The 60,948-nt window shown below is 39.9% G+C and overlaps 1 long non-coding RNA gene across 1 annotated transcript; it reads left to right on the top strand.

The window, feature by feature from the left end:
• Positions 1-483: 483 nt before the first annotated feature.
• Positions 484-29,267, top strand: LOC127447411 (uncharacterized). Its single transcript, XR_007898383.1, has 4 exons — positions 484-605; positions 6,042-6,140; positions 6,316-6,422; positions 29,179-29,267. It is a non-coding gene; the product is annotated as an uncharacterized LOC127447411 (long non-coding RNA).
• The last annotated feature ends 31,681 nt before the right edge of the window (positions 29,268-60,948 follow it).

The raw sequence follows: 60,948 nt of genomic DNA, 5'->3' as shown, positions 1-60,948 counted from the left end.
TTCAGACCGCACGTGGGTGCAGCACGGCAATGCTTTGCAGGAGTGGTGCAGAAGCAGCAGGGCAGCAATCGTTTCTGCACCAAGTCTATTTTTGCTGTGCTGCACGCCCTGAATTAAAGTGATAGCGCATTGTTCTTGGTCAAAATGAACATGGACTGACACGAAAATGTAACAGTTTCACTGTAAATGCGTATAATTGTAGTCTACTGTGTTTCACAGTCACCATATGACTTTCAGCACTGGGTAAAGCAAAGAAAACTAAAACACACTATTACTAGGAGTTGCAAAAATAACAAATGTGATCAGAAGTATATCTAAAGATTTTTTTTCATGTGAAATACACTACACAGCATGTTATATGGTGTGTGGGGGAGGGGGACAATCACATCTCAGCAGAAAGCCTCAATCACGTGACAGGCTGGTGGTCGGAGAACTACACCTTACCTCACATTTGGAAAAACAAGGCAACATAATGGATGACACTCGCCTCATCGTGGACGTGGAAAAACACAAAGTTCTTTATGAACTGCAGAATTTCTTGTACAAAGATTTGAGTGCACAAGAAAAGGCATGGGAGGCAGTTTCCTCGGCTGTTGGTGTGGAAGGTAATGTTTGTGAGCCACTTGCTTGAGCAACTTAATATATCAATTTATTTAGAAGTAATCAATGGAATATTACGTTGTTTATATTTATTGTGTTTTAACGTGAATACGTCTATCAAAGATTTTATTAATGTACTGTGTTACTCTAAACTTCATTCAAAGTCCTGTCACCCTCCACCTTCATGTCCTTTTCTAAATGTGTGTTTTTACACCCCACAACATTTTCTGTTGGCTGTTGCTACAATAAACAATTTCGATTTTCCAATGTTTTAATACAATTTGTAAGAAATGTGACAACAAGTGATTCAATATTGACATTTATATTTTTTTTTCACTTTGTGAAAAAAATTATTAACATCAGTTGTAAAGTTTACAAAGAAGCAAAGCTATTTACTATTTACAAAGTCCTACAGATTCAACACTGTATTATTAACACTGCCTTTTCAGTAACTTTAACGAGGTTGCATTCAAAATAAAAATAATGGCGAACTACTTACCCATTGTTGTATTTGTGGTATACAGAAGCCACAGGTTCAGTTGTGCACTGCAAACTTGTCTAATGTGAAAGCACAGTCAAGTGCGTGCTGCTTTTGCTCTGCCAATGCACAGCATCTGCGCTGCTTACGCACTGCTACACATCTAGTGTAAAATGGGCGTTAGGCTTCAAAATGCACCAAGAATACCTTCAAAATGCATTAACATATAGACTTCTTAAAGACTCCCAGGTGTGTGTATAGAGGGCTATAGTTTGTTTAATCGTATCAGTAACACTTTCTATACAGCCTGTATTTATAATGTGTTATGAAGATATTATAAATGTTTTATGCATTATACCAGTATCAAAATGCATTATAATGCATTGTAAGTGCATGTTTTCATAAATAATCTTAGTCTAATTATAGTACACTATAATGCTTAGGAATTCATAGTTATACCAGTAACTCTTTCTTTAAAGCCTGTATTTATATTTTGTTATAAAGGTATTATTAATGTCTCATCGATGTATTGTTAAGGCATTATAACAGTATCAAAATGCTTTAAATGCATATTGTAATGCTTTTCATTAATAATAGTAAGAACGTTACATTATTATATCTATTCATCTACACATTGTGTATGTAATGCATTATAACACAAAGTGGTTGCTGATCATGTTATAATGCATCATACTATTTAAAGGTGAATCAGGCATTATAGTGTATTATAACTGTGTCATGATTATTTATGACAACATACAAGCAAATGACTTTACTGTTTTACTCTGTGTTGTACTGTAAAATGTGTATTATTAGGCTTTGAAATGCATGGTTTACCTTTATAATGCATTATTCAGACCTTTTCAAGAATACCTTCAAAATGCATTGTAAATACAGACTTCTTAAAGACTCCCAGGTGTGTGTGTAGAGGGCTATAGTTTGTTTGATGGTGTCAGTAGTACTTTCTATAAATCCTGTATTTATAATGTGTTGTAAAGATATTATAAATGTTTTATGCATTATAACAGTTTCAGAATGCTTTATAATACAATGTAAATGCATGTTTTCATAAATAATTGTAGTCTAATTATAGTACACTATAATGCTTAGGAATTCATAGTTATACCAGTAACTCTTTCTGTAAAGCCTGTATTTATATTTGTTATAAAGGTATTATTAATGTCTCATAAATGTATTATTAATGCATTATAACAGCATCAAAATGCCTTAAATGCATATTGTAACGCATTAGATATTATCAAAAATAATAGAAAAAAAAGTTTTACCAATGTATCTTGGAGACACAAAATATGTGTGTGTGTGTGTGTGTTAGTGTGTGTGTGTTGTCTCTATCAAGGTGTTTAAAGCTGTGTTATCAGCTGTGAGCTCTTAACTGTGACTTTCAGTGGAGTGTTTGTGTGTGTTGTTCAGTTAAATACTCTGCCAGTCTGATTGATTTGAGCTTTGATGAACGCAGCAGTCCACTATGGATTCACCTGCGCTCAGGCAACAGTTACTGATCATAGCTTTAAGAGGTCAAATCCACCCCCATCAATGCAGGTCTTACACAAAACGCTGGTTTTACCTGTGACTGAATCAATCATAGCTCATAATGACATTTTGTTGCAGTTGTTCACTTTTACAAGACTTCCCTTTGCGTTGATTTAACTTTATTCACAATGCCAGAAACATACTCTACGGAAGCATGTTGCTTCAGCAGTTGCGTTTTTAGTCTCACATTTGCTTGTTATTAAACTATCGGTTAGATTTATGTTTAGGGTAGGGAGGTCTGTTTTGTTGATTTAAAAACTCGGTCTGTTTGGGAGAATATTTAACTCACTTTTAGCACCACACAGTGGACATTTCACCTTGAAACTGCTGCAATATTTACAAACCACATAAAATCATGATATTTTGCAAAAATGTTGTCATAGTCACGTAATTTTCATGAGATCAGGTTCAGCAAGTTACTGCTTGCTATAGCGACCCTTCTGACAATGCTAAGAATGCAGCGCAATGTTTTTGCTGCAGGAAATTGAGCTTGCGTACTAATGTTTCAAGTGTGTTTCGGACCAAGGGGCACTTTAACTCCTGTAATTTTCTCAAACCCTTTAGTTTTTCCTCTATGTCCTTGCAACGCACCATCCCCATTAAAACCAATGGATTTTGCAGCGTTCCCTGAACGTTATTTTGCCTATACAGTTTGTGGCAATATTAATATATTTTAGTGTTTCATAGACTGCCAGATAGATTTCTTTAGCGCTCTCTCTTAGCATCTCACCTCTGATATCTCAACTCTGAATAGGCCGACTTCTCCCAAACTACAGGTGTTTTCATTAGAGCTAATGATAGCATGCGACGCCCAGTGCAGTGGTGATGGTTGTTGTTTATTAGTTCTGTGTTAAGCATTATAACAAAATGCAGATGTCACAGCGAGCGTCCCGCAGCCTGCCGGCACTAATGAGATAAATAAATGAATTTAGTATAGCCACAAGCAGCTCTGGAGAGCTTGTTACCAGAGACAGCGAGCAGAGAGAGAGGAGAGAGATGAGGTGAGCGCTCACACGAGGGCCAGGCGACGGCTGATGTACATATGTCCTTGATTATCGCCGGTTCCCCTGCTTTTATTCTAATAAGTGACATTCTTTGTACTCCCATGGACAGCTAGACAGGCTGACAGTGGATGGGAATAAATATTGCATGTGGCTCACATTAAGCTGTCAGCTACAGTCCAAGAGAGAGATGGAGAAATTCACGTGACATTCAGAGCAGCTACACTTTCTCGGCTCTTGTCACAATTGTCACATCTTGATGACCCCCGCCCCCCCCATATCCCCCCATATCTCTCTCTCCTTCACTCCCCTCCTCTCCTTCACTCTCTCTCTTTTTTGTTCTGTCACTCTCTCTTCCTTTGGTAGTCATTTCAGTACAGTGACATCATTCTCTAGGTACAGTAGGCCTATTATTTTAGGACATGTACATACTCTTGATGGGGTTTGATGTTCGATTGTTTCCCCTTTTACAGATCATTTTGGGTACTAATTATCTGTATTCACCTTATGCACCAGAGAAACTACCGTGCAGCCATCTTGAAATTTTTGTCTGCGAACTTCAGGTCTAGTGGTTGCTATATAGGCCCCATTTCCACCTGCTATTACGATGCATCTCGGGTAATATGATCACACGTTGTCAGGTGAAACACATCCCTGTTTACACCTGATCGCTTAAATGCGCCTCCTGTGACCACTTGTGTTCTGATTTGGAGGGGAGGGTCTCTGTTTCATGACGACATACATGAATCACTCTGTCAGTGTGTTACTGCATGATATTAAAGCACAACAAAGTCAGGAAAGACATAGAAAGCGCAGAAAAAAATGGAGCACTGTTTCTCCTAGATGTGGTTTAAATTTAATCTAAGCACAAACGCAATATGTCAAGCAGAATTATCTGTTATTTTAGTGGATTACCTGTATTAAAGGAGCATTCATGCTTGTCATCTGTGTTGATATCAGACACACTGAAGAAGATCCATGATGCTCTCGTGATTGTGTATGTATCCGCTTTAAAAAATCTCTGATCGGACGGTTATGTCCTTTTAAAGCCACTCGTTTAAACTCTTGTTTTAGCACAGCAGTTGATTGACAGGTGAAGGGTGGAGCTTCACTGCTGCTGGGACGCATTTAGGACAGATTAGCATTTACACCTCAGATGTGATGTGGTCACATGCGTTTTTAACCACAGTCATATGTGGTTTTTGTGATCCAATCACGAAACATTTTAGACCCCGTTTAAACTTACATTTAGGGCTGACCGCATGTGATCAGATCGCCTGAAATGCCTGTTAATACCAGGTGGAAACAGGTTCATAGATATCTATGGTTTTGATGTCAAAGTGTAATTAGCAAGCGAAGTGGATTTACAGGTTATTGAGTTGTCAAAAGTGATCATGAGTATTTTAAAGTGTTCAAGGGATGTCATAACAACTAAAAGCATTGAGGGGAGATTTTAAAACAAGAGATTTTGGATATCTGCAATGTCTCTAGTGGTGTGTGTGTGTGTGTGTGTGTGTGTGTGTGTGTGTGTGTGTGTGTGTGTGTGTGTGTCTACCCGGTGCAGTGAGTGTCTGCGCTTGTGTCCTTCCAGTCGTTCACTGCTGTGAGGATGAAAAGTGTCCCGCTGTGATCTCCATCCCACTCACACTCCTCCATCAGCTCATCCCTCTCTCCTTCATCTCCCCATCACACACACACACACACACACACACAGATAGAGAGAGAGAAAGAGAGCCGACATGTAGGGAAGAACAGAGAGAGAAATGTATATGACAAGGATGTGTTATTGAAACAGGGAACATTACAATTGAAGTTTAGTTTATCAAATTGTTAATGACACATTCAAAATCTCTTAACTGTTTTTAGCAGGGGAAAATAAATAAATATATAATTGACATAGTTAATAACAAACAAAATAAATCAAGTCATTTTATTTGTATAGCACTTTTCACAACACACATTATTTCAAAGCAGCTTTACAGAAAATGATGCTGTTATGTCTGTAATGTCTTAAAGTTCTCATTGAGCAATTAAATGAAAACATGATTGAAAATCATGCTTTAAAAATTTTATGTCTTTAGGCCCCCAGTAATCAGCAGAAATATAAACAGAAATTAAACAGAAATATAATATAATATAATATAATATAATATAATATAATATAATATAATATAATATAATATTTCCACCCAAATACAGAGAGATACATCCTGACTTGCTGTCAGTACTGCTTGCAGCTAAAGCGCTAAACATTTTGTCCGTTTACCTATTGATGACTCTCTCTATCTCTCTCTCTCTCTCTCTCTCTCTCTTTCTCCCTCTCTTTCTCTCTCTCTCTCTCTCTCTCTCTCTCTCTCTCTCTGTGTGTGTGTGTTTCTCTATTTCTCTCTCTCTCTCTCTTTCACCAGCAGCACTTCCTGAAAAAGCCTGGAAAAAAAAGCCACAGTATAAACCGTCTTTCTAAATCCAGACACGCTCAAGACAGGACCTTAGCTCGGGTAGCTACACCGGTATGAACCTTTTCTCTTTTCCTCTCTCCATCTGAGACATTTACAGGGATCAAAGCCCAAGGCCTTCTCTGGCATATGAAAACACTACACATACACCCAAACATTCACATACACACCTTAAGATTGTAAATGTGGATGTTTCATCTCTTATTTCTCTATTTTTCTCTCTGTTTAGGTGATCTGGAAAAGGCCTGACCATGATGCTTAGCCTGTTCATAGACACTCCTCTGTACTGAGAACATGCTTCAGAAAAAATATATAAAACGTACAGTGCACATGAATGTAGGTCATGGTTAATTGATTTATTACATTGAAATGTTTATGGCTTATGTTAATGTCAAACATTTTTACTAAAGCCACATGCAAGCAGGGCAGCTCAACACTATCTAGCGTGTGATAGTAACCTCCACAGGCGGAACGGCCCGTTAAAGCTCGTCAGCACTGAGTGATTAGCTGAAATAATGTCTCTGTCAGCCTTAATCACATTAAAACGTGGTTAACATTTAATTTTTCTCTCTTCATATGCAACAATTTCCACTAGATTTGCAGTGAAGGCCATTGAAATTCCATTATAAAAAGAATAAAAATTTCAGGCATCATTTATTCAGGAAGAAAGAGTGGAAGTGGGTGAAGAAAGTGCTGAATCTTTCTATTAGCAGAGCACTGAGAAATGATCTTAAGCAGTGCAGAATGAGAGCACTGAGACCGGATGCCCCAACACATTCACTGGGACTCGCCCCAAAACTCTGACCCACATCATCTGTGACCCTTCTGACTGGGATTTACACCCATTTTCTTTTGATTTGGAAACTTAGGAAGCAAGTGAATCAGTGAAAGAGATAAATAACACGCAGTAAGCTGATTTGAGTTAAAATAATGTTATAAATATGTTTTGTAACAGTAACCCCAAAATGTTTGGACACTTCACTTTTCTGAGACATTTTTGCAATGAGTTTTAAGCAACTGGTGTCAAGGTGATTTTTAGTGGATGTATGAAGTTAGTTTTTAGGTATGCCGTGGTATCCTAATGCTTTTTAGTGTCACTATTCTGTTGTTTTAGTTTTTCAGTTAAAACATTAATTATTTTTTTCATTAGTTTTTGCTTTGACAAATTGAGAAAACAGTTACATTTTACATGAACGTTCCCTTTGTTAAGGGTTTATAAAGGGTTCTTTAATGTGTAATAGGTCACTTATAAATAGATTATAAATCATTGATAAGTGGTTATGACAGCATTAATAAAAAGTGCTACTTTCATGCAGTACTTGCCAAATAGTGAGCATTTTAACTTACATGTTATAAATGCTTAATAAATACACTTGGATACTTCTTAATCAAAAACATAGTATGACATAATGAAACAAGGATTTCTGTCACAATGCAACAAAAATAGACTATAATAGTGAGATTAAAAGGAGGGATCATGTCATTTTGTGTTTATATTATTTACTGTAATGTTTTGACTCACTTGTGTTGTCACTTTCTTTGTCATATTGATGTCAAAAAATGGTTTTAACTAATCCTAGTTACCTAAAGTCTTCTGCAAAAACATGTTTTGCAGCATATATCATATAAAGCCTGATGGACATTAAACCATACTAAAAGTTATGAACATAGGTCTCTAACTTTTTAATAAATGCTTCATATGTGTCCAATTTATATTAAGGTACATTTTCATAGGTAACTAATGTTGAATAAGTGTTAAACATTTATAACATTTGTAAAATGTCTCACTATTTGGCAGGCATTGCATTGCACCTGTTTTATGCATGTTGTTATTACCACATATCAATGATTTTTAATGCATTTATAAATGACTTATTAGTCATTAATTAACGAATTTATAAATCATTAACAAAAGGGAACAATAATGTAAAATTTTACTGAGAGAACTAATTAAAAAAAAAAAGAAAATTCTTTTTTTTTTCTTGTTTCTTTTTCAGATGTAGCCACCAACATTTAGAAAAGTGTTTCTTTTTCTTTTTTTAGGCTGTTTTATTAATTTATATATTTATTGCACTGTCTTGTGTTGTCGTGCATATGAAATAGTATGTGCAATGTTATTTTTTGGCTTACCGACATCAATTTTAGGCCGTTTCTTAAACAGAACAACTGACAAGACAGGCCTATGTCTTACTCACAAGCAATTATTTTGGTGTCAACAATGTTCCTTTGCAAATAACAAACTTGTAAATTTACTCAAATGAAATATGTTTCATGCTCCAGTATAATTTATCAGGATGTTTGTTCAGGGGGAAAATAATTGGGGGATACTTGTACTATTCCTGTGTCATAAAGTTGTTTCAAATTGGTGGTGAAAGCAGTGTTGACAGCGTATCAGATTCATTAATTGACAGTGGTGTGTGTGAGGCGTAAGGGTGAGAACATGTGTGTTTTGCTCTTCTCTTTATGCATGTGTGTGTGTGTGTGTGTGTGCATCTGGTCCCGTGTCATTCAGTGCCAGGACCTCGAGACCTCCGAGCTCATTTAGCGGTAACATTATGAAAATCATCCCTCAGCCCTAAAGCGAAAGATCTTTGTTACGACTCGTGGCTCTGTCAAGCCTTCACCAATTACACTCACAGGTACAATGGTCTATTGAGCGAAGTGCAGCCCTTGACTGACGTGACGATGGTGATTTGTGAATCGTTACTGCATCGCCGGAGGAGAGCAGCGTACCTGAGGAATGCAAATAATGTCCCGTGAAACCAAACTACAGCTACTATTACCGCAGATTGGATTTTTCTTCCTTTTTTCTTCTCTCCGTCTCTCTCTTTCTCAAGTGTGAAGTTTTCAATTAAATGTAAATGTATCTCCATCAGAAGTGGCCACTAGCTCAGAATGATGGCTTTGACTCTCAGCTTCAGTTGAAGTGGCCCTGGTGGAGGTGTTATGTATATATATATATATAAAAACAGCAGATATGGGCCTACTGTAGAATTACTTTAGTATGACAACATGTACTGATTGCATGTTGAGCAGTCTGTCTGAAGGAGAGTTCTTTAAACTATACACAACAGAGATTAATTTTAACATCTTATTTAATGAATCTGGCACATTGTGATAGACATACAAATGGAAATCATGCTGTTTCAAAGATGTGAACTGAAAGTAACCAACTAACAGCCTGGGCCCCATTTCCCAATAATGACTGATCTTAGCGGTTAAGAGCGTTTTCAACAAGCAATTTTACAAACGTTCGTTATTTTTTACGTGTGTTTCCCAAAACTGCAATTAACATGAACGTGCAAGGATGCGCTTTAAGTGCTACTTAAGATAGTCGCTGTCCATGTGAAGTGCTGAAATGTAACCGTATAATGCTGTTAGTCATCGTAACTTCATTATATTTGTGCGTAATTTTACAATCATTTGTAATTTACCTCCCTAATTTTTTTTTACAAATATTTTCTTAAATATTTGACCTAATTAACTTCATATTTACATATTGTATTTACAATAATTTTGTGCAGAATGATCTATTTTTTTTCTCCCTGGTGGCTTCCAGGATTAGTGAAGACAGTGGAGGCCCTGTGTATGATACTGCTAATTACACGCGTTCATTGAATATTACGAGGTTCAACGTTTTATTGCGGAGCACAAAATAAGAAGACGTTTGGAAGATGTGCTTTAGGGACATTCACCAATAAAGTGAAGGTCTGCTCTTTACTCCCAAAATTGATAGTGGTGACTGCAATGCTGCAGGTGCGGTGCGACACAACTTGAAGTGCTGGTGAGAGAGCATTTACGTGTCAGAGAGGAAGAGGAAATCATGCATGACAGCAAAATAATGACTTTTGTCTTCTCTCTCTAATATTAATTTATACAGTTGTCTGCATCAATAATGCCACCACTTTGTTGTTACCAGCTTGTCCAACCAGTCCACACAAATAACTTTATTTGTTTACTAATTAATCTGTTCATCCATTTAGACTATCTATTTGATGCATTTTATTATTATTATTATTATTATTATTATTATTATTAGACTTGTCGGTTAAAATAAAAATAAATAAAACACATATATCCTGATATTTTTTTTCTCCCCAATTTGGAATACCCAATTCTCAATGTGCTCTAAGTCCTCGTGGTGGCATAGTAACTCACCTTAATCCGGGTGGCGGAGGACAAATCTCAGTTGCCTCATTTGAGACCGTCAATCCATGCATCTTATCACGTGGCTTGTTGAGCGTGTTACCACGGAGACCTAGCGCATGTAGAGGCTTAACGCTATTCTCCGCGGCATCCACACACACCTCACCATGCAACCCACTGAGAGCGAGAACCAGATTATAGTGACCACAAGGAGGTTAACCCAGCGTGACTCTACCCACCCTAGCAACCAGGCCAATTGGTTGCTTAGGAAGCCTGACTGGAATCACTTAGCCCTGAATTCAAACTTGCGACTCCAGGTGTGGTAGTCAGCGTCTTTACTTGCTGAGCTACCCAGACCCCCATATATCCTGATATTAAACTCTCAGCATAAAGTGTAGCTGTTGGTATTTAAATTGTATAAAGTATAATTTCACATTTGTCCTGCAGGTTTCTGCATAAGTTTATGTACTTACAATGCTCTTAGAAATGTACGATTACTCCAGAGCACTTGTAAATCTATGAGCATTTATATTACATACTACTTAAGCTACAATGCTTTTGGGAAACGGGTCGCAAAACTAAGATGAATCGTTAGTTGGGCTCTACGATCTACTTTTGGGAAACGAGGCCCTGGTTGATAAAATTTCCCCCAAATATGTAAAATTATGTCATAATTTACTCACCCTATATAGAAAAGACCTGACCTGTATATATACAACAAGTTCAGTAAGATTAACTGTTCAAAAGTCAATCCATATTTCCATCAGTGACTAATTTGACATTGCATACACTTTTAATGTCTATTTTTTTTTTCATGTCTCATCAAAGTTTGTTGTACAACATTAACAGTTAAGTTCTTGGAGCAATTAAAGTCACTTAAATCACTCAAACACTCGATATTATCTCAAATGTCTTCTCACTGCATTGATGTTTCATAAAGAAAATAATAAAAAAAAAAAAAAATGACAATTTAGGTAATAAATATATATTTTTTTTTTTGGATTTGGTTGACTTAAATCAATTTTCAGCTCTATTTTGCAGCAATTTTCAAGCATTTAAAACAGTAACATTAACTTCATTAACATCCAGAATGCGCTTAAAGGAATATTTGGGATTCAATGCAAGTTCAGCTTATTTGATGGCAGTTGTGGCATAATGCGGATTACTACAAAAAATTTATTTGGACTCGTTTCTCCTTTTCTTAAAAAAAGAAGCAAAAATCAAGGTTACAGTGAGACACTTACAGTACAATGGAAGTGAATGGGCCAATTTTTGGAGCATTTAAAGATCAAAATGTGAAACTTATAATTGTATAAAAAAATAATAAAATAAACACTTACACTAATTATTATCTTAAAACCTGTGTATTATTTGTGCTGTGAAGTTGTATAAATTGTAATTTTTATGGTCATTTTAGGGTTTACATTGTTACAGCGTCATGGCAACAAAGTTGTATAACTGGATACACAGAACAGGTGTAACGAGTGGCTGCTGGCAATGACGAAGACGATGACGTGAAGAAACCAAGTGCAATTTTATTGACAAACGTGATATCCAAAAAAACCTTTTTCAGTGTAGTAATTTTTGTTGCACGTTATTTTACAGTTCGTGTACTTTCAGTTTACTTACAGTGCACTTACCCAAGAAAGTACTGAGTAATATTAGGTAACTACATGTACTTAATATGGGTTAAGGTTAGAGTTAGGGTTAGTACCTAGTAATTACTATAGTTGTTGTAAATATGTAGTTCGTAAATGTAGAATAGTACTGTAAAATAAAGTGCTACCGTTATTTTATCTGTATTCACCTACAATTAAAGTACAGTATATGGTGGTGACTGTGTCCAAAAAGGACAAAAAGCACCATAAAAGTGGTTTATATGACTTAAGTATTATAAGTCTTAAGTCTTTCATTGGATGGAAAAGAGTAACGTGTACTGTACATTCTTAAACATTCTTAATCCACAGAAGTCATTCAGGTTTGGAACGACATATAGGTGAACTATTGAAAGATTCCTCTAACTGGTTCATCCAGGAAGCAGTTGTGGTTCTTGGTGACAGGTGTTGTGTTTAATCGATCCAAAATGCTGTCAGGAGAAATGCACAGCAACCTGTCAGAGATCTTGTTCTTTGAAAGATGTCCAAAACTTCTTCTGAAAGCATATGGACTTAATCTTATAATTTCTCCTCACACACACATTGTTCTGACCATTTACAGAAGGTGCTCCTGCTTTGTCCCATTGTGTCAGGTGTCCCACTGTGTGTTAAAAGGAAGGAAATCCTTTGTCTTGGCTGAACATTCTTTAAACACTTTTTTATATTAGTAGTGCTTGTTCATACTTAAGGCACCAATATAGAGTACTTCTAGTGAAATCGAAGAACAAATGGGTTTTACGTAATTTCAAGCAACATTTCTGGTCAAAAAGAATATGTTTTTGAGTTTGTTGCGGTGGTTTGAACCAACTTACTGGTGAAAACTCTCAGGAAAACTCTGTACCGGCTGTTAAACTGTTGAAATAACGTAGATTGATGGCTTCAACTGAAGAATATACTATCAATGCACAACCTTCAAACTCATGGTAGGTCTGTCTTTAAAGGTTTATAAGTTATCGTAAAAAATTAATTCAATTATGGAAACAAATATATTTTTTGCACTAGGTGTAAATAGCACAATAGTATGAGGTTGTGAATTCGTATATGTTCATTCGTACAAAATAGTACAATTTATACACCCACCAATGAGAGACGCTTTCTTCATGTCCTAATGTGGCGTTTGTTCCGTGTTAATCCAAAACTGTGTTTTAGTAACTTGAACCCCTAACCCAGTGGTTCCCAACCCTGTTCCTGGAGGCCCCCCAACACTGCACATTTTGTATATCTCCCTTTACTGACACACCCAATTCAGGTCTTAGAGTCTCCGTAAACATAACCATGATATTAATGTTAAAAGGCCTGATGTGTAATACGGAAGAAAGCGACACTTCCGGGTTCCGAACGCGTGTTCATGAAGTGTATGTCATATGTTTTCTTATGAATGAAGTCGTAATAATTGGCCACCTCGTAGTATTGTGACGAATTCTAATGACAATATGTTGGTGGAAACACAGAAATTGAAGACAAATTGCACACCTAGAGTCGCTGCAGTGGTGTGGGGTGTAATGACGGCTGTGTTTTTTTTGTGCGGACGACCAGGGTTCGAATCCGCATTTTTTCCCATTTTTTCCCATTCTATTTTCTGTCTCCACTCTTAATATATCCTTTAATACCATCACTGTGTAACAAATGTTTTGTTTTTTGTTTTTCTGGGTAGTAAGTGTTATTTCCTAATTGCTTATGCCTCAAAAGTATAGAAAATGGCTATAATTCCCCACAAAATTTGCTTTTGTGATCAGGACAGTGATATTTTGAAATTGACCTATTTCCAATGAGAAACAGGTGAATTTGTGTCTTTTCGTTCACGTTTCAAGTCCGAAAAAAACAACAACATATGAATCTAAATTAACATGTATTTATACTAAAGTAATATTCAAAGCCATGCTGTTCCATAATGGTAACAAGTACCCATCTCTTCCCCTGGCTCACTCGGTGCACCTCAAAGAGGATTACAATAGCATCAAGACCTTGCTGGACGCCTTGAAGTATGATGAGTACGGCTGGGAGTTCATAGGAGATTTCAAAATGGTGGCATTCCTGACGGGTCACCAAGGCGGTTTTACCAAGTTTCCCTGCTATCTTTGCCTTTGGGACAGCAGGACACCAAGGTGCACTACCACAGGCGGGACTGGCCAGAGCGGACCGAGTTCTCTGTGGGGAGGAACAACGTCAAGTGGGAGCCACTGCTGGACCCCCGGAAGGTGCTGATGCCACCACTGCACATCAAATTGGGCCTTTTGAAACAATTTGTCAGCGCTCAAAATAAGGAGTCGGCAGCCTTCAAGTACCCTCATGACTTCTTCCCTAAGCTGTCTGAGGCAAAGGTCAAAGTTTCTTCGTCAGACCACAGATAAAGAAGGATTTTGGATTCATATGTTGTTGTTTTTTTTTTAATTTATATGAATGAAAAGACACAAATCTGCCTGTTTTCTCATTGGAAATAGGTACATTTCAAAATATCACTGTCCTGGTCACAAAAGCAAAGTTTGTGGGGAATAATAGCCATTTTCTATACTTCTGAGGCATAAGCAATTAGGAAATAACACTTACTACCCAGGAACAAAAATTGTGTTACATAGTGTTATTCATGTATATTATTAATATAATTATAAAACTGATAGTTCTGGTCCTGGATGCTGATTGGTCAACAGCCGTGCTTTATTCATGATAAATCACAGCTCTGACCTCTTTATAGAACTTATATTTGTATCACTTCGCAGCACCCATAGCTAACAGTTATTCGTGTTGACGTGTCCGAAACGATCAAATGAGGCATCTACGTACGGGTATCTTTGCATCGTGCCTAACAGCGCCCTTCAGCCGTTACTATATTAACAACTCTCATGCCTTATTGCTTAAATAAACATGAATGTAAAGGTTGATTTTCTCACAGTAATTTGGTCATGGTGAAGTTCAGGGAATTAAGAGAAAAGTTTAATCTGCTGATTAGTGAAATTAATGGTTTTACTATAGTTATACTGTAGTAACCATGCTTTTTGGCAGAAGCCATAGTTTTAATGCAATTAACAATGGTGTTACTACAATAATATGGTTTTAATATAGTAACCATGTTTAATTTTGTGGTTACTATGATTTTATTACAAAATACCATGGTGATACTATGGCTACTGTAGTAAAAGCATGTTAAATTTTGTAAGGGAAGGTTAGGGTTAGGTTTGGGGGTAGGGCTTGGTGGTGTAAGGTGTCTGTGGGACTCTAAATAGACACTGCAGTGATGCCACTATCCTGTATAATAGTATTTAAATTAGAGGTGCAAATATTTGCACTTAGTGCAACGAATATGCTTTTTGTTGCTATTTTGCACTTAGTGCAAATAGCCTCTGCCAAAAAAGGATGGGATTTTTATTTTTGAAACCAGACTGTTGTGCTCTATTGCATAGCATTGCCAACAACCAAAGTCTTTCTAGCAAGTCAGTCCACTGTCGACCATCTTTGGAACACTCTCGGGAGGCTATTTCCAGTCATGCCAGTGCAGCTCCTGTCTACCTGAATGGGAAAAGACCGAAACCTCCAAAACGTTTGGTCGAGATTATGATCAAAGGACATATTTCAAATCAGCAGTAAAAAACTAAATTTTCTCGTCTTGTATAGCTAATGCGCATTCTCGAGTTGATTGACAGGCAATGTCTGAATCTAAAAGCTGATTGGCTCTTTTACCTTTAAGGTGGGACTTCCTTTCTACATCCGTTGACCGTTGGCAGCCGTTGGGCATTCCAATTTCTCCTATTAATTTTAATAGAAGTGGCCCATCTCTGCTAAATAATCTCTGCAACAACCTACAAGATCCTAGCATTGTGGTATCAACTTTTGCATACCACTGAAATTTTCTACAAAAAATGCAAAAAAAATAGTTTGTAACATTATAATTTTTATATTTAGCTTGTCAGGAAGTAATGAAACTCCAGTTATTCTGTTAAACAGAGAGACAAGTGTGCGGATTGACCTTGGAAATTCGCAGTTCTGTAACAATGCTGTAAATGGGCGTGGATGTGATCGTGAATATACGAATGCTTGTGAATAACTACCTCCAATTTGTCAGTTAGCACTGTTGTTTCATCTACGGATTGTAGTATAGCCGCATGACCAGGTAGATGTTTGGACCTAGATGACCGGGTCACAGCGCCATAAGGAAGTGCATAGAGGAGTTCAGGAGGGCGATGGCATAAGCAAAGAGCGAAGAGCAGCCATCCCTGAGGTTAATTAGTATTCTCTTTCCCTTCACTTTATTATCAGCTGTGTCCTCCACGCACCCGTTTAATTGCAAGAGCTGATCGAATAATAAATGGCACAGTAATTACCATTCTAAAGGAGAGATCCCTCCTTCTCTCTCTCTCTTTCTCTCTTCAGTGCACAACTCAGTGAAAAGAGATTTTTATTTTAAATTAAGTTTTTAACTGTCATCTGTCATCTTAGGTATAATTATAACTTAGACATTTTGTGCTCATTGTTCTCGCTGCGAAATTCATGGCGGCAAAATGACATTGTGACAGTGAATTTTTAAGGCACATGGAAAAGGGTGTTTAGGCGGGAATTCTCAATGCCTTTAAATGAGAAAGCAAATATGCTAATTAATCAAACTCTCTCACAGGGCAATAACACAGTTGAAATCCTGCTCTTATTTTAATATATTTTAATTAGTCTTTGGATGTGGAAATGTGGTCTGTCTTTGTGTGAAGACTTGATTGTACCTGCGTGTTTCTTCAACTATGGACATTCTTGGCAATGTGGTCTTTATGGAAATAAACTCCTAAATATACACTAAATATTTCACACTTTTTGCATAGTTTGGCCAAATTGCATATTTATTGGAAATAACACACAAATGGTAACAGTTTACAAAATGTCCCCTTTCTTAAAGGTTTATAAAGAGTGCAATTAATGACTAATAAGTTATTTAAAAATGCATTTTAAATAATTTATATGTGGTTACAACAACATTCATGCAATACTTGCCAAATAGTGAGCCATTTGCCCTCACATGTTATAAATGCTTAATAACACATATTCAACATTAGTAACCTATGAAAATGTACCTTAATGTAAAATAGACACATAGCATTTATTGAAGAATTGCCAACATTAGAAACCTGTACATAAAGTTCAGTGTGGTTTAATGGTCATCAGACTTTATTATATGATATACAGTGCATCCAGACAGTATTCAGACCCCTTCATTTTTTTCACATTTTGTTATGTTGCAGCCTTATGCTAAAATACTTTAAATACTTTTTTCCCACATAAATCTACACTCCATACCCCATAATGACAAAGCAAAAACGATATTTTTGATAACTTTGCAAATTTATAATATATATATAAACCTGAAATATCACATTGACATAAGTATTCAGACCCTTTGCTATGACACTTGAAATTTAGCTCAGGTGCATCCCATTTCTCTGGATCATCTTTGAGATGTTCTGCACTTTGATTGGAGTCCACCTGTGGCAAATTCAATTGACTGGATATGATCTGGAAAGACACACACCTGTCTATTTAAGGTCTCACAGCTGAAAATGCATATCAGAGCAAAAACCAAACCATGAGGTCAAAGGAATTGCCTGCAGAGCTCAGAGACAGGATTGTGTTGAGGCACAGAATTTCGGCTGAAATGAAGGTTCCCAAGAGCACAGTGGCCTTTGGAACAACCAGGACTCTTCCTAGAGCTGGTCGCCCGGCCAAACTGAGCAGTTTGGGGAGAAGGGCCTTAGTATAAGAGGTTACCAAGAACCCAATGGTCACTCTGGTTGAGCTCCAAAGATCATGTGTGGAGATGGGAGAAACTTGCAGAAGGACAACCATCACTACAACACTCCACCGATCTGGATTTTATGGCAGAGTGGCCAGATGGAAGCCTCTCCTCAGTGAAAGACACATAAAAAAGCACCTAAAGACTCTCAGACTATGAGAAACAAGATTCTCTGGTCTGATGAAATGAAGATTGAACTGTTTGGCTTCAATTCCAAGTGTCATGTCTGGAGGAAACCTGGCATCGTTCATCACCTGTGCAATACCATCCCAACGATGAAGCATGGTGATGGTAGCATCATAATGTGGGGTGTTTTTCAGTGGCAGGGACTGGGGGACTGGTCAGGGTTGAAGGAAAGCTGGACACAGCAAAATACAGAGATATCCTTAATGAAAACCTGGTCCAGAGCGCTCAGGACCTCAGACTGGGCTGAAGGTTCACCTTCCAAAAGGACAATGATCCTAAGCACACAGCCAAGACAATGCAAGAGTGGCTTAGGGACAACTCTCTGAATGTCCTTGAGTGGCCCAGCCAGAGCCCGTACTTGAACCCCATCTAACATCTCTAGAGAGACCTGAAAATGGCTGTCCACCGACGGTCCCTATCCAACCTGACAGAGCTTGAGAGGATCTGCAGAGAAGAATGGCAGAAAATCCCCAAATCCAGGTTTGCAAAGCTTGTCGCATCATACCCAAAAGACTTGAGGCTGTAATCACTGCCAAAGGTGCTTCAACTAAGTACTGAGTTAAGGGTCTGAATACTTATGTCAATGTTATATTTCAGTTTTTTCTTTTTAATAAATTTGCAAAGTTACCAGAAATCGGGTTTTTGTCATTATGGGGTATGGAGTGTATATTGATGTGAATTGTTTTTTAAATTTAAAGCATTTTAGCATAAGGCTGCGGCATAACAAAATGTGGAAAAAAAATGAAGGGGTCTGAATACTTTCTGAATTCACTGTATGCTGTGAATAAGAATGAAGACCTGAAAAGTGTTTTTTCAGAGGACTTTAGGTAACTAGGACTAGGTAAAACCATTCTTTTGACATCAACATGACAACACAAGAGAGTCAAGACATTACGGTAATGAATACAAACACAAAATGACATAATTCCTCCTTGTAATCTTACTATAGTAATCAATTATCAATAGTCGATTTTTTTGTGCATTGTGATGTAAATTGCAAATTCTGGCATTTTATGTTTCTGATTAATATAAGCACGAATAAGTGCATTTATTATTTTAACATGAAGGTTAAAATGCTCACTATTTGGCAAGTATTGCATGAAAGTCGCCCTTTTTCAATGACTTCAATTACTTATATTGCTTTTGTAAATGAATTATTTGTCATTAATGAATCCCTTTAAAAACCTTTAAGGAAACACTAATGAAAAGTGTTATCATGGTCTTTTTTCTTCACACATCCAGTTTCATATTTCATCTCAAGCATGCTCTTCACTCTCCTTTGTAAACGAATACACTAATATTTGATTAAAATGTATTAGTAGCAAAAATTGTTGGTAGTAATGCAGCCAAATTTGTATACAAATGAAATAAATATTTTTCACACTATAAATGTTGAAGTGGTTTTCACTTATTATTTAGATTATTATATACTGTAGTTTTAAAAATGTGACAATATTCATATTTAAAATATGATTAAAAATTATAGGTCTGAGACAAGGGTAAAAGACATAAAAGACATTTGAAAAGTAGCAAAAATATATGATAAAGGCATGGTTAAACTCTTCCAGACTGATCTCAAAGTGAAATTGGAAACTTTAGCTTAAATTGCTAAAGTTGACATTGGCTAAAGTGGTAAGTGTTGTTGGGCGTACAAGCACGTTTGAGCTCCATTCGCCTGTAATGTCCACGGAGGGGCACCAAAAGCGAGTTGTGAAGTGAGTTGTTTTCAGCTGTCTAGGCTGTATTACAGTAAAGAGGAATGCATAGTTTAAAAACTGTACATTCAATCCAAACCCCAAACCTAAACCTAGCCATCAGCAGAGTAAAAATGTAAAGTTAGAGGGACAAATGCAACCTCCGAATCATGTTAGTCCCTGATTGTGCGAATGCGATTACTTCCTGGTTTTGACACAGGATCCGATTCTGGGTCTTCCAAGCTGCTGACACAACACGCTTCTGGTCGCACCACAAATGCAGGAGTCAATGCAAAAATGTCTGATAGGAGATGCCACTTGTTGGTGTAATGTGGCCAATCCTAAGGTACTGGAACAATGGGTACTGCCAACTTCCTGTGTGATCATATTGGATCTTCGTAAATAAATAAATAAATAAATAATAATAATCAACATATGAAAATTAAAAGTGCCCATAGCAGGGATGTGCAAATCTGCCAATTTTCATAATCGACTAGTCAGTCGGTTATGTTATCTAATAATAATGTATAATTAGGCTCCATTATGTTCATGTGGCCACGATCAGATGCCTTTTAGAGGTATATACGGACACTAAGTGCAGCACTTCAACATGTTGTCAAATGGATATTCAAACAGATTGATGCACTTCAATGAAACCGGATTGCTTCAGGGCAATCTTCGCTGCACATTCAAAAGCACAGAACTGCAAGATAATATTGCGGGTGCACATCTAGTTCACAACATCAAGCTGTTTAAACTGTTTTTACTGCAACTATTTATATAAGCAATGACAGACAGAATCAGCAAAAGACTTAAATCTCTCCTCAACACCTCACAAATAAGGGAACATTACTTAGCAGATATTTAACATCCAACAGTGATTGTCTGAAAATGTATTGTTGATGCAGGGGTTTACTGTTACAGCAGCGCATAAAAGAACTAAACCTAAAGTATTAAAGAGACAAAACTTTTGGGTCCTGGGTAGCTCAGCGAGTAAAGATGCTCACTACCACCCCTGGAGTTGAGAGTTTGAATCCAGTGCGTGCTGAGTGACCCCAGCCAGGTCTCCAAAGCAACCAAATTGGCCCAGTTGTTAGGGAGGGTAGAGTCACATGGGGTAACCTCCTCGTGATTGCTATAATGTGGTTCTCGCTCTCGGTGGGGCGCGTGATGAGTTGTGTGTGGATGCCACGGAGAATAGTGTGAAGCCTCCACACGCGTTATGTCTCCGTGGTAACACGCTCAACAAGCCACGTGATAAAATGTGCAGATCGACTGTCTCAGATGTGGAGGCAACTGAGATTCATCCTCCGCCACCCAGATTGAGGCGAGTCACTACACCACCACGAGGACTTAGAGCACATTGGGAATTGGGCATTCCAAATTGGAGTGAAATGGGGAGAGAAAAAAAAGAGACGAAACTTCTTGCAGATGGTTTTACTGTGCTGATAAGTATTCAATTTTAAGCACAGCAAGCTATCATCATGTAAAAACTCTCTCTAAGAAGTTTAGTCTCTCAGTGTCTCCCATTAAAACCACCACCACTAAAAATATACATTTTAGTAGTCGACCCCTCTAATCGACTAGTCAGTTGTTAGACGATAGTGTCGATTAGTTGACCACCTAGGTACAACTCTAGCCCTTAGTAACTTCTACCTTGAACACATTCCCTCAATTTGCAAAAAAGCCAAGTCTGCTGATAACACAACTCTTCATATTTAGATAGTTCTGGGTCATCTTCATACAGTCAGGTTTGCTCTTTTTTTTTAAAGTGGACATTCTACCAATAAAGCACCAATGCTTGGTTTAACCAGGTGTGTCTACATGAGAAGCATTCAGGTGTGTCTTATTCTCACTGCTCCTGGCGTTCCGAGCCATAGTCACCTGGCCAGATATCACCGGCCTCCACCCAGGTCAAGACAACTTCCTAGACCACGGAGAAGTTAAATTACAGCAGAGTTCTCGGAGCAGAGAGCAAGGGGGCCGCATTGATTGCATAGGGCAACAATTGATTTTGTCCATTACGCGGTGAGAATGTTTCCATCCTGTGCAGATCAGACTGCCCTCCTCCTGTGGGTGGAGATAAGACCCCGCTGCATTGTGGCTGCCTAATCTGTGTGACGGCACTTGTCTGTGCTTAAATTGATGTGGCTTTTCATGCGGCCACGTGTGGCTCTGTGCGGGGGGATTCTCCTCACCCCCTGTCTCAGATCCACTCAGACCACTGAGAGCCATTCACATCAGCAAACATGAGAGGGATTTGCATCAATACAGATATTTGGCTTGGAATTTGTTCCAGTGAATGTTTCTAAAGAAAGTAAAGAGATTTTAATGATGTCCATGAGTTTTTTATTGTCTTTACAGTGGGGCGCAGGGCAGAAAAGGGTCAGAAGCATTAAAAAGGGATTTAAAGGGATGTCATTCAGTAAATACTAGAGATTTACAGAAGAAAAAAAAAATCCCAGCTTTTTAACAAACATCATGCATTGTAATGAGGACAATTCATGGAGATGAAGTGTTTTAACCTCGCAGTGTGAATTCTCACATACTCTTAGCACATAGCACTTCTTTGTAGACAAAACATTAAAAAAAAGAACATTACAGTCAACATGAATTAAAATGTTACTCTATTACTTTCTTAATAAACATTCATGGTCTCATTGTAAATGATTCATCAGTGCTTGACATACATTTCTACAGAATTCTATTTTGCAGCGGGAAACACTATTGAGTTCTGAGTGATTTGTGAGTTTGTGATTTTTTTGGAGCAATTCATTAAAGGGGTCATGTCATGAGGAATCAAGTCTTTCTTGATATTTTGACATATAAGAGGTCTTTCTACTGTAAACATACAGTCAATTTCAGATCTCAAAGCTTAATCCCCAATGCATTAAAAGCATTTATTGGAACCAAGCTGCAAAAACGCCTTGTTCTCTAATTCTGCGACTTCCCTATGTCATTTGGGGGCTCATTAATTCATGACCGTTTCAACAGCAACAACATCAACGCCTACTTCACATCATCGCACCCTTGGCCTTGCCAACTGGTGCTTCTGTTCCTAAACAAAGAGAGAAGGACAAACAAAGTCTGCTGTAGCTTAACTATTCCTGAACACCAAAGGGGATCCATCTGGACTATTTTTAATTATTTTGTATTTAAACATGCACAGACAGACGTCTCTGACCACTTGATACATATCACACCCTGCTTTTAAAAGATGTGTGTCAAGTTACAAATCTGAAGAGGAGAAGCTATTCTCTGTCATTCAGCTGGTGCCTCTTACTGTTTTGAGCACAGATGCATCATGGACACGTTCTTTTGCAATCTGCGCTATTTTTAATTGTTGGTGTATGAAAACATGTGCTGGATGGACGTCTTTGTTTAGATGTGTTTCCGGCGATGTGCATTTCAGTGCAGGATGATGCATGGAAACTGGATGTGCCTTGGACTATGTATGCACGTCATGTGGATGTGTTTACAGTGTATTTCAGTGTGGATTGCTTGTGAACAGTCATAAAACTATTCATGCTTTGCAAAGGAACTGTTATTGAAGGATGGGAAAATATTTGGACCCGATGCAAAACAGTAAGTAAAAAGTTCCATTCATGAATATTTAAAATGTTTGACAATCTGTTTACACCGGGCGCGTCTGTTGATGCAATACAATGCAAAGGCTTGAGGCTGTATACACCGGGTGCCTCGGCACAAATTATCTAAACCATTTATTTGTGTTGTTTGCAGTAGTAGCACCAGCACGTGCAGTGCAAAATGGAACGGGACATCTGTTCACTGTCTGCGAAATGTGACGTGCCTCAACGAATGCTTCCACAGTAGACAGCATCATTTATTATAATGAGTTTTATAGCTTTTGACATGATGCGACACTTTCTCTCTATTGAGCTAAACATAACACATAATCTACACATAAGCTACACAAATGTATTTTCTCTAGAATTTAACAGATGCACAACTTTCTGAATTTTTGTACACCCAAATGGCAAAAGCCAAATCATACTGTTCATGGGTTACACTCGCTATAGTTTACTTCCACGTTGCTTCCTCGTCAAATAGCAATGTCAAAAGTAAATCAAGTCAGTCACTGACACATCAGCATATATAATATGCATCTGTACACAATGAGGAATACTGATAGTATCACCATTGTCACTAGGGATGTGCTCGAAGCTGAAAAACCTATTCGGAAAGGCACGGATAATTACTTCAAAACGAATAACGATTCATCCGAATAATATAAAAAATATTTGTTTAATCATGATAATCCAAGAGACACAAGCATAAAGCGACATTGAAAAATGAACATATTCTGAATTACAAAAAATTTATGAATCTGTGCAGCCAATATTTCTAAAGTGTAAACCTTATGAATGAAAATGCGCATGGTGTGATTTCAGATCAGATGGCCGTGGTCTCGACTCCATTTGCAGTCTCTGTAAAATGTGCACGTCTGGAGCTGGTCAAGTGTAATACGACATCATGTACACTTTCCACTTCTTGAAATGTCTATGTTAATGTATCACATGATTCCCATGTATTTATTTATGGCCTAATCCTGAGCACGATGTTAAATTCCTGACTTGAAGTGATGATTTCACGTCGGAGCTCGTCTATCTGTCTCTAAAAGTTGACCACATTTATATCCACATCAGCGATTAAGGTAATTATCTGGTTAAGACTTTATTCCGAAAAAAGTTAAAATGCTCCATAAAGGTTTAAATGCTCCATAGAGTATTCATCTATTTGGAATATTCCTGCTTCTGTAAAATGAAGGAACTGAAATATGCTCAATCTTTTTTTTCTACTTCTTCTTCTTTAAACTGTGCTAAATTTCAGAATGTTACCTGTAAGTGTTCTTGAGCTCTGAAAAGGCGCTGTATACAGTTAACATTATTATTAATATTATTATTATTATTATTATTAATTAATTAAATAATTGTGTCCTATTGTAAACATTCCTGATAAACTTACAGGACTTTCACCTGTTTCTAGGCTATATTGATTTATTATATTTCTTTTAATGCTTGAATTTGTGTTTATTATTCACTGCAAAATGTATGCTTGACATTTCATATTTGCTTGACACCTCCTGCCTCCAAAATAATGTTGTTATACATGCACAGACAAATGAAAATTCTGTTTCAGAAGGATATTAATATCAGAAATACCAGGAGAAACCAAAGTTGACAACATATTCCACGGTTAATGTTTTTTATTATAATTTAATTAAATAATAATTGTAAAATAATAATAATAATAATAATAATAATAATAATTATTATTATTAAACAGATAATTTTGTCCCCTAATTGTAACACCCCTAATTGTCACACAGAAAATCAATGTGATATAGTAGTAATTTGTATGACTATAGTACTAATTTGTCTTGTAATAAACAAAGAAATAGATATCCTGTGATACTCCACTTATATACAGTAGATATGAAATAATCATAAAAACCTGATTTATGGAAGTGCAAAAAAGAGACTCTACTAAAGATCTAGGGTCTTTAATGATTTTGGTAATTAAGCAGTTATAAAAAAATAAATATTTTTTTGCAATTCTGCCCATTATTATTTTTTTATTTATTTTATTTTATTTATTTATTTTTTGTTTTTTTTGTTTTTTTGTTTTTTGTTACACTACTCAGAAGAGAAAGGTTGAGGAATACTAAAGAGCTGTGGGCACAACTTTAAAAATGTATTAGATACAGGGGCTGGAATGAGGTTCTGGGTCACTAAAGACCCAATTTATGCATTAAAGGGTTAAATTTAGGCTAGTTTTAGATAAAACATTTGAATAATCATTAAAATATGTCAATATGGGTGTTGTTTATCTTCAACAAAGCAAGTAATGTCTTGGTTAAACATTTTTTTATTAAATTTATCCATGTGAAAATTGCACATCATGACTCTGGCTCTGCAAGTGAATATATCTCCAAGATTATAATGGTGATCACAAGTAACCTCAGATCATGAGATTCATCCGCTCAGAAGAGAAGTGCCAAAATACAACTGATGTAAGAAACAAAACAGTGTTCCTACAGGAAGTTCCTTGCAGTTTATATTTCAACCACAGATGTCGATATAGAGCTCAAAAGTTTGGTATTTCAGCTTTAATAAGTCAAAATAAATTGTGCATTGTTTATGTAATTCACATTAACTAATGTTAATATATGCAAATTTTAATTTTAAAAAGCGTATTAGTACATGAAATTTAAATTAACATAGTTTATGTTCAAATTAACCAAGATTAATAAATGCTCTCAAAGTATTGCTCATCATTTCATGTTAACTGATGTAGTTAACTAATGTTAATAAATACAACCTTATTGTAAAGTGTTACTCATTGTGAATTGTAAATAAGTCAGGTAAAATATGATTTCTTCCACCTCTGAAAAAATTTTCCTTTTCTGCTGACATCAACTAGGCCATGGATAATGTTAACCAATAACCCAAATATTTAGGCATTATTTAAGCAAACTCGCATTCAGGTCTGGCTCCATTCTGGTATGCTCATCTAATATCCTGAATGCAGCTTAATGCTGACTTTAAAATGAACAACATCAACAAGAAACTGTGCTCATTAGGTAAAACAAGGCCCTGCGCATAACTGATTACAGGCAGCCTTGCTCCCGTATGAAAGGCACTTAGTCAGGTAAGCACCACTAAGTAGCTATATTAACCCAATATATCTTACACTGAATAAACGGCACTCTGTAACGCTGCCCTGCTAAGCCCTGTAACATGCTTTATTAGGCAGCCTTGAGGTGAACGTTATCTATCAGCCTGCTCTGCATCAAGAGCCCCCCACATGCAGAGAACATTGCATGCTCATCTGTTCCTCTCTAACTAGACAAACCCTGATGCTGATTAATGGCAGCTAAACTTACAGGCACTCTGTCAGTGATGTTACACACGGAGGGTAATATATGGGAGCCATTAAATACACATCATTTTCCTGGCATGAAATATGTTGACCCCGATCTTATTACACACATAATTAAAAGTGTTCAACAGTTCTGCGGCCGCGCCTGGTAGAGAAGTGTTGTTCACCGACAGACACAAGTCAAATTTATGCTATGCGAGAACGTCATTTGTTTCATTCATCTTTTAGAGTGCCGTTTTCTCAACTGTGCATATACATTATTTTTTATTAGAAAGTCTGATTCACAAACTTGATTTCATTGAGACTGATTTATTTTATAATTATTGCTAACAAAAGCAGCCACTTCTGCAGTCATTTATGGGTATTTCATAAAGTGCATCAGTATGTTAACCTTCTGAGACATGAGCGTGACTGTGGTGTGCATTTTCCATTTCCCTTTTTGATTTGTAAATAGTAGCACCTAATAAACATGCAAAAAAAAAATAATAATAAAAAAAACAAAAATAAAAAAAAAAAAATTATAGACCAAATAGTTTTCCTAAAAAGTGATGTCAACATATGTGGAAAGCGAGACAACACTGTGAAATTTTAAATAACATTAAGCTATAGAAAGTCATTTTATTTAAATCAGATGTTTTATTATGTTTCCAAGAGTGTTTATTATTCATGTTTTGAGACGTTATAGACATTACATCAGAAATGAGCATAATTCATTTTATTCAAAGTAATAGCCAGCATCATCCAATCTCTGCCAACCATTTTAAAATAAAATTATACATTATACATCTTTAATCTATGTACTGATTATCATTGTCCTATGTCTGCCAAACATTTTGAGTGGTCCAAACATCATCTGCAGTCTAAAACTAAACTTTTGGTCGGATTTAAGATGTGAATGCACTGTGCTGCATAGAGAGCTATAGGATGCTCCCTTGCTCCCTATTTAGTGAGTGACTTGCCTTCCTCCGACTCTTAAAACTCTATCTTCCTATGGAGTTAGAATTGTTTCTAATTTAGAGACAAATAGAAAGTTGTTTCACAAATAAATTGAATGAGATCCACAAATAAATTTAAGGAGTTTCACAAAAATGGAATAAATTCACAAATAAAAAGAGTGAGATTTGCAAATAAAAAAACATTATTTACAAATATATTTTTTAACTCACGAACACAACTTTGTCCAGCATTCATTTGTGAATTACACGCATTTATTTGTGGATCACTTGCTGTGCATTTGTGAATGGCAGCTCACAATTGTGAATTCTGAAACATTTATTGCGAGAGAGCTGCGGGCAATCCACAAATAGGTGAACTCCATCCATCGTCTACTCAAGCCAATCAGATAACAGCCACATTACTCGGACCAGTCGTAGCACGTTCTATCTTCAACCAGTCACGCTTCACTTTACTATCAGGGCGGGACCAGAGACACAGTGCTCTCATGAGCATGGAATCAATTACATACAGATAAACTCCAAGGAAGCAAACTTTTAAAGAAACAGATGCCATCAGAGGAATACTGTGACTTAAGTTTCATATCATTTCCTCTCGGTTATAAACATGTGTAGTGTCTTGTTAAATGATGACAGCTGAAAATTTGTAGAGTGCACATTTGTAGAGTGTCCTGATCATTAGCTTTATAGCTAACCTGGCTGTATGAGTCTGCTATTTTAATTTTAACCAAGTTTCTTGACTGAAATGTGTCGTCAAAACCTTTACTCTTAATGTTACATGGCAGATCCAAACATACACACTACTAGACACTACAAAAGATCAGTAGTACAAATAGTGTCTTTATCTTTATAAATCATGAATCATATTAGATGATCTTAGGAGAACAAACCATAAATTAATACCCTATATTACACAGTGTACAAGATCTGCTATGCCAATAATTTGGTTTCACAATAAGTTAATGTGTGTATATATATATATATATATATATATATATATATATACACACACACACACACACACACACACACACACTACCGGTCAAAAGTTTTGAAACACTCATTAATTATTATATATATATATATATATTACATTTTAGAATAATAGTAAAGTCATCAAAACTATGGAATAACATAAATGGAACTATGGGAATTATGTTGTGACTAAACAAAATCCAAAATAAATCAAAACTGTGTTATATTTTAGCATCTTCAAAGTAGTCACCCTTTGCCTAGAATTTGCAGACATGTACTCTTGACATTTTCTCAACCAACTTCTTGAGGTATCACCCTGGGATGATTTTTAAACAGTATTGAAGGAGTTCCCATCTATGTTGGGCACTTATTGGCTGCTTTTCTTTATTATTTGGAAAGCAGCCAATAAGTGCCCAATTTCCATTTCAAAAACTTTTTTTTTTTTCTAATTAAATGTTAGTTTTATAATTAAATAAATTAATATGGTGGCACAATTATATTTTTGTCTACAAAATCTCAAACATTTAAGCATACGCCTTCAGATCAAAAGATTTTTAAGATCATGAGAAACATTTCAGTCAAGTGTTTCAAAAGTTTTGACCAGTAGTGTGTGTGTGTGTATATATATATATATATATATATATATATATATATATATATATATATATATATATATATATATATATATAAATTAATTGCAATTCAAAGGATTTATATTTTTAGCACTAAATGTTATGGCAGACCAGTCCAATGTTACTCACAAGAAATTAAGTTAACCCTGTAAAACAATGTGTGTTTCACTTATTTACTCAGGAAGTATATGGGCTGCGAGATACAGGAGGACAATAATAATAATAATAAAAGAGTTGCAAGGATACTGGAGAACTGGTGCTCTCTGCTCCACATCACAAAAAGATGGAAACAGTTGTGGGACTTTTGTGCTTCTGGTGGTAAGACATCACAAAGCTATATGGCCCAAACTTGTTTGTGTAACATGTTCTTTTCTATACAGTAATGGACTTGTTTTTAACATGTAACTGTTATTTTTTCCAATCATTTGTGCAGAATGCTCTTACCCTGGCTAGGAGTATGACGTGGCAATGACGTTGTTCATGTACAACCAGCTCGAGCAAAATGCAAGCACTCCAGTTGTAATGCTCAATACCAGTGTTTGTGTGTGTAAAAACAAGTACTCAAATTTATTGTCTTTTGTAGTTACATGCATGACAACCTGTCAATTGTAACCAAAAAATTATACTTTTTTGGCATCAAACTTGCTTTAAAGTGTTAAAAAACAGACACTCTTTAAAATTCTATTCTCCTCAAAATGCCTTGATAGAACTCAATAAAAGATTTGTCAACTAAATGGCAAAAAATATTTTGTCAAATGAGATGAGTCATCATTTATACTCGTATTCATGTTGTTCCAAACCCAAACGACTGACTTTCTTCTGTGGGAGGAACTCAAAAGAGATGTCAGGAATTATGATAGGGACTGACAGCCTCACTTTCATTTCAGCCTCATTAGCAGCATCTACATTTTACAATGTATTCTCATATTCCACAGAAGAAACTAAATGGTACAGGTTTTTAAAAAAAACAAAACAAAAAAAACATGAGGGTGAGTAAATCACAGAATTTTCATTTTTAAGTAAGTCAACCCAAAGACAATGTTACGGTTTTACGTTTACATTTTGTATTGCACTTTCATTTCAAGACATGACATTGTAACTTAAAGGAAATCTGACATAACAGAAAAGTAAAGAATATCATATTACACATTATAAAAGGTGTCCTGTATTGGAGATGGAACCACTGAGTTTTGGAGCAGGTGAGTCAAATGCTCAAAGTTGATAGGCAGGAAACATCTGAAAAAGATGGCAATAATTAATGAGTCAATTATCACTGTCAGAACATGATGCTGTATTTTATGAAGGAACCCTGTAATAGTACCTCCTAAAACATTCACACAAAAGTACTAAAATGCAAAATTCTAATAAATATTACCTTAAAACTGCTTTTATTAAATACATTAACATATGCGAAACCAAATGATTGGCATAGCAGATCTTGTACACTGTGTAATATAGGGTATTAATTTATGGTTTGTTCTCCTAAGATCATCTAATATTATTCATGTTTTATAAAGATAAAGACACTATCTGTACAACTACTTTTGTAGTGTCTAGCAGTGTGTCTGTTTGGATCTGCCATGTAACATTAAGAGCAAAGGTTTTGACGACATATACAGTACATACATTTTCCATTATGTAGCTATGAGTTTCAGTCAAGAAACTTGGTTAAAATTAAAATAGCAGACTCATACAGTCAGCCAGGTTAGCTATAAAGCTAATGATCAGGACACTCTACAAATGGCCAATTTTCAGCTGTCAACATTTAACAAGACACTACACATGTTTATAACTGAGAGAAAATGATATGAACCTTAAGTCACAGTATTCCTCTGATGGCGTCTGTTTCTTTAAAAGTTTGCAGCCTTGGAGTTTATCTGTATGTAATTGATTCCATGCTCATGAGAGCGCTGTGACCCTGGTCCCGCCCTGATAGTAAAGTGAAGCGTTATTGGTTGAAGATAGAATGTGCTACGATTGATCCAAGTAATGTGGCCGTTATCTGACTGGCTTGAGTAGACGAAGGGTGGAGTCCGCCTATTTGTGGATTGCCCACAGCTCTTGCGCAAGAAATGTTTCAGAATTCACAATTGTGAGCTGCCATTCACAAATGCACAGCAAGCGATCCACAAATAAATGCGTGTAATTCACAAATGAATGCTGGACAGAGTTGTGTTTGTGAGTTAAAAAATATATTTGTAAATAATGTTTTTTATTTGCAAATCTCACTCTTTTTATTTGTGAATTTGTTTCATTTTTGTGAATCTCTTTCCATTTGTCTCTGAATTAGAAACAATTCTAACTCCATATCTTCCTATACAGGGTCTTGCTTGTACAGGCTGCTGAATCTATTCAAATATTTTCCAGCAGGTGGTATCTTTTTATTTCTTGATATTTCATCTGAAAATTTGTATCTTTGACAAAGCTCAACAATGGCCTTTTCTGCCTTTAAGAGATCATTCAAGGATGTGGACTGCCCACAAAGTGATGTCTTGAATGCTTTGATTTTATCACATAGCCTTTTACTTTGGCTTGTAATACCTGTTTGCATGCAACTTGACTGGATCTCATTCCTTTTTGCACTGAGCAAGTGGAGGATATTTTTTAACGTCAAGATGTTTAAGCAGTTGTCTGGTGGGATTATCTATATCATTATCTTTGATGTCAGTGCTGTAGACGGTAGTGTTCCTTTTGATTTCTGGGTCATCAAGAGAGAGTAACATGGATGCCATGGATTCCTTAGGCCACTCCTCTTCTTTCTTCCATAGAAAGTCTGGTCTGCGGATCCACTCCTTGCACTTCACCAATATGCTTGCACGAATACCTTTTTGATGTCAAGTCAATAGGGTTCTTCTTTGTTCTGATGTGTCTCCACTGTGATACATCGGTATTTTCTCTAATAACAGAGATTATATTTGCCACAAATGCACAAAATCATGCATTTCCATTTGCAATGTACTTCAGCACTGATTGGCTATCATTCCAAAATACTGAGCTTTTGAGATCTATCTCCAAGTTGTTTCTCAGCATATTGTCCACTCTAACTGCTAGCACAGCAGCTGCAAGTTCTAAACGTAGAATTGTGATTAGCTTGAGAGGGGTCACTCTGGCTTTGCCCATCATGAAAGTCACATGTACAGTGTGTTTATCAATGGTAAACCTCAGGTGACTCACTGTACTCTATTCCTGCTCACTGGCATCTGAAAAATGATGTAGCTCAGCCTGTGTCAGTGGTCCAAAGCCAGATGGCTTCTCACAACCTGCCACTCTAAAGTCTTGCATCTTGTCAGGAACATTAATTTACTTTGTCCATTTATCTGATGCAGTTTCAGCACTTTCAAAATCGCATTTAGATATTTATTCTGTCAATTTAATATTTAATCGTCTGACAGCACTAATTTAAACACTTTATTCTCCACACACAACAACAATCCAAGAAATCTTTTAGTGGGAAGCTTTTCCCTGTCCAGATCCAACTCTTTTACATCATGAGCTCTTTTGGGATATGTGCAAGAACAGTGCGACTGTTATTCAACCATTTAGTGAGGTGAAATCCTCCTGTTTGACAGAGAGACGTAAGGTCTTTTATAAATTCCACTGCTTCATGTTCTGTTGGAATAGACTTCGAGCAGTAATCAACATTAAATCTGTTCAAAATTGCTCTTACTACCTCAGACCGAAAACTTGGCAACTTTGTTGTTCTTGGCAGTTAGTCTTAGAGCAAAGTAATCACAACTGGGAGAAGATACTGCCCCAAAAAGATGCACTACCAAACAATGTTCTAGAGCAGGCATACTGACGTCACCACCTGAGAGATACAGAAAAATACAACTGATAATGGCAGTACTGTATCGAGAGGCTGCTGGGCAGGCTAGGTCGGGTAACCATGCTGCTTAATGTTTTCAGCAGCAAGTCTGGAAAGCCATTTATAGATGTCCATAATGTCAACAATTAGTTATCACTTGCTGATATATGCTGATATAGATAGCAGCATATCAGAAAGAAGCATTAGCGGATAGCACGAAGAAAAAAAAAACTTTACTCATTTCCGGTTGAATTTGCAGGTCGACCAATCAATGTATCAATTTACTGGGTTCAGACGTCACAACCATGGTCCGCCCATCATGGACCGTTCGCTGTGCAACCCACTTCTGGACTTGAAGCAAATAAACGATTTAATTTATAGCATTTTAAAGAGTTCTTAACGAAGGTTCGGGAGGAGTTTGTCAAGTTAGTCACAATGCAAGCACATAAAAGCAGCTGCATACCTCACTCCCGTGACAATTCTTTGATCATTTGGTCCCGCCCACTTACCTGAAGCAGACCGCATGGCTCTCTGCTCAGAACGAAGCTTTTCTGCTCATCCATCAAAATTCCTCCATGGCTGTTCCTCGCCTTTACCAAAATCTGCTGCCACAGCTGCTCACTATAGCCGCAAGCAGCCACCACTCTGGGATGCATTTCCTAAAAGCACCGTAAGCCTAAATAGATTGTGGAAATCATTGGCGCCAATGGGCTCTACAATCAACTTAACTTGTGATGCTTTTAAGAAAATGCAACCCTGGCCTATTTACCCTTGCTTCAGCCCCCTAAAGCTGCATACAGTTTTTGTTCCCTTAATTTTCCTCTCGAAGCAGACCCTAGCACAAGGTTGGCTCTTCAAGCGGCGGGACGTGCTTTGTGTCGCACTCCATGTCTCAGCTCGTTTATTCCTTGTCTCCTCTCCTTGCAGCCTTTGAGATCACCTTGGTATCTAGCTCCAATAATCATACAGCATGCACTCTTTCTGCAAAATTCTATTCAAATGTGTAGCTCTATGGATTGTTGTATGACTTTTCTCTCCTCCCACAACCCAGGACAAATGCTTCATGCAGAGGGATTCAATCCATCTCATTTTAATAAATTCTTTATTTCTGTATGCCACATGTTGTAAAAGCAATATTTAAAACTAGTGGAGCAGAAACAGACTCACAAGAGGCTTGACTAAATAACTTAATTGCTGTTTGGTTACTTAAGTAACCATCAAATCTGTCATAACTCAAAGCTCAATGTAAATATGTATAAACCAGTGCCAAATGATTTGGCTTCGCATTCTGCTTTTCATTCTTAGAATATAGCTCCTTTTTCCCTATCCGATATGACCCGCAGGTAAATATAGTGCCCTTGAAGTATTACTTTTGCTAGACATTTGCCTACTGGCCGCTGAGTGCAGCACGGCATTATTTACCAATAATTAGCAATAATAATGATTATTGGTAAATAATGTACCAATATTTTATATTACAGAGTTGAGAGTACACAGCAGTTTTCAAATATCTCTCAATGTCAACAGATTTACCACAGTGTGCATCCTCCCACCCTCGCTTTGCACTTTGTACATTAACGAATGTGTGAGGCTAGCATTGTTTGAAGAGGCTTGACTTTACTTGAAAATTAGTAGGTTCCTTATGACAGTGTTCTACAAATGGTATATTGAGTTTGTACTTTGCTTTTCTATTTAACGCTAGTATGGAAACCTGAACATCAAACACAATTTATTAAATTCCATTGTTAATCATGTAGAAGAATCATGAGGGCAAACAAAATAGCTTGTCAAATGTTTTTAAGGAATGTGTCTTGAAGAAAGTCAGCTATCCATTTCGACCAAACACCAACCGCTGTTCGGTGAGTTTATTATCCTGCCCTGTGGCATGCGCTATAGTATGCACTAAACAGCAACTAGCATAAGTATTTCTTCATCCCCACTGCAGTTAGGTTATTAACCTTTACAGGGTTTGTTTTAGTACATGTCCATGGCTCATGTATTGTTATTTTAATAATTAACGTCAATGTATTATGTTTATCGCACACAAGTTGAATCTGGGCTTATAGCAAAGACCAAACTGAACTTATAATATTGAAATAATTATTGCACCATAATAATATGCCAAAACAGCAAAAGTTGCAGTACTGCCATTATCAGTTGTATTCACTGATTGCTTAGATTTGGGATTTCACAGAAACATTCCAAATGTTCCTGCTGTCATCTTTAGAACTCCCAATAGAGATAAACCTACAGGGGTGTATTGCTTTCAGCAGGTGCCTAACAGAGTTTATACCATGGGTCTGTTGAATGCTTGATTCTGATTGGTTGACAGAAGTTCTTAGGTGTGCAATTATTTTTCAGTAAAGCAACAGCTATGAAGAAGTTCCAGGTCTTGACCGCATAACACCCTGTCTACATCGCAACGGCTTGAGGCTGTCTACACTGGCGTCGACAATAACATTCTAAACCGATCATTTTGTTGTTGGCAGTAGTAGCGGCAATGCGTGAAGTGCAAAATGGAAAGGGGACACCCGTTTACTGTCGGCACGAGTGATGTGCCGCAATGGACGCTTCCAGTGTAGACAGCATCATTGATTATAATGCAGTTCTATTGCTTTTGATGCGACACGCCACCCGCGTCCGGTGTAGACAGAGTGTAACGGTTCCATATCACTTTGCCAAATTACTTCAGTTATTCCAAAAAGCTGAACAGGCTACCACAGCAAAATAACCACATAAAAAAAGACATTGGCTAAGTACATCAGGTAAGAATGACAAATAATGTCATTCCTACTGTAAAATATAAATTTACAGTATCTTCATGTTTCATCATTACGGGGACATGTTAAAGATTGTATTATTCATACTGGTCAAGCTAAATGACTAATATATATATATATATATATATATATATATATATATATATATATATATATATATATATATATATATTATTGCAATTTTTAAATTACATTAATTTCCCATATATCTTTCCATAACAGGGTGGACATGTTATGCTTGACCACATATGATTAACACCATTAAATTAAGGAAAACATAAATAAAACAAATTAGATACAAACTAAGTTCCAAAAAGAAAAAGGACCATAATATTACAAGCAGACATTATGGGACCAAGCACAAACATGGCAACCATTGCACAACACTAAACACAACTCAAAGATCTCATGGAGCAAGCACAGATCACATCACCCCAGAATGGATTTGAACTGATGATGTTCTGTTTTTGAGTTCAGTGTGCTATCCACTACACTACACAGCAGCTGTTCAACAAAGGGATATACCAAGCTTAGAGGAATCACAGATGAGCACAGCTGTTACCATGATTAACTTTATATTCATCAACTTTTCAACAAAGAGGAAAATAAAAATTTGCTTGGGGAACTGCCCAGCAACCATTCAGTAAACATAATCAAAAAATCTCTGATAGCAAGCACAACACATTGAATGAATATGACATACAAAGTAACCCCACGCTACTTCACAAGTCACCAAAAAAGTGACAGAAACAGAAAAGTTTCACAGGTGCTAAAGAGACATACCAAGCTGAAAGTCAGCAGTTTTTTTTTCTCCCTAATTTAGAATGCCCAATTACCAATGCACTCTAAGTCCTTGTGGTGGCATAATGACTCACCTCAATCCAGGTGGCAGAGGATGAATCTCAGTTGCCTCCGTGTCTGAGACCATCAATCCACACATCTTGTTGAACACATTACCATGGAGACGTAGTGCGTGTGGAGTCTTCACACTATTCTCTGTGGCATCCACGCACAACTCACCATGCACCCCACCGAAATTCTATCCTCCCTTGCAACTGGGCCAATTTGGTTGCTTAGGAGACCTGAATGGAGTTACTCAGTACACCCTGGATTCAAACTCACGACTCCAGGGGTGGTAGTCAGCGTCAATATTCACTGAGCTACCCAGGCCCAAGTTTTGAATTTAAAAAAAGTATTCAAAATATTGGAAAGCCAAAATGGCTGATATTAAACACAACAGTAAGAAAGAACAGAATGGTCATGATGTATTTAACTGATTAGCATGCTAAACAATTAGCATGCTAAGCTTATGTTGCCCTATGGATAGCATTGTGAGAGACGGGCTCTTCGCTGGCCATGGCAGAACACTGACATTCATGTCTTGCAGGAAATCATGCACAGAACGAGCAGCATGGCTGGTGGCATTGTCATGCTGGAGGGTCATGTCAGGATGAGCCTGCAGGAAGGGTACCACATGAGGGAGGAGGATGTCTTACCTGTAACACACAGCGTTGAGATTGCCTGCAATGACAACAAGCTCAGTCCAATGATGCTGTGACACACCACCCCAGACCATGACGGACCCTCCACCTCCAAATCGATCCCGCTCCAGAGTACAGGCCTCGGTGTAACACTCATTCCTTTGACGATAAACGCGAGTCTGAACATCACCCCTGGTGAGACAAAACCGCGACTCGTCAGTGAAGAGCACTTTTTGCCAGTCCTGTCTGGTCCAGCGAAGGTGGGTTTGTGCCCATAGGCGACGTTGTTGCCGGTGATGTCTAGTAAGGACCTGCCTTACAACAGGCCTACAAGCCCTCAGTCCAGCCTCTCTCAGCCTATTACGGACAGTCTGAGCACTGATGGAGGGATTGTGCATTCATAGTGTAACTCAGGCAGTTGTTGTAGCCATCTTGTACCTGTCCCGCAGGTGTGATATTCGGATGTATCGATCCTATACAGGTGTTGTTACACGTGGTCAGCTGTCCTTCCTGTCTCCCTGTAGCACTGTCTTGGGCGTCTCACAGTACGGACATTGCAATTTATTGCCCTGGCCACATCTGCAGTGCTCATGCCTCCATGCAGCATGCTTAAGGCACGTTCACGCAGATGAGCAGGGACCCTGGGCATCTTTCTTTTGGTGTTTTTCAGAGTCGGTAGAAAGGTCTCTTTAGTGTCCTAAGTTTTTTATAACTGTGACATTAATTGCCTACCGTCTGTAAGCTGTTAATATCTTAACGACCGTTCCACAGGTACATGTTCATTAATTGTTTATGGTTCATTGAACAAGCATGGAAAACATTGTTTAAACCATTTACAATAAAGATCTGTAAAGTTATTTGGATTTTTACAAAATTATCTTTAAAATACAGTGTTCTGAAAAAGGGATGTTTCTTTTTTGCTGAGTTTATATCTGCAAACAGAAATGATTTGTGATAAGCCCTGCAACAAGTGTGTGTTATCTTTTGAACTATAGGTGGTGCTGTCTCGTAACTGCTTAAGTATCATCAGGACATGATGTTGATGATGCATACCAATTTACTTTGAAATCCAACAATGTATTTAAAAGATATATTACTTTTAATAAAATTCACGGAGAAACAATCCGTTTTCATGGCCACCTCGTTAACTATGGTTTTGCATAACTTTTCAGCAAAGGCAAAACAAAAATTTGTATTTATTTAATCTGTGCAGTTTAGTCTGGAGATTATTTTGAGAACTTGCTTGGCAGAATTGGGTAATGTTTGAAGGAATAGTAGTGAAAACACATAATCCAAGATGAATTGTGTTTCTAGGCCAAACGGTTCAAAAGATATACTAAAAAAAGTGATGACATACAGTATGTCCTAGAGACACAAAATTTGGTATGGGGGCTATTCATGACCACACCTATTAGCCTTTTCCTGTGTATGTGTAAAAGATGAAGCGAGAAGCAGTTTTCCTTCTTAGGTGAGGCTTTATTCTTTCCTCTTCGCCACACCACTTTACAGTTTACCTTGAAGCACTAAACTAAACACTAACACACACTGCTTTCACAATAAACTTTCACTACTAAAAATCCTTGCTCTGGCTCGGCTCTGTCGTATCCAGTCTCCCTCTTGACTAAGTGCTGTGTCGCTCTATTTATGCCGCTCTCCCCATGCTCACTGAAATTAGAGACAGGTGTTAGACATAATTTAGCTCAGGTGTAAGCGCCCTTACCGCTTTCTCTCTCTCCGGAGAGATGTTTGACCACGCCCCCGCTGCCACAGTATGGTTTTAAGGGCTGACATAGACTCCCATTGGGGAGGAATAATAATAGTAATAATAAATATAGCTGCAAGCAGCAATAACAGGGCCAAACACCAACACAACCCAAAGATCTTACAGAGCAAGCATGGATCACATTGCCCACAGCTGGATTTGAACCCATTCTACAGTTTAATGTGATATCTATTGTACCACACCATTGCATGTTAACAAAGGGACATACTAAGTTTGGAGGAATCACAGCCGAGCACAGATTTTACCATGATCAACAATATATTCATGTAACTTTTCAACAAAAATGCAAATCAACATTTGATTGGGAAAAGCCCAGCCTCCATTCAGTAAGCATAATACAAAAAACTCCAAACCTAAACACATTTCTAATGCATGACTTGTGAAGCGGGTATTAACCTAGAAATCTTTCATTTGACAGATCTAACCACTCCTCCACTCAGCTACTGGGCTGATTGCCGCCAAAAGGAACACATGGCAAGAAGTTTTTTTACAACGAAGCACAAACGTCACCATGGTCAGTTTTGTATTGATGTAACTTTTCAACAGAGAATTTCAAAAATCAACAGAATTTCAAAACTTTTTACAGATTGACTTGCAGAGGTGGGGATTCGAACCCATGGCCGTTAAAACAGTAAACTAAGGTGGTAACAAACTAAACCATTTATTTGACATTTCCACTGAGTGGCATAAAGACTTCCTGAGGTTAGAGTGTAGGTTAGCTTTTTAACTATAGGTGGTGCTATATCTAAACTGCTTATGTATCATCAGGACATGATGTCGATGATGCATACCAATTTTCTTTGAATTCCCACTATGTATTTAAAAGATATATATTTTTTAATAAATGTCAATATGGTGCAGACACAGTATGGCCAATATTTGGGAAAACTGGTATAGTTGAAATCCGCATGACATACGGAATCCACAGACACCAACCTCATGATTTTAGGACATATGGTTCAATAGTTACAGGCAAATAAATAATTTTTTCACATTTCTTGACCCATAGGTGATGCTGTCGCGAAACTCTGCATGTGCCCTCAGACCATGGTTCTCATGAGGCATACCATGTTTCGTTTCAATATGAAATAGCATTGCCGAGATACTGCCTCAAATCTGATTTCACAGCCACCTCGTTAAATATTTGTTTGTACTGTATACCTTTTCAACAAAGTCAAATATCAAACTTCTATATAATTCATTCATTCATTCATTCTAATAATAATAATAATAATACTAATGAAAACAATAGGTGCAACAGCACCTTCGGTGCTTGGCCCCTAATAATATTAATGGATACAATAGGGGATACAGCACCTTCAGTGCTTGGCACCTAATAATAATACTAATGAAAACAATAGCTGCCACAGCACCTTCGGTGCTTGGCCCATAATAATAATACTAACAAAAACAATAGGTGCCACAGCACCTTCGGTGCTTGACCCCTAATAATTTTAATTTATTTTGATATATTTATTAATATGGTGTACACAAATCTGCTGCACTTTCAGTGACAAGAACCACTTTCACACACCAGAAGCCCCGCTCATTGGAGGTGAAGAAACTGAGCTCAGTCCTCATTGGTTCTTGTGTGTGTGGTCAACACGGCAAATTTTAATAATTTTGGTAACTGTAGCGTGGCTTCAGAGAGGACTTGAAATATAGCGCACAACTTGCATGGACTGCTTCTATTTTTATGGTACTTTTTATCTATTTTTGGGTTTGACAGTCCCAGTTCTCATTCACTTCTGGAAAAATAATAGCAAAATAACTTTGTGTTTCATGGAAGTAGGAAAAACATATGAGTTTGAAACAACACATAATGACACATTTATCATATTGATGATGCCACCTTTTTATAAAAGCAAAGACCCACTTGAGGTAATTAAGTTGGCTTGACAAAGCCAACATACTGTTATTTTACACACTTTGTTAAGTGCTAGAATTTTTATTTTATTTGTATTCAAAACCCTTAGAAACCAAAATTTCTAACACTAACTCCTCCTAGAGTATCCAGAGTTTGTAGTCGAAGAATAGATGCATTTCTATGCCCAGACTCAGAAATCAAACAGAAACATAGAGTCACACAGTGTCCTTAACTGTCACAAACGACACGTGATAAAAGGTATCTTGGATATGGTAATCAGAGTTTTTGTCCTAACCAGCAGTGACGAGTGACGGTACATTCTATCGATCGCTTGTTTTCTATTTTTGGCATCTCACGGGTAACTCTGTCTGCTGTGAAATGGCACCGGTCCAAAAACATTGAAAAAAATAAGGCTGGGCATAGAAATGCATCAATTCTTCGACTACAAACTCTTCAGGCATGTTTAGTAAATTCTGTTCTCTGTTTTGTGTCCAGCTGTGTTGTGTTCTGTTGTCGCAATCACTGTGGAGGACCTGTTTTTAGATAAGCACATTGAGTTTTTGCTTGAACGCCCCAATGTCGCTAGGGCGCTGCGTGATCTGTTGCTTTCATGCCCTATCATGAACGCACACAGGAGATCAGTGGTCAGTGAACATTTTCACTAAATAATTAGTGCTGTCAGTCAATTACATTTTTAATTGCGAATAATTGCATAATTTTTTGTAGTTAATCACAATTAATTGCAGATTTTAAAAGTGCTGAAATTTTATACTATATATATTTACATTTATGCATTTGGCAGATGCTTTTATCCAAAGCAACTTACAGTGCCCTTATTACAGGGATAATCCCCCTGAAGCAACCTGAAGTTAAGTGCCTTGCTCAAGGACACAATGGTGGTGGCTGTGGGGATTGAACCAACAACCTTTTGCTTACTAGTTCAGTGCTTTAGTCCACAACGCCACCACCACATATAAACATTTATATATTAAACAATAATATATCTACGTATAGACACTGTATCTATGTGTGCATTACAAAGAGTGGTGCGATCAGCTGAGCGCATCACTCAAATCAAACTCCCTGACCTGCAGTCCATCTACAGCAAACGATGCTGGACCAAAGCCAGGAAGATCATGAAAGAATGGCTCTACAAAGAGTGGTGCGATCAGCTAAGCGCATCACCCACATCAAACTCCCTGACCTACAGTCCATCTACAACAAACGATGCTGGACCAAAGCCAGGAAGATCATGAAAGAATGGCTCTACAAAGAGTGGCGCATTCAGCTGAGCGCATCACCCACATCAAACTCCCTGACCTGCAGTCCATTTACAACGATGCTGGACAAAAGCCAGGAAGATCATGAAAGACCTCAGCCATCCTAATAATGGACTTTTCTCTTTGTTGCGGTCAGGGAAACGCTTCCACTCCCTGATAGCCAAAACAGAGAGAATGAGAAGGAGCTTCTTTCCCCAGGCCATCCGTGTCCTGAACCAAGGACAACACCAGGAATAGTTTCACTATTCAACACCACACACTTGAAGCAATATTACACTCTGCATTATCATTATTATACATCTACAACATCACCTCTATAACATCAGCCTGTGCAGGTCAACATTACTGCACAATTGCACTTTACCTTGCACAATGTACATATTGTCAGTCAACTGTTGCTGCTAGGAAATCAAATCAAATCAAATCACTTTTATTGTCACACAGCCATATATACAATTGCAATGGTGTGTGAAATTCTTGGGTGCAGTTCCGATCAACATAGCAGTCGTGACAGTGATGAGACATATACCAATTTACAATAACATCAGACTGACACAACACAATTTAAAGTCTAATATACACATAATTACACATAACACAATATACAAATAATAACATACACTGTACAGTATACAATACACACAATATAGATACACATTATTCATGTGGCGGTTCATTCCAAACTTCCTCAGCTGTCTCAGGAAGAAGAGGCGCTGATGAGCCTTCTTCACAATGACTTCAGTGTGGATGGACTATGTGAGTTCCTCAGTGATGTGGACACCCAGGAACTTGAAGCTGCTGACTCTCTCCACTGGTGCTCCATTGATGGTGATGGGACTGTGTTCTCTGTCTTTTCTTCTGAAGTCCACCACAAGCTCCTTTGTCTTACTGACGTTGAGGGAGAGGTTGTGCTCCTGACACCAGTGTGTCAGAGTGTGCACCTCCTCTGTGTAGGCTGTTTCATCATTGTCAGTGATCAGACCTACCACCGTCGTGTCATCAGCAAACTTAATGATGGCATTGGAGCTATGTGTTGCCACACAGTCATGTGTGTACAAGGAATACAAGAGTGGGCTGAGAACACACCCCTGTGGGGCTCCAGTGTTGAGGGTCAGTGATGAGGAGATGTTGCTGCCTATTCTAACCACCTGACGTCTGCTTGACAGGAAGTCCAGGATCCAGCTGCACAGCGAGCTGTTTAAGCCCAGAGCTGGAGTTTCTCATCAAGCTTGGAGGGCACTATGGTGTTGAATGCTGAGCTGTAGTCTACAAACAACATTCTCACATAAGTGTTCTTTTTTTCCAGGTGGGAGAGAGCAGTGTGTATTGTAGATGCAATGGCATCATCAGTGGAGCATTTGTTGCGGTAAGCAAACTGCAATGGGTCTAGAAAGAGAGGCAGCACAGAGCAGATGTAATCTCTGATTAGTCTCTCAAAGCATTTGCTGATGATGGGGGTCAGAGCAACAGGACGCCAGTCATTTAAGCAAGTGATTTTTGATTGCTTTGGAACAGGCACAATAGTGGATGTTTTAAAGCATGTGGGGACTACAGACAAAGAAAGGGAAAGGTTGAAAATGTCCATAAAAACACCAGCCAGCTGGTTCGCGCACGCTCTGATGACGCGGCCCGGAATGTCGTCTGGACCCACGGCTTTGCGGATATTCACCCGTCGGAAGGATCGGGTTACATCCGCTACAGAGACGGAGAGTGAACTAACCTCTGTAACTTCGGCCGTGAGAGCTCTCTCCACGAGGGCGGTGTTATTTCCCTCAAAACAAGCATAAAAAGTATTTAGCTCATCCGGGAGAGATGCAGCGGTGTTCATGGCGGAGTTTTTATTCCCTTTAAAGTCCGTGATGATGTTAATTCCCTGCCACATTCTTCTAGAGTTGGTGGTGTTAAACTGTCCTTCACTGTTCCTGTACTGGTGTTTTGCTGTTCCTCCTGTTTTTCGGAGGGCATAACTGGCTTGTTTATGCTCCTCCGCGTTCCCGGAATTAAAAGCGGAGGTCCGCACATTAAGTGCCGCGCGAACATCGCTATTAATCCATGGCTTCTGGTTCGGATAGATCCGTATTGTTCTGGTCGGAATGACGTCCTCTACGCACTTTCTGATGAAACACATTACGCTATCAGCGTAAAGCTATATGTTGTCATCAGAGGCGGACCGGAACATCTCCCAGTCCGTCTTGTAGCGTAGAGTCTGATTGGTCCGACCAGCACTGGATCGTTCTGATGGTGGGTGCTTCCTGTTTCAGTTTCTGCCTGTAAGCGGGCAGAAGCAGAATGGAAGAGTGGTCCGATTTGCCAAATGGTGGGCGGGGGAGGGATTTGTAGCCATCCCAGAAGGGAGAGTAGCAATGGTCCAAAACCCGGTCCCCTCGTGTGTTGAAACTAATGTGTTGGTGGTATTTTGGTGCGACTGATTTGAAACTGGCTTTATTAAAGTCCCCGGTCACAATGAACGCGGCCTCAGGGTGCGCGGTTTCCTGTTTGCTTATAATCCCATACAGATCCTTGAGTGCCCGGTCTGTGTCGGCTTGTGGCGGGATGTACACAGCAGTGATAATGACCGCTGTGAATTCCCTCAGTAGCCAGAATGGTCGACACAGAAGCATGAGAAATTCCAGATCAGGAGAGCAGAAATGTACGTTAGAATGTACGTTCCTCTGATCACACCAGGATTTGTTGATCATAAAACATACACCACCACCTCTGCTTTTACATGAGAGGTCTTTCGCTCTGTCCGCTCGGTGCACGGAGAACCCCGCGGGTTCGATGGCTGAGTCTGGAATCTCCACAGACATCCAAGTTTCTGTGAGGCAGATAATGCAGCAGTCCCTCATCTCTCGCTGGAAAGAGATCAGCGCTTTCAGCTCGCAGAGCTTGTTATCCAGAGACTGAACATTTGCCAGTAGAATACTGGGTAGTGGGGGTCGATTTGCGCTGCGTTTTACTCTGATGAGAACGCCGGCTCTGTTTCCCCTTTTCCTCCTGCGTATCTGTGGCCGGGCAGCACAGACAAAGGGCTCCGCTTGCGTGTTTGTAAACAGCGGGTCGGCATTGAGGAATTTGAAGTCCGGTTTACGGGGTGTGATTGCTGAACCAATGTCCAAAAGTGTTTGTCTGTCGTAGACAATAAGGCAGACAACATCCAAGACAAAAAACATAAAAATTGTAAACAAAACAAACAAAACACTACCATGTTGTGTCAGAGCTCGCAACGCAGCAGCCATACTCGGCGCCATCTACCACTTCTACATCTGTCATTATGCACTATTTCATACTCATATGCATACTTTGTACATACAGTATATATTTCTTCTTTCTCCTATTTTATTGTGTTGTATATATTCCCATAATCTCTTAATCTTTTTTGTCTTAATCTCAATTGTTTTTTTTTAACTTGTTTCTACTCTTTATCTATCTATCTATCTATATATATCTATATATATATATATATATATATATATATATATATATATATATTTTTTTTATTTTTTTTATCGTAAACTGTGGGGAGAAAAGTCGTACCAAGAATTTCACTACATGTCTTACTGTGTATGGTTATGTATGTGACCAATAAAACTTGAAACTTGAATCAGTGTAACGACTCCGGGCGGACACATTACAAAGATTCCGCCCTTCACACCAGTGTTTATTCTGTATTAACAATCAATGCTTTAATCGCGATTAAGAAAAATTAATGCGTTAAACTATTTAAATTAATAACATGTGTAAATGCATTAATTCTCACAAATCTAAAAATAATAAATACAATTTTTGTTTGTTTCTCACCAAACCTTATTGTGTGCTTTCATAACAATCATGAGTCTCATACAATAATTTATTAGATTCTGAATTATACTTTTGTGTTCTTTTGAAGCTTGAAGAGGTGGTCACCATAAACTGCCATTGTATGACAACTGAGCACAAATGCATTTTTTCACAATTTATCCCTTTGTGTTAAGAAAAAGAAAGAAAGTCATATGGGGTTATTACAACACGTGTGAGTAAACAATTACTGAATTTTTGGGTGAACTAATCCTTTAATTAAAACTCTAACTGTCAGCAATTAAAATGTAATCCCACACAAGACCTTTGATCCACTTTATGTAGTTTTCTCCCTCTCTCTCTCTCTCTCTCTCTCTCTCTTACGGTTTATTTGACTATCAATTTGAAGTTCTGTCTAACAATCTATCGAGCTACTGTAGCTACCTGGCCGTTTGTCTTAATGTAATGTCTGTATAACCATCAGTCTTCAAACTTTTAAACCTAGTATAAACTCTCAAACAAGGCTTTGTCAAGCCAACATCAATGTTTGTCTTGACAAACATTACCTGTATAGTTTTATCATAAACATATATCATTGATCTCTCAATGTATACTGAAGATTGGTGTGTATTGATAGCAGGTCTGATGTCTTATCACAGTGAGCTCTGTGTTAATCTGTGAAGACTATAACAGAATGCTATTTAAGAAACCATCTGCCAGATGTGTGATTCACCTGCAGCCATGTGAGTGGCCTAAACCTCTTATACCCCATAAACCCTTGCTACGCCCACAGGTATACCCAAATACACACATCCCCTCCAGTTCTTTTATATTTCTTCCTCCTTTCTCTACCTTTATGTATCTTCTTTATCCAGTTTCTTCTCTCTTTCATAAACTGAGTTCTCTGCAGGTACTCTGGAGTAATTCGTGGGGACTTGGAGGTGGGCTTTATAACGTCTGATGTTCTGAAACTGGGTCAATATAAAGAGGTTGGTGGATGGAAAGATGTCAGGGCCCAGATGAGGGAGGCCTCCAGTTATCAGAGAGTGTAGACTTCTACATGCTACACAGATCTTCACTGTTACACGGGGAGAAATTACTGAAGGCAGCTGACAAAATGTCCAAATCCAGTCTGAAATCCACTCTACATACAGTTATATCCACAGCTCTGACTGCATCCTTAAAGCTCTGACTGCCTGAACAAACCCTGTGACTGATGTCCAGTGCTGGTAAAGATACTTTGAAACTGTAGCACACCAAGCTACTGTCACATAATTCCCTGTTTTTTGTATTGACTTTTATGTTGAAATTCTTGTTTAGTTCCCATGTTTCTGTTTCCCGTTAGTCTGTAGTCCTTTTGTAGTTTCATTTTATGATTGGTTTTCCCCTGATTGTTTCCACAGGTGTTCCTCATTCCCTTGTTTGCCCCTGTGTATTTAAGCCCTTGTTTTCCCTGTTTCCTTTGTCAGTCTACACATGCCTTGTTCATCTTTTGTTTTCATTAAAGCTGTATGTAGATCCTCATTCCTCACCTGCCTTGTCACAGAAAGACTGACCAAAGAATGGATCTAGCGGCTGTCAGAATTCTGCCCCTTCAACAAGGGGACTGTCCAGTTGAGGATCACGTCCGTAAGTTTTTAGAGCTGGCAAATGTAGTGCACTATCCAGTCCTCTGGTGGTTTTCTTCCAGGCCGGTCTGAATAGTGCACTGAGGGAACTGATGCCTCCAGCTGATCCTCACTGGACGCTCGCCGAATATATGGAGAAGGCTCTGGAACTTTGCGGTTCCCTTTATACAATGGATTATGGCGGGAACCCTGGGCCAAAACCTTTTGTCTTTGGCTCCCTTGTCCAAGCCTTCCACGGCTCTGCCCCCAGAGTCTATTTCCCCCAGTGCCTTCCAGGCCTCCTGACCCTGTCTTGGCCCTGCGGCTGCCTCCCAGGCCTCCAGACCCAGTCCCCACCTTGAGGTCATCTCCTTGGTCTCGTGGCCATCTGCCTGATCTGCTCTGGTCTACTTGGTCCTCCGAGGCTGCAGCGTTGCCTTGGCTCCATCCCTCCAGCTCCGCCTTGGTTTCAAGCCTCCCTGACTTTGCCTTGTTCCTCTGCTCCCCTTGTGCCCCCCTGAACTACTTGTTTTTCCCCCATGGACAATTTTAGTTTTTTGGGCATCTGGAATCAGCTCCTTTTAAAAAGGGGGCTTTGTCACATATTCCCTATTTTTTTGTATTGACTTATGTTGAAATTCTTGTTTTAGTTCCCATGTTTCTGGTTCCTGTTAGTTTGTAGTCCTTTTGTAGTTTCATTTTATGATTGGTTTCCCCCTGATTGTTTCCACAGGTGTTCCTTGTTTTCCCTGTTTCCTTTGTCAGTCTTCACATTTGTTGTCATGTTCTGTACCTGGTTCCCTGTGTTTTGTTTTCATTTTTATTCTGAGTTACTTTGTTCATCTTTTGTTCATTAAAAGCTGCATTTAGATCCTCATCACAGCTACAAGCTGCTAATAATAATTTAAATTAGTTCAACGTGACCAACAAATATTACATTTAAAGGTTTTTGCAAGTGACGTCAGTGAGTTTTCAGGTTGGTGTATGAAAAGAAATAGTGCAACTGGGCAAACTAAAAGATTAGAAAAGGTGACTTATGCAATTTCTCTATATGTAACCTATACTTTAGTTGTTAAACTGAAAAAAAGAAACTTGTTTTTGAAAAATTGCCTAGACAGAATGTATCTTGTAGCATAAGCTTAAGTCAATAAAGCATGTCCCTTGACAATTTGGGTCAAATTTAACCCTAGAATGCATTTGTGGATAAAAATAGAAAAAATAAAATAAATTTTTTTTACATGAAGTGGTCTTTTAATCTGCCACTCTGCATATACATGGAGTTAAATATTGTTGAATTACAAAAGAGTTTGCATCATTACCCCTATAATGCATATGTAGGTCCTATATTTCCCTTAAGTGTTTACTATGGTGTTAACACATTTAACACTGGTATTATTCTTGTTGTACATAGTTTACATTTTCCATCTGTTTTGTAATTAAATGTATGTTAAATACCATGTTCACATTTATATGTAGCATACAAGTATGGCAAGCTGTCATTCAGCTGATGCTTTTATAAAAAGTGCATGACATTATTCCATGTACAGGGACAGTCCCTGTTGAAAAACCTGAGGTTAGATACCTCCGTCACCCTTACTAGCCACTTTGGCGGGTGGCCACAGCCGGAGCAAAGTTAATTGTACTCATCTTGTGTCCAGCATTTTATAAACCGTAAATACTGTATGCTTCTCATTATCTGACACATGCATCTCAGCGGTTTTACGCACATCAGTGTGCTCCAGAGATAGAACCAGAGCTCTGGGACAGCGCAGAGCGAAACTTGCGTGATTCAGTCGGGCTTCGATATCACAGCGGCCAGCGGAGACCACAAAATGTATGTGACCCATTTGAATTATACAAAGAACAGTCTAGTAAAAAGCTATATATGAAGGAAGTCGAACCTCTCAAACTGTAGACAGCACTGAGATTAAAGAGCACTGACAAGGTATGCGCCCTGCATCAACATCAATTACAAGTTTTTTAAAATACACATCATCATCCAAACTAAAATATTTTTTCTGCAGTAACACTAAAAGGTATAGATGTATATTAAATCTATTAGGGCAAATCTAAGTAGATAGTTGATCAGTAGGTTGGCATTTTCAAGCCAACCTAACTAGATTGAAAAGTTTGTGTACAAACTTTAGGTTGGCTTGAAAAAGCCTATTCTGAAAGTTTATTGATAGAATGCTTAGCTACTAATCTACTATTTAAAGTTTTTTTTTTTTTTTTGACCCAAAATGCTACACCTACCAGAGCTTTCAAGCTACATCCACCAAACTCGGGACATACCTTCAGACTGTTCTGACTCGAGAAGCTTTATCTTTTCGAACAGATCGGAATTACAGTATTACCATAGCGGACTTCCGAACAAGCCGAACAAACACATATGTCATCACCAGAACATCGCCGCCTAGCAACCAAATGGGATCATCCTAGCAACCGAGTAGTAAAATAAATTTCTCAGAACCAGAACATCGTAGATTCTTCTGGGTTGGCTCATTTGACTCAGGCTAGCAAGGAGCCTTGTTATTATCACCCTGGTAAATTCCTAGAAACCAGATGAGGTCACCTTGCAACCGAATACCAAAACACATATCTCTGCAACAGAACATCGTAGATACTTTCAGGTTGGCTCATTTGACTCAGGCTAGCAAGGAACCTTGTTAGTATCACACTGGTAATTCCCTAGCAACCAAATGGGATCACCCTAGCAACTGAGTAGCAAAAGACATTTCTCTGCACCAGAAAATCGTAGAGATTTCCAGGTTGGCTCATTTGTCTCAGGGTAGCAAGGAGCCTTTTGAGTATCATGCTGGTAACTGCCTAGCAACCAGATCGTGTTACTCTAGCAAACAATTAGCAAAACACATATCTCTGCACCAGAACACCGTAGAGAATTTCAGGTTGGGTCATTTTACTAAGGCTATCAAGGAACCTTTTGAGGATCACCCCAGTAACTGCCTAGCGACCAGATGTTGTTACCCTAGCAACCAATTAGCAAAACACATATCTCTGCACCAGAAAATCGTATAGACTTCAGGGTTGGGTCATTTGATTCAAACTAGCAAGGAGCCTTTTGAGTATCACCCTTGTAACTGCCTAGCAATCAAATGAGCTCACCTAGCAACCAAGTGGCAAAACACATATGTCTGCACCAGAACATCATAGACACTTCCAGGTTGGTCTCATTTGATTCAGGCTAGCAGTGAACCTTTTGAAGATCACCCTGGTAACTGCCTAGTGACCAAATGAGCTCACCCTTGCAACCGAGTTGCAAAACACATATCTCTGCACCAGAACATCATAGACACTTCTGGGTTCGTTCATTTAACTCAGTCTAGCAAAGAGCCTTTTCAGTATCACCCTGGTAACTGCCTAGCAACCAGATGAGCTCAACCTAGTAACCGAGTTGCAAAACACATATCTCTGCACCAGAATATCGTAGATAATTCTGGGTTAGCTCATTTGACTCAGGGTAGCAAGGAGCCTTTTGAGTATAACCATGGTAACTTTCTAGCAACCAGATGGCGTTACCCTATCAATCGATTAGCAAAACACATATCTTTGCACCAGAAAATTGTAGAGACTTCAGGGTTGGCTCATTTGACTCAAGCTAGCAAGGAGCCTTTTGAGTATCACCCTGGTAACTGCCTAGCAATCAAATGAGTTCACCTAGCAACCAAGTAACAAAACACATATCTCTGTACTAGAACATCATAGACACTTCCGTGTTGGGTCATTTGACTCAGACTAGCAAGGCGCCTTTTGAGTATCACCCTGTTAACTGCCTAGCAACCAGATGAGCTCACCCTAGCAACTAAGTAGCAAAACACATATCTGCACCAGTACATCATATACACTTCTGGGTTGGGTCATTTGACTCATGATAGCATGGAGCATTTAGTCTATCACCCTGGTAACTGCCTCGCAACCAGATGGGGTTATCCTAGCAACCAATTATCAAAACAGATATATCTGCACCAGAACATTGTAGACATTTCTGTGTTGGGTCATTTGACTCAGTCTAGCAAGGAGTCTTTTCAGTAACATCCTGTTAACTGCCTTGCAACCAAATGGGGTTAACCTAGCAACTGATTAGCAAAACACATTTCTCTGAACCAGAACATAATAGACACTTCCAGGTTGACTCATTTGACTCAGGCTAGCAAGGAGCCTTTTCAGTATCACCCAGGTTACTGCTTAGCAACCAAGTGAATGCGCCCTAGCAACCGAGTTACAAAACACATATCACTGCACCAGAACATCGTAGACTCTTCCAGGTTGGGTCATTTGACTCAGGGTAGCAAGGAGCCTTTTGAGTATCACCCTGTTAACTTCCAAGCAACCAGATGGGGTTACCCTAGCAACCGATTAGCAAAACACATATCTCTGCACCAGAATATCGTAGAAATTTCAAGGTTGGGTCATTTGACTCAAGCTAGCAATGAGCCTTTTGAGTATTAACCTAGTAACTGCCTAGCAAACAAATGAGCTCACCCTAGCAACCAAGTAACAAAACCCATAAATCTGCACCAGAACATCATAGAGACTTCCAGTTTGGATCATTTGTCTCAAGCTAGCAAGTTGCCTTTTGAGTATCACCCTGGTAACTGCCTAGCAACCAGATGGGGTTACCCTAGCAACCAATTAGCAAAACACATATATCTGCACCAGAAAATCGTAGAATTTTACGGGTTGGATCATTTGAATCAGGCTAGCAAGGAGCCTTTTGAGTATCACCCTGGTAACTGCCTAGCAACCAGGTGAGCTCACCCTAGCAACCAAGCAGCAAAAAACATATATCTGTACCAGTACATCATAGAGACTTCCGGGTTGGGTAATTTGACTCAAGCTATCATGGAGCCTTTTGACTATCACCCTGGTAACTGCCTTGCAACCAGATGGGTTTACCCTAACAACCAATTATCAAAACAGATATATCTGCACCAGAACATTGTAGCCATATCCGAGTTGGGTCATTTGACTCAGGCTAGCATGGAGCCTTTTGAGTATCACCCTGGAAACTGCCTAGCAACCAGTTGGGGTTACCCTAGCAACTGATTAGCAAAACACATATCTCTGCACCAGATCATTGTAGACACTTCCGGGTTTGCTCATTTGACTCAGACTAGCAAAGAGCCTTTTGACTATCACCCTGGTAACTGCCTTGCAACCAGATGGGTTTACCCTAGCAACCAATTAGCAAAACAGATATATCTGCACCAGAATATTGTAGCCATATCTGAGTTGGGTCATTTGACTCAGGCTAGCATGGAGCCTTTTGAGTATCACCCTGGAAACTGCCTAGCAACCAGTTGGGGTTACCCTAGCAACTGATTAGCAAAACACATATCTCTGCACCAGATCATCGTAGACACTTCCGGGTTTGCTCATTTGACTCAGACTAGCAAGGAGCCTTTTGACTATCACCCTGGTAACTGCCTTGCAACCAGATGGGTTTACCCTAGCAACCAATTAGCAAAACAGATATATCTGCACCAGAATATTGTAGCCATATCTGAGTTGGGTCATTTGACTCAGGCTAGCATGGAGCCTTTTGAGTATCACCCTGGTAAATGCCAAGCAACCAGTTGGGGTTACCCTTACAACTGATTAGTAAAACACATATCTCTGCACCAGATCATCGTAGACACTTCCGGGTTCACTCATTTGACTCAGGCTAGCAAGGAGCCTTTTGACAATCATGCTGGTAACTTCCTTGCAACCAGATGGGTTTACCCTAGCAACCAATTAGCAAAACACATATCTCTGCACCAGAACATCGTAAAGAATTCGGGGTTGGGTCATTTGACTCAAGCTAGCAAGGAACCTTTTGAGTATCACCCTGGTATCTGCCTAGCAATCAGATGGGGTTACCCAAGTAACTGACTAGCAAAAAACATATCTCTGCACCAGAACATCGTAGACACTTCCAGGTTGGCTCATTTGACTCAGGCAAGCAAGGAGCTTTTTGAGTTTCACTCTGATAACTGCCTAGCAGCCAAATGAGCTCACCCTAGCAACTGAGTATCAAAACACATAAATCTGCACCAGAACATCATATAGACTTCCAGGCTGTATCATTTGACTCAAGTTAGCAAGGAGCCTTTTGAGTATCACCCTGGTAACTGCCTTGCAACCAAATGGGGTTATAATTTTTAATAATTTTCTTTATTTATCACACATTTGCACATATGCAGTGAAATTCTTCTTTTCACATATCCCAGCTAGGCTGGGGTCAGAGTGCAGGGTCAGGGTCCAGCACCCCTAGAGCAGATAGGGTCAAGGGCCTTGCTCAAGGGCCCAACAGTGGCATCTTGGCGGTGCTGGGGCTTGAACCCCTGACCTTCTAATCAGTAACCCAGAGCCTTAACTGCTGAGCTACCACTGCCCCCAGCAATGTGTTTTGCTAATTAGCAAAACACATATCTCTGCACCAGAAAATCGTAGAGATTTACGGGTTTGATAATTTGAATCAGGCTAGCAAGGAGCCTTTTGAGTATCACCCTGGTAACTTCCTAGCAACCAGATGAGCTCACCCTAGCAACCAAGTAGCAAAACACATATATCTGTACCAGTACATCATAGAGACTTCTGGGTTGGGTCATTTGTCTCAAGCTAGCAAGGAACCTTTTGAGTATCACCCTGGTATCTGCCTAGCAACCAGATGGGGTTACCCAAGTAACTGACTAGCAAAAAACATATCTCTGCACCAGAACATCATAGAGACTTCCAGGTTGGCTCATTTGACTCATGCTAGCAAGGAGCTTTTTGAGTATCACTCTGGTAACTGCCTAGCAACCAAATTAGCTCAACCTAGCAACTGAGTAGCAAAACACATAAATCTGCACCAGAACATCATAGACTTCCAGGTTGGATCATTTGACTCAAGCTAGCACGTAGCCTTTTGAGTATCACCCTGGTAACTACCTAGCAACCAGATGTGGTTATCCTAGCAACCAAGTAGCAAAAGACATATATCTGTACCAGTACATCATAGTGACTTCCGGGTTGGGTCATTTGACTCAAGCTAGCATGGAGCCTTTTGACTATCACCCTGGTAACTGCCTTGCAACCAGATGGGTTTACCCTAGCAACCAATTAGCAAAACAGATATATCTGCACCAGAACATTGTAGCCACTTCCGAATTGGTTCATTTGACTCAGACTAGCATGGAGCCTTTTGAGTGTCACCCTGGTAACTGCAACCAGATGGGGTTAACCTAGCAACCGATAAGCAAAACACATTTCTCTGAACCAGAACATCATACAGATTTCTGGATTGGCTCATTTCACTCAGGCAGGCAAGGAGCTTTTTGAGTATCACCCTGCTAACTGCCTAGCAACCAAATGATCTCACCCTAGCAACCGATTAGCAAAATACATAAATCTGCACCAGAACATCATAGAGACTTCCAGGTTGGCTCATTTGACTCAAGCTAGCAAGGAGCCTTTTGAGTATCACCCTGGTAACTACCTAGTAACCAGATGTGGTTACCCTAGCAACTGATTAGCAAAACAAATATCTCTGCACCAGAACATTGTAGAGATTTCCAGGTTGGGTCATTTGACTCTTGCTAGCAAGGAACCTTTTGAGTATCACCCTGGTAACTTCCTAACAACCAGATGGGGTTACCCTAGAAACTAATTATCAAAACACATATCTCTGCACCAGAAAATCCTAGAGATTTATGGGTTTGATCATTTGAATCAGGCTGGCAAGGAGCCTTTTGAGTATCATCCTGGTAACTTCCTAGCAACCAGGTGAGCTCATCCTAGTAACCAAGTAGCAAAACACATATATCTGCGCCAGTACATCATAGAGACTTCCGGGTTGGGTCATTTGACTCAAACTAGCATGGAGCCTTTTAACTATCACCCTGATAACTGTCTTGCAGCCAGATGTGGTTACCCTTGCAACCAATTGACAAAAGAGATATATCTGCACCAGAACAATGTAGCCACTTCCGAGTTGGGTCATTTGACTCAGGCTAGCAAGAAGCCTTTTGAGTATCACCCTGGTAACTGTCTAGCAACCAAATGAGCTCACTCTAGCAACTGGGTGGTAACTGCCTAGCAACCAAATGAGGTCACCCTAGCAATCAAATCTATCTATCTGTCTTTCTTTTCTTTCTATCTGTCTATCTATCTATCTGTCTGTCTGTCTGTCTGTCTGTCTGTCTATCTGTCTGTCTGTCTGGAACTAACTAACTAATTACGCTTTTAAATCTTTTTTAAACTTTCAGACCAGGCTCTTTCAAGCCAACCTCAAAGTTTGTCTACAAACATTATTTGTCTAATTAATAATTATTCTGTCATCATTCCGCCACCTTTATCTTGATCCAAACCCTTAGGACTTCCATGAATGAAAAATAAAATAGAGTATTTTTCCATTCATGGAAAAATATGCAATGAAAGTAAATAGTGACAGTTTAATCCACTTAACATCTCAATTTTATTGTCCGTTTTTTTCTCCATGAAATTAGTAACTGTGAAAGTTTTAGTTAAATGTTTCTAAACATGTTTAAACTCTTAGCTTTTCATAACAAATACTATTGTTGATTTTTTTAGGAAGACTAACTGTATTCGCCTAACCTGTGGCAATGGCTTTATTATTACAAATGCCACTGTTAAAAAATGGAAGAACAATGTTTAACTTCCATAAAGGCAAGTACATTTTAGAAGGTTACAAGGTTAAAAGGTTACAGTATCCAGAGTACAGAGTTACAGTCTCCAGTCAGTTTCATAACGTCATGGTTACTTGTGTAACCTCCGTTCCCTGATGGAGGGAATGAGATGTTGTGTTGATGTAGTGACACTAGGGGTCACTCTTGGGAGCCCGAGACACCTCTGGTCTTTAATAAAAGGCCAATGAAAATTGGCGAGTGGTATTTGCATGCCACTCCCCCAGACATATGGGTATAAAAGGAGCTGGTATGCAACCACTCATTCAGGTTTTATGCTGAGGAGCCGATATAAGGTCTGGCCATTTCAGCGGGTAGTTCAGCATTGTGGCAGGAGGGACACAACGTCTCGTTCCCTCCATCAGGGAATGGAGGTTACACAAGTAACCATGACGTTCCCTATCTGGAACCATGACATTCCCTAAGGCTCAAAGGGGGCTCTCTGTAGACCCTGAAGAACTATGGAGAGATCCCATGAGGGAACGAGGCGCGGTCTGGAGGGATTCAGCCTCCTGGCACCTCTTAGGAACCTGATGATCAGGTCGTGCTTCCCTAAGGACTTACCGTCAACTGCGTCATGGTGTGCTGCTATGGCGGCAATGTACACCTTCAAGGTGGAAGGAAAGCACTGATCCGATTGCGCATCTCTGGGGGTCTTCGCGTCGTGAAGAACACCACTTAGCGAACAGACGCCACTTAAAGGCATACAGGCGCCTCGTAGTGGGGGCCCTAGCCTGAGTGATCATGTCTACTACCGCGGGTGGTAGACCGCTTAGGTCTTCCGTGTCCCATCCAGGGGCCAGACATGGAGATTCCAGAGGTCTGGGCGCAGGTGCCGGATGCTGCACCTTCCCTGAGAAAGAAGGTCCTTCCTCAGGGGAATTTGCCAGGGGGGAGCTGTCGCGAGGAGCGTGAGGTCCGAGAACCACGTCTGGGTGGGCCAGTAGGGTGCTACCAGGACGACCTGCTCCTCGTCCTCCCTGACCTTGCACAGGGTCTGTGCAAGTAGGCTCACTGGGGGAAATGCATATTTGTGTAGGCCAGGGGGCCAGCTGTGTGCCAGTGCATCTATGCCGAGGGGAGCCTCGGTGAGGGCGTACCAGAGCGGGCAGTGGGAGGATTCTTGGGAGGGCGAACAGGTCCACCTGTGCCTGTCCGAATCGACTCCAAATCAGCTGGACCACCTGAGGGTGGAGTCTCCACTCTCCCCTGAGGGTAACCTTCCCTGACAGCATATCCACTGTTGTGTTGAGGTTGCCCGGGATGTGAGTGGCCCACAGTGACTTGAAGTGCTGCTGACTCCAGAGGAGGAGATGGCGGGCGAGTTGTGACATACAACGAGAGCGCAGACCGCCTTGGCGGTTGACATATGCTACCGTTGCCGTGCTGTCTGTCCGAACTAACACGTGCTTGCCCTGGATCAAAGGCCGGAACCTCCGCAGGGCGAGCAGGATTGTCAACAACTCGAGGCGGTTGATGTGCCAATGCTGTCACGGGCCCGTCCAGAGGCCGGTGGCTGTGTGCCCGTTGCAAACAGCGCCCCAGCCCGCATCTGTCATGACCACGACGTGCCTGGAGACCAGTTCTAGAGGAACACCTGCTCGTAGAAATGAGAGGTCGGTCCAAGGGCTGAAAAAACGGTGACAGACCTATGTGATGGCCACACGATGTGTCCCGTGGCGCCATGCCCATCTGGGGACTTGAGTCTGGAGCCAGTGCTGAAGCGGCCTCATATGCATCCATCTGAGTGGAGTGGCCACCTCCGAGGATGCCATATGCCCCAGGAGCCTCTGAATCAGTTTCAGTGGAACCGCTGTTTCCTGTTTGAACGCCTTCAAACAGGCCAGCACCGACTGGGCACGCTCGTTCGTAAGGCGCACCATCAAGGAGACTGAGTCCAACTCCAATCCGAGAAAAGAGATGCTCTGAACCGGGAGGAGCTTGCTCTTTTCCCAGTTGACCCGAAGCCTTAGTCGGCTGAGGTGTGAGAGCACCAGGTTCCTGTGTGCGCACAACCTGTCTCGAGAGTGAGCTTGGATTAGCCAGTCATCGAGATAGTTGAGAATGCTAATACCCACCTCCCTTAATGGGGCAAGGGCAGCTTCTGCGATCTTCGTAAAGATGCGAGGAGACAGGGACAGGCTGAAAGGGAGGAGTTTGTACTGATACGCCTGACCCTCGAACGCAAACCGCAGGAAGGGTCTGTGTTGAGGAAGGATCGAGACGTGGAAGTACGCATCCTTCAGGTCTACTGCCACGAACCAATCTTGATGCCGGACGCTCGCCAGAATGCGTTTTTGCGTCAGCATCTTGAATGGGAGTCTGTGTAAAGCCCGGTTCAGTACTCACAGGTCCAATATTGGCTGCAACCCACTGCCTTTTTTCAGTACGATGATGTAGGGGCTGTAAAACCCTTTCTTCATCTTGGCTGGAGGGACAGGTTCTATCGCGTCCTTCCGTAGGAGGGTAGCGATCTCCGCGCGCAGGGTGGCAGCGTTTTCGCTCTTGACCAAGGTGAAGTGAATACTGCTGAACCTGGGCGGGCGCCTGGCGAACTGAATCGCGTAGCCAAGTCGGACGGTCCGGATCAGCCATCGCGATGGATTGGAAAGTGCGAGCCACGCGTCCAAGTTCCACACGAGGGGGACCAAGGGGACAACGTCATCGGACGTACCGGCAGGTGGGGCCTCGCAGCGGGATGGAGCGCAAGGTGCCACAGCACGTCGTGGCCATGCTGAGTCTAGGGACATCGAAGCACTTACCTGGCTACCTCTGGAGCGCCAATCATGCAAGAAAAAGCCCGTGGACGGTAGTCATGGTGACGACCATACACACCGGGTATGTGACCCAGGGAGGAAGGGAGCCGCTCTTTTGCTGAACTGTTGGGTACCGCAGCCACTTTGGCATGCGGCGAAATCAAACAAAAAGGCAACAAAAGATTTTCCACCCGGCCCTCCACTGGGGGATGGAGTGGTCTTCTTACCAGCTCCACGTGAGTGGGTTCCCTCGTCCCTGGGTCACCCATCTCAGGGGCGCTTCGAGGACCTCCGTGGGTTCTTCGGCACCGGCGACGAGCAGACGGGCTGCGGGATCTTGAGCCGCGCTGGGGCAGGATGTGCCGGATTGCCTCCGTCTGCTGCTTCACCGTCGAGAACTGCTGGGAAAAGTCTTCGAAGGTGTCGCCGAATAGGCCCGCCTGGGAAATGGGGGCAGCAAAGAACCGTGTCTTGTCGGCCTCGCCCATCTCAACCACATTGAGCCAAACGTGGCGCTCCTGGACCACTAGTGTGGCCATCGCCCGCACGAGAGACCGCGCTGTGACCTTCGTCGCCCGGAGAGCGAGGTCGGTCGCTGAGCACTGTCCCTGCATCAAATCTGGGGCGGAACTACCCTCGTGCAGTTCTTTCAGCACCTTGGTTTGGTGGACCTGCAGGAGAGCCATGGCATGCAGGGCAGAGGCAGCTTGTCCAGCAGCACTGTAGGCTTTAGCCGTCAGGACGGGAGCTTAGGGCGTCCACGCCAGGTGGCGGCGCTCAGTGGGCATGAGTGCACCGCGAGCGCCTTATCCACCGGGGGAATCGCCGTATAGCCCTTGGCCGCCCCGCCATCGAGGGTAGTGAGAGCGGGGGAACTGCGGAGTCGGGGCCGGGCAGTAAAAGGTGCCTCCCACGACTTCGTCAGCTCCTCATGCACTTCCGGGAAGAATGGCACTGGAGCGGGGCGTGGCTGCTTTGAGCGGCACCGCGAGCCCAGAAACCAATCATCAAGCCGCGAGGGTTCAGGGGAGAGCGGAGGGTTCCACTCTAACCCGACGCTTGCGGCCGCCCGGGAAAGCATATCCGTCATTTCGCGGGCAGACGAGCATGCTGGGGAATGGGAAGTCCGCGGGGGGATACCCGGCAGAGACGATCCCATTGGGGTCCCCAAATCGCCCCCAGTGCTAGCCGCGCTTGCCTCATACCCGTAGGTATCAAGCCGCAAGCCGTGACCGCAATGTTGCCATGGTCATGTTCTCGCAGTGAGAACATGAACCATTCACAAATGCTGCCTCCATGTGGGTCGCGCCCAGACACGAAAGACAGCGATCATGACCATCCGAAGTTGAGAGATAACGACCACAACCAGGAATAACACACAATCGGAAAGGCATCTTTAAAAAGCCGCGTCTGTGTGTGCGCTCTTTTAGAGAAATAGATACACTTTTAGAGGGGAAAAACTCTTTCAGAAAATATACTCTCTAGTTTTTTTCTGCTGAAGCGCCCAGGGGCGTTCTCTGCAGTGCACCAGTGCAGAGGAGGGAGAAGCCGCTGAAATGCGCCATCAGATCCAGCAGAGGTGAATAAACAGTAGTATTCAGCTCAATGAGCATGACCGTTTGGCTCCGAAGAGAAAATCTGAATGAGTGGTTGCATACCAGCTCCTTTTATACCCGTATGTCTGGGGGAGTGGCATGCAAATACCACTCGCCAATTTTCATTGGCCTTTTATCAAAGACCAGAGGTGTCTCAGGCTCCCAAGAGTGACCCCTAGTGTCACTACATCAACACAACGTCGAGTGAGTGACAGATAGGGAACTTTATGTGGCATGGGGGATTTTGGCCGGTGAAACTACTGAGTGGCTAGAGACTTTAAAATACCACTAGCCACAGTGGTCAGTGAACCAGTAAGTTAATGTTAAGCCCTACTTATATGTGTGTGTGTGTAGAGTTGTTGAAACATCTCATATTTTACCACCAAACATAGAAATTGCCTATATTTCTGTCACCCAAATCTCTTTTCAATGTGTCTAAAACTCTTCAGGATTGGATAAAAGATAGTTCAACAATTTAAAAATGTAAATTATAAATTACAGTTCAGCATCTAGTTTTCACCTGGGTCATTTTT

The sequence above is a fragment of the Myxocyprinus asiaticus genome, chromosome 10 (genome assembly GCF_019703515.2).
Source record: "Myxocyprinus asiaticus isolate MX2 ecotype Aquarium Trade chromosome 10, UBuf_Myxa_2, whole genome shotgun sequence".
Taxonomy (NCBI): domain Eukaryota; kingdom Metazoa; phylum Chordata; class Actinopteri; order Cypriniformes; family Catostomidae; genus Myxocyprinus; species Myxocyprinus asiaticus.
This window is presented reverse-complemented; position numbering and strand designations above follow the sequence as displayed.